The 60,222-nt window shown below is 33.3% G+C and overlaps 4 protein-coding genes and 3 long non-coding RNA genes across 8 annotated transcripts; 3 read left to right on the forward strand and 4 right to left on the reverse strand.

Annotated features, from left to right (window-relative positions):
* Positions 1–15,833: 15,833 nt before the first annotated feature.
* LOC11411371 (RING-H2 finger protein ATL66) lies at positions 15,834–16,611 on the reverse strand. The gene has a single exon (XM_003600896.4). The coding sequence runs from the start codon at positions 16,426–16,428 to the stop codon at positions 15,907–15,909; it is 522 nt and encodes a 173-aa protein (XP_003600944.1). The 5' UTR covers positions 16,429–16,611; the 3' UTR covers positions 15,834–15,906.
* A 5,954-nt stretch (positions 16,612–22,565) lies between these two features.
* On the forward strand, positions 22,566–24,303 carry LOC112420218 (zinc finger MYM-type protein 1-like). Its single transcript, XM_039832068.1, has 3 exons — positions 22,566–23,467; positions 23,611–24,191; positions 24,239–24,303. Exons 1-3 carry the CDS (start codon positions 22,566–22,568, stop codon positions 24,301–24,303), a joined length of 1,548 nt encoding a protein of 515 aa, XP_039688002.1.
* Positions 24,304–24,348: 45 nt separating this feature from the next.
* On the forward strand, positions 24,349–25,075 carry LOC112419901 (uncharacterized). Its single transcript, XM_024778029.2, has one exon. The coding sequence runs from the start codon at positions 24,434–24,436 to the stop codon at positions 25,073–25,075; it is 642 nt and encodes a 213-aa protein (XP_024633797.2). The 5' UTR covers positions 24,349–24,433.
* Positions 25,076–30,634: 5,559 nt separating this feature from the next.
* On the forward strand, positions 30,635–32,219 carry LOC11409753 (alcohol acyltransferase 9). The gene has a single exon (XM_003600898.4). It carries the CDS (start codon positions 30,750–30,752, stop codon positions 32,052–32,054), a length of 1,305 nt encoding a protein of 434 aa, XP_003600946.1. The 5' UTR covers positions 30,635–30,749; the 3' UTR covers positions 32,055–32,219.
* Positions 32,220–37,929: 5,710 nt separating this feature from the next.
* LOC112420492 (uncharacterized) lies at positions 37,930–38,479 on the reverse strand. The gene is made up of 2 exons (XR_003010642.2): positions 38,342–38,479; positions 37,930–38,238 (listed from the first exon to the last, which is right to left on the reverse strand). It is a non-coding gene; the product is annotated as an uncharacterized lncRNA (long non-coding RNA).
* A 5,211-nt stretch (positions 38,480–43,690) lies between these two features.
* Positions 43,691–44,592, reverse strand: LOC112420315 (uncharacterized). Its single transcript, XR_003010292.2, has 2 exons — positions 44,386–44,592; positions 43,691–44,282 (listed from the first exon to the last, which is right to left on the reverse strand). It is a non-coding gene; the product is annotated as an uncharacterized lncRNA (long non-coding RNA).
* Positions 44,593–49,737: 5,145 nt separating this feature from the next.
* LOC112419955 (uncharacterized) lies at positions 49,738–51,720 on the reverse strand. 2 transcript variants are annotated; one of them, XR_003010116.2, is made up of 4 exons: positions 51,019–51,720; positions 50,365–50,455; positions 50,105–50,268; positions 49,738–50,016 (listed from the first exon to the last, which is right to left on the reverse strand). It is a non-coding gene; the product is annotated as an uncharacterized lncRNA (long non-coding RNA). The 2 variants fall into 2 exon arrangements; XR_003010115.2 differs by having other exon boundaries at positions 49,797–50,016; positions 50,361–50,455; positions 51,019–51,719.
* Between the last annotated feature and the right edge of the window lie 8,502 nt (positions 51,721–60,222).

Raw genomic sequence — 60,222 nt, forward strand, 5'->3', positions numbered from 1 at the left:
CTCCATTTTCTATCATAGTAGCATTGTACTTGTATGGCACTGCCTTGTCCGAAACATAAGGAATTGGTCCTGGCAACCTTATCACCAAAGGCTCAGCATTCTTCTTCAAAGGTACACTCTTGACAGGCGGATCGTGAAAAACTGGCACGACCACGCAAACATCTCTGACAGTCAGAAGATTATCATCCATCAAGCTTTGGATGTCGTCTCGAACAGCATGGCAACCCAAAGGATCACGGAGGCATCCTAGACACTTGGCATGCTCATGGCTGAACAGGGAAGCTTTGCACAGCTTGATGTGCAGAGGCACCAGAGGAGTTGCGACGTTGCGGACATCAAGTCTAGGAGCTTCCTCACACACTTCGATCATATTCACAGCGGCATGATTTGGTAGCGGATTGTCGAGGACATGTGGAACATTATTCTCAAAAGTCAGCTTCCCTTGATCGATGAGCTTCTTCACGATATACTTCAAAGCATAACACCCCTCGACGTCATGACCTAAGGCACCTTGATGAAAATCACATTTGAGATCAGACCTGAACCTTGGAGGCAACGGATCAGGTGGTGGCTTGCCCTGTCTAGTTGTACAATGCCCTCTCTGGAGTAAAGTTGGAAGCAACTCAGCATATAACATCGGTATCGGAGGGAAAGTAGGCCTAGCTTGCTGATTTTGTTGTTGTTGTTGAACCGGCATCTGTTGTTTCATCTGTTGGGCAATTGCATTGACGGGCACTTGAGGCTGGCCCGGCGGCAAAGGGTACTGATGATAAAACGGTGGGAAGAACGGATGCTGAGAATACGGCATATATGGGTATGACGGAGGCATTTGAGCTGCATTGATAGGAGCGACGGTAGCCATGGATTGACCGGCTCCCGCTGACACCATCCCCACTTCCGTTTCTTTCTTCTTGTGGTGTCCATTACCATACCTCTTCGATGCGCTCGTAGAAGATTCAGCTTTCTCAAACACAATGATTCCATCCCTGACGGCTTCCTCAAGACGGGTTCCCATAGTGACCATCTCCGAAAAGTTGTTCGGGGCAGCGATGATCATCCTCTCAACATAATCCTTCTTCAAGGTCTTTAAGAATGTCTGGGTCATTTCTTCCTCATCTAAAGCAGGAGTGATACGGGCAGCCGCCCCTCTCCACCTTTGCGCATATTCACGGAAACTTTCCTCCTTCTTCTGAGATAGGGACCTGAGAAACTCCCTATTTGGCCTCAGTCGAGTGTTAAACCCATAATGGCTCTTGAAAGCGGTGGCTAACTCATCAAAGGTATGGATGTCATTCTTACTCAAACTAGTATACCACTCTGCGGCATCCTCCATCAGACTATCCTGAAAACAGTGGATCATAAGGGAATCATTGTCTTTGTAATTGCCCATCTTCCGGACGTATTTGATGATGTGATTTTGAGGACAAGTTAGCCCGTTGTACCGGTCGAAGTCCGGAATCTTGAACTTTTTAGGAACATCCACTTTTGACACTAAGCAAAGGTCTTGAGTTTTGACAGAGTCTGCATTCCCTCGATTGGCCTGGATCTCGTGACGGAGTTCTTTAGCAAGTTCCTCCATCATCTCTTCCATAGTCTTGGTTACGGGGATGCTTCTGTGCTGTGTGTTGATGTTAATACCTTGAGGCAGAGTGTGTACCAGAGGCTCAGTGACAGCTGCTGTTGTTTGTGGCAAAGTAGCAATGATGGAGGCGGCATTTGTTGCAGGGATCAGAACATTGTTAGCAGTGCCCGAGGTGCTTGCTGTAGCAACGGGAGTGAAGAACGGTGGAAGCCCATACGGAAACCCCACTGGCATAGTAAAGCGATTGTCTGCAGAAGTGGTAGGGAGCACGCTTGTAATTACTGGTGCAGCTGTGGTTGTAGGGATAGCTGTAGCCGATTGCTCTTGAGCAGCTAGTAGAGCAGTCATGACGTCATTAGCTTTAGCCAATTCCTCCTTTAGAGAGGCTAACTCGGTGCGAAGCTGAGCGTTCTCTTCTTCCATAGCCCTTTTCTTTCTTCTGTATTCTCTGGTTCGATCAATTCTATCTGGTTCGTAAACTCTCTGAGCACGAGCCACTTTTCACACTGCGGCAGAGGAACCAGGAGATAGTGAGCACTTGGAAGCCCTTGTGACCAATGCATGATGCATATGATGCATGATATGCAAATGCGAATGCAAAAGACTTATTTTTTTCATCGAAGGATTTTAAAACAAATTAGAAATCTTGCAAATAAACAAAATTACACAACATTTTCAACAAGGTAAACAAATAAAGCTCTCAAGCATAGGAAGTAGTCGGAAGATCATCGGACTCGGAATCTGAATCACAGTATCTGGCAAAGAAGTCTCGTCGTCCTCGGGCTCTCTTGGAATCCCTCATAAGCAGCTCGTCTTTCTCTTCTAGTTCCCTCCGGGCCTTAGCTAGCTCTTTCTTCAACATCAGATTCTCATGAGTCTTCTGCTCATCTCTACCATCCAAAGTCATGATTAGATTCTCGGCTTGATTGTACCGAGCTTTCCACACTTGCTTCTCACGACTTTCCATAGCTAGATGCTCCTGATACATATCCTGAGTCGCGGGAAGTAGAGGTAAAGGCATAGACGGAGTGGATGAAGACACGTATCTCATAGCTGGATAAGGCATACCAATCTCCTCAGCTCGATCTATCACCCACTGGGTATAGGCCTCATGAGCGACACCGGATCTCACACCTAGATGCTTCACACTCTTCCTTCGAACCTTGGACCAAGCATCCATGAAAGCTTTCCTTTGTCCGGTAGGAGCATTCGTGTAGAAGAAGAACTCTGGAGATGTAGCAAGATTGATGGGCTTCGACTTCATAGGGAAACCGAACTGTCTCATAGCAAGCTCGGGGTTGTAGTTGATTCCTCCACGGGTACCAAGAAGAGGTACATTGAGAAAGTCTCCGCAACCCATAATGATTTCCTTCACTTGAGCGGCAGGAGTGAGCCAGACGACCTCATTAGGAGTAAGAGCCATAATCCGCTGAGAGTAGGACCAATTTTCCGAGTTATCATGGAAGGAACTCGGAAGGTGCGAAATAAACCACCTATACAAGAGAGATATGCAGCAAAGAATATACCCACGGCCCTTGAGAGTCCTGTCATGGATGGCGTGGTAAGTATCCGCTAGCAAAGTAGGAACCGGGTTCTTGGAATGAAAGATCTCGATAGCATTCATGTCCACGAAGTTGTCGAGGTTCGGAAAGAGAATGAGCCCGTAGATAAGCAAAGCAAGAATAGCCTCGAGTGTATCCTGACGAGTAGTACTGAGATTAGCCTGATCAAGAAGATACTTTGAAGTGAACCCCCGGATGTGAGACTTGGTAATAAGATGGTTGGAGACGTCGGAAGTCTTGAGGTAGAGATCCTTTGCAATAACCGGAGGAGTAAGAGAAGTCCCGGGACCGGTGAAAGGCGTCTTCTCGGCTATAGGTAAACCCACTAGATTGGAGTAAGCCTCGAGAGTAGGAACCAACTGGAAGTCCGGGAAAGTGAAGCAACGGAAGCTCGGATCATAAAACTGCACTAGAGTGTGCACTAGCTTCTCTTCCACATCGGTTCGGAGCAAAGTAAGCAATCCCCCATACCGGAGTCGGAACCCTGTTTGACTCTTGACCTTGAGTGCCAACTCTCTCAAACTAACCAAATCCACCTCCTTGAACTTGTAGCACTTAGTCTTCTTCATACCTGTGATTATTTACAAAAAATTCTCATTTGTTTAAACCCTTCGATGAATGCATGAAAAATGTTTATGCATGAATGCATGTATGCATGATTGTGTTGTTAAAAGTGGATTGAGTTTCAAGGTAACGGGGCCACGGATGGACACGGCGTCCGGTGAACTAAGGCTTTGGATAGTAGTAACCAAGGTTCTAACACAGTTCCCAAACTGCAACCTCTCTCACATATATCATGGTAGTACAGGACGACACCCGTTCCATGATTATTTGTGAGAAGGTCTAGTTTGAGTGTAGTATCGCGTGACGACTAAAGTTTGAGACAACACTCAATTTAGCCACCGCACTACGTCCTAAAAAGGCTAGGATGGGTTTGGTAACTACGGTTCATAGCTTCGTCGAACAATTGAAAGTGAAGTGCCTAAGCATGACAACACACGCCGACAATATCACCTTCAAAATGCCTCAGCTATGTGAGATTGATCGCATAATCCAATACACGAGGCAACCCCCGGATCGAATTGTCGATTATATCTCTACCTAAACATAAGTTCACTCAGCCCGGGTATAGGACTTTTGATATTCTCACCCCACACGTCAGATGAAAATAAACAAGTATTCACATATGTAAGCAATAAAACAAAGCGTAAATATAAACTAAGGAAAACTAGGCGCGACCCGCTAAAAAGAATTCCCCAGTGAAGTCGCCATTTCTGTTATCATGGTTTTTGGGTGCCAAGCCATTAATTGGACTTGAACCTTTTGACCGTTGATATTCTCTATTTTTTCTTGGGAAGGGCAAAATTGAGAAAAACCCTTAGATTCTAAGTTCGGGGGTCGTTTTCGCTACGGGAAGGTGTTAGGCACCCGGAGCGATTATGGTATTCCATAAGAACCGCTCTCCTAAGTTTATTTCTACGCTTTAGTTTTATTGCTTATTTGTAAAAAAGGAAAGTGTGATTAGTTAAGAATGGGGGTGAGAAGAAGTAGAATTTGATTTTATTTCGGCTTGGATGAGTTTTGACTCATTGCCTACGTACCGTTTTACGGGATCAAAACCGGCGTAGTTCTTGCTAAAAAGACTTGTTTTTTGTTTTAATTGTTTGATTTTAAGTTTTGAAAAAAAAGGTTTTGAAGAAGGAGATTGGGAGGCTTCATGAGCATTAGATTTAGCAAAAAAAGTGAGGTTTGATTAGTGATTAGAAAGAAAGTCTAAATGGTTAAGATGAATTGAATTTTTCTTAAGAAAAAAAAGAAAGGGGAAAAAATGAAGTGTTGACTTCATACTTATCATGAAAATTTTTGAAGTGAAGTTCAATTGTTTTTTTTTTGAAAAAAAAGATGGATTTTCTCTAAGTGTTTAAAACCTAAACGCTTATTTAACCATACAATCCTATGCATACATCTAAGGTGAGTGTGTGCGTGTCGGTGCGTCATAGTGTCCATAGTCCATATTACAACATTACCTAAATACATTCTATGGCCCCTTTGCCAAGCTACAAACCAATGATAACAAGTTACATTACCAAATGAATTAAGACTTGCAAAAAAGAAAAAAAATGAAAAATGCTAAGCTAAAGAAAGTGGAGAGAGTGGTGGAATGCTATGAAATGTATGGCACATGAGATGAAATGGTTAGTAATCATAAAGCACACAATAGTAGGAAGTAATTAAAAGGAAGTGCATAGAGATGGCAAAGAAAAAGTAATAAAGTGGTAGTAAACCTAGAAGACATTTGATATGATACTTAAAGATGCTAGTGACCCATAATCATCACATCATGGCAATTTAGAAAGAAATTTTGTTTCAAGCCATGACATGCAATTAATGGAGGCATATGCATGCAAAATATCACACCAAGTTCATAGAGAAATTTGCCACTTTATTCTAAAAAATAAATAATTATTTCTTGTAAAACAAGAAATCCATAAAATCATATCCAAACACAACAAAAATAAGCACATTTCCAGAGGCATGTTCATCACCATATTAGGCATCATTCATTCATGTCATAATATCAAAATGCCAAGAACAAAACATAGCAAAATACATACCAAAAGTGTAAAAACTCATGGAAATTAGTTCATGCCATTTTAATATTTTTTCATGCAAGAAAACACCATAAAAATGCCAAAAATACATTGAGAAACAACTAGGATTTTTTAGGAATTTTCTATAAAAAGGTAGGCAAACAACAGGGGCAGATAGCAAAGACAGGCAGTGCAAATAGCAAGGAAATAGCAAAAAACGTAAAAAAAACTAAGCCCAGACCAAAGCCCAATCCTCAAAAGGTCCGGATGCACAGGGGACGTACGATTGATCCAGGGTTCTGAAACCCTAGATCAAACGGCCAGGAACAAAGGGACTGGACCGGTTCTGGACCGGTCCGGTTCACTGGCTATATAACGGGACAGGCACCGGTTTTTTTCATTTTACTCTCTTCTTCCTCTCTCTAAACCCTTCTCTCTCTAAACTCTTCTCTCTTCTCTCACCTCCCTCCTCTCACCGGATTCTGGAAAAGATGGAAGATCTTCATCTTCCCCGGTGAGGCTTGTTCCTCCGGCACGGTGGCCGGCCGCCCAAGGGTGGCGGCGCCGCCGCCGGAGTTGAACGAACTTCACCATTTTTTAAAAAAACTTACATTTCCGGACATCCTTTTTCATCCTAAACACGAATATGGCATTGGATTCTTCATGCAAGGCGTGAATCAACGTAGATCTACGTTTTTGTGTCACGGTTTTGAGAATTTTTTTTAGGTTTTCAAAGAGTTTTTAAAAGAAACTTGTAACACTTCAAGATCTACATTGATTCTGTGTTGGCTATCTCTCTGGCACTCGTCCTTGCTTACGACTTCTGGATTTCTATGGATCTATGTTTTGCTTACGGTTATGATTTTTTTTATGATTCTGGAAACTTCTTGGATTCTGTTTGCAGGTTTAACTATGATTAACACTTTTTGAGGGAGGAAACGAGTTTTACGTGTTTTTACCTGTGGTTTTCGATTCGGAGACTCTGTAGGAAGAGCTTCTGGAAACTTTGATCTGGTTCTTTTGTGACTTTGTTGCTTTGAAACTGGAAACAACACGGTGTTTCTTCACTGATTCATGCTTTTTCTTCTTCTCCACCGGTTCAATCTTCTTCGTTTTCTTTCCCTCTTCTTCTCACTGTTATCTCTGCGATCGCGCCTGGATTCGTTGCCAAACGGTGACGGAGCTGCGCTTGAATTGCAGAGGAATTGGTTCTATGATGATGATTCCTCAGGAATCTCTGAGAATCAATGGAAAATTCAATGAATTTTGATGATTTTTTGGTTTTCTGGAAATCTAGGGTTTGGATTTTTGTGCTGTGTTCTTGATGATTTCTGTTTTGATCTGTAACTGCTAAGAGAGAGAGAGAGTTCTCTGTTTGTTGAGGTGGCGTGTGATTAATGGCTTTGAGTGGCACTGTGCACCTTTTATAGCATGACATGTGTGCCTCTGAACAAATGAGAAAGTGACACCTGGACCTGGAAAAAAAAGAATGACACGGCCTTGGACAAAAATGAAATTTGGACCTTCTTGCAAAAAACAAAACTTAAGGACTAAACTGCAATTGACCAAAAAAGGACTAAAATGAAAATTGGAAAAGAAACTGGACTGAAATGTAATTTTGGGACCTCAATTGAGGGACCAAAATGTAATAAAAAATAAAATTGAATAAAAAACGTAATTTGACCAAACGTAAAGCGAAACAAAAATAAAATTGACAAAACGGACTAAAACGAACCAATGGCCTAAATGAGGTACTTCAAAGTAACCTCCCCATGCCAAAATTTCATGTGAAATGACCAAAATGCCCCTAGGGCTAAAAATGACCTAAACCAACTCAAATTGACTTGACACTGACTCAGATGCAAGTTTGAAATGAATTTAACAAGGTTTACTGATGAAATGTTAAAAATCAATCTGAAAAGATTCAGAGACAGTCACAAGGATGAAAATGGGTCCCACTGCAGGAAATGACCAAAATACCCTTCTGTATGACCTTTTGCAAATTTTGAAATAAACTGTAGAAAAAGCAATGTAATGATTCAGAGACACTTTTGAATGACTTACAAGACAAGTAAAGACATTTTGAAAGGTTTTATGCAAGAAAAACATAGGTAAAAATGTGATTGAAAACACTGCGTAGCAGAGACAAATTGAACTGTGCAGTTGAAATTTGACATTTGACAAAGTTTGAAATGAAATTGGGCCCAGTATTTTTAGGTCCAAAAACAGGGTATAACAGTATGGGTTTCAAGGATCTCTCCGCTTTTAATTTAGCTATGTTGGGGAAACAGGGATGGAAATTCATTACAGAACCGGATTCTCTTGTTGCTCGAATTTTTAAAGCTCGATACTTCTCGTCTGGATCTTATCTTACGGCTACTTTAGGACACAATCCGAGCTATGTTTGGCGTAGTATCATGCGCGCTAGATTTATAATGCGTGGGGGAGCACGGTGAAGCATAGGCTCATGTGCTACCATCCCCATTCTCAACGAACCTTGGTTGTCAAATCGGGAGTTCATCCGTAGTGATATTCTAGGTGCTCATTTTGTTCATAATTTTACTATTAATAGCTTGATTAATTTACATGACAAAAGCTGGAATGAGCAGGTGGTTCGACAGGTATTTAGCGTGGATATTGCAGATAAAAAACTTCATATGCCACTTATCTCTCAGGTTGAGGCAGACATAATTATTTGAAAAGCAGAAAGGCACGGACGCTACTCTATACGTAGTGCTTACAGGCTGTGTGTCACAGAATTAATTGATTCTTCCTATTTATGACGTCCGGGTATTGGTCTGGTATTTGGAACCTTAAAGTTCCACCGAAGGTTAAGAATTTAATTTGGCGCATGTGTCGAGGATGATTACCGACCCGTGTCTGTCTGTTAGATAAAGCTGTAGTTTGTCCCACTAATTGTGCTAGCTGTGACTCTTCTCATGAGGATCTTTTGCATGTTTTTTTCGACTGTCCTTTTGTTATACAGGTGTGGAACAGGACCGGCCTTTTGAGCTCGGTGCAACATGCACTCAATCATACTACTTCAGTTACAGATGCTATTTTCTCTCTTTTGGAGAATTTGTCTGCTGAGTTAGCCCAACGTCTGTCAACTGTCATGTGGAGCTTATGGAAACACCGCAATCTTCGAGTTTGGGACGATGCCACTGAAACAAGTGATGTGGTTGTAGAGCGTGCTAATAATATGGTTATAGATTGGCAATTGGCGAATATTCCGGCTGTTCTCGCATCCACTTCGCCTCCTCAGCAGGTATTGGCGACGAACATGGGGGCCTCTTCCTCGCACCAACACAACAGAGTTTTGTGGTAGCCCCCTACATCAGGTAGATACAAGTGTAATATCGATGCGGCCTTCTCTTCTCATCATAATCGCACGAGTATTGGCATTTGTGTTCGCGATTCAGAAGGTGGTTTTGTTCTGGCTAAGTCTATTACATATCATTGTATTGTTTGAGTGGATGTTGGAGAAGTTTTAGGGCTGCACTCTGCTTTGCAATGGATGAGTGATATGCAGTTTGATAATGTGGACTTCGAAACAGACTCTAAATTAACAGTTGATGCCTTCCTTGCTACACGGAACGACTTGTCTGAATTTGGCTCTATTATGACTTCTTGTCGTTCTTTGTTTCGTAATTTATTTTCTAACTCTATGGTGGAGTTTGTTAGGCGACAAGCCAACGCGGTTGCTCATGCTCTTGCACGAGAGGCCACGTCTTTAGCTAGTCCCGCCGTTTATTATGATATACCCAATTGTATTGAATCTTTAATGATTAATGAAATGCTCTAAGCACGTTTTCGTCAACAAAAAAAATTAAGGTTTCTTTTAGTTAAGTAATTTCTGTGATTTTTCTCAGCAGATTGAAAAAAAATAAATTATAATCTTTAGAATTGAAGAATGAATGGGTGGGTAGTCCCGCAATCAAACATAAATTGAAGACCCCTAATAGAAGTAGGTTTTTTATCCTGAGAAATAGCGTCCTTCTACGATAACCTTTGTTTTTCTACATAAACAAATTACAAATTAAATTGATTAAGGTTATGTATAGTATATGTATGTATGAGTGACACCATCTATTAAACCGTTTACTTACTTTGCGGGACTCTGCATAGGTATCCAACTAATCTGTGTAGGAGGTTTGGGAATGAAGTTATCTCCAAAGTATAAATAACCTCCTCCTCCTTTAGATTTAAGCTGGGACAATATGTTGCTCTCACCGTGCCTTATGGGATCATTTCTTTTTCATAATTAAGGAGCATTCAAATAACTTGAACACCTGCCATATTAATTTAAACACTTAAATTATCATTAAATCAAAATAGTTAATTAAAAAATATTTGGTGCGAGTGAATCACCCGAATGCGACCTCAGGGCGCTGTAAAGTGCGATCAGAGCTTTCAATGGGAATACTGTCTGTCTTTTACTAGGAAACCTTTAGTTTCAAGAGAGTCTCCATATCCTTCATGATACACAAGGCACTCCCATATTTCACTAGTTTGCTAGATTTATAATAAAGTTTATCCCTAGGCTGCAAAATTAACCAACAAAGATCAATATATAGTACTAATTAATTATTAGATTAATGTAATTATGTCAAACATGATTAATTATTGCCATGGTACATCCTTGGCATTTTTCATAAAAACACTGAACACAAGTGAGATCAGTACCCGTGTCAATAAAAAGGTTAAAGGGCTGTACGGAATTGCCAGTCAATTTTGAGGGACACTGTGTAATCCCTGCAAAGCATGCATCATCATAAAAAACGAGTTAGTCATAAATTGATATATATATATAAGATAGGATCCGTTGACACCAAGTGTCAACGGATTCGTTGACACCAAATCTCAACCATCTATTTTTCTAATTTAAAGGTTTTAATTAATCTACATTTATATTTTTTGAGGATCCTTTCTATGAGTCACACGCTATTATTGTTTCCAATCATTGAAAAACTCAAATTGAAAAACATGGCTGCATCATGATACTCCTCATTTTCTTCTCGAAAATTTGTAGATTAATTATCCCACACACACCCTTTGATATTATTCTTGTATGTATCTCCTATCTTTCTTGGTTAATTCCTCGTATACATTAAAACAAAAACAGTTTATGCCAAATTTGTGATAAAGATCCCAATTGTAGATGACGGTAGTTAACATAGGCGTATTTTGGATTGGATGAATTTGATTCTATCGGTGGAATTTTGGGTGTTTAATCATGAATCCATGATTGAATAATTAATTAACATATCCCCATAGCAGTATCGTGAAAAATGGATTGGACATAAAAATTAATTTTATGGATTTGATAGAATAGAAAAACCCCATTTAAATTGGATTGCTGCCAATTTTCATCATAGATGGAAAAACAAAAATCAAGAATTATGGTGTGATGGTTGGTATTGAGATCAGCAAGGAAGAAATACATATACTTTTATTCTTGCCGGAAAGCGGGTGGGAATTGGGTGAGAAAAGTTCAGGCAATTTAATTTAACAAACAATTATGGATTTTTGGATTAAAAATATGGATGGTTGAGATTTGGTGTCAACGGATCCTAACTCATATAAGATAGTATATATGATGTGGCAAAGACGATGCATCATAGTATATGCATGGCTAGAAAGAGAAATAGTGATCACGGACTATACCATAATTGATACATGTCCATCTCATTAATTAATACAAATTAATAACCTGTACTGAATACTAATCTCTTTTCCTAAAAAAAGAAAATACCAATCAGCTAGGTCACATCATGGCAATTGGCAAGTCAAAAGTTTTAAAAGAAAATATAATTATATTATTTTTGGTTACAAGAAGATAGAATTGTAGCTCTAAAAAAAAAAAAAAAAGATAGAATTGTATAAATATAATTTGTAGGAATGGCAATGCGGTCCCCCTCTCACTCTGTTAAGACCCAACATCTTAAATTTGTGATGAATGGATAATTATTCTCTCGCAAAAATGTGATTTTTTTTTTAATTCAGAATATTTTGTCAAATAAAACAATAAGAAGAAAAGGAGTTGCAGGTCAAATCAATTATATTTATATTATATAATATAAATAGTAGATGATGAATGATTTTGATTGATATCAATTCAACATAAATATTTTATCAATCTTTCGTTGATGAATAATGTAGTTGTCAAATATAACTAAAGAAATGAACCTTTTGACAATCAAAATACATGTCGAATAAATGACAAATTTCAATGTCAAATAAGGGCTCTATGTGCAATGCTTTTATTCACACAGCCAAAAGTAAAATCTGATAGAAAAGTTAACGTTGAATGCAAAAGAATGTAACAATGTAAAAAGAGAAAATATGTAAATACTTGCTATTCAAGTTTACACAATTGATTCTTTCAAAACAGAAGTTATACAAATGATTTTTTCAAACACCAATAGAGACCAAAATAAAAAGTTTTATTTTTATTTTTATTTTATAACGATGAGAGTCTAAGCCCAAAAAGAAAGAGATTACAACGATATCACACGTGAGGCAGAAAGTAACATAAGACTAATATTACTACGACATACATCAAAAAAACATATCCCTGACTCCATCGAACAATTATAATTAGCTAAAGCGTCGGCACATAGTTTGTTTAACGGTAAAAGTGATGAACAACAACTTCTCAATCAAGTGCAAGCAAAGTGATGAATCTTGTTAACCAGCAACCTCCTTCTCCAACTACCATGCTCATGTGAAGTGATTGCTTTCACAACAAGTAAGAAGTCAACATGTAACTCAATAAATCGAAATTACAACCTTCTGACATACATGAGCCCTTCCAACACTCCACATAATTCTGCCAGATAAACATCTCCTATTCCAAAATAAAAAGGTTTTTTCTAGGATAATGGGGTTAATTACCCTCATGACATACCAATCACATTAAAGCATATGGAGCCATCTTTGAAATTCACACAAGTTAGAAAACTGATTTACATTTTGGGTTTCAATTTCACTTTAAAAAAACTGATTTTCTTCATTTGTAGACCTTATAAAAAAAACGAAAAATGTTATTATAACTTTTTTTTTATGAAATGTTATTAGAACTTAGATGTGATAAAAATAAATTAGTTGATGTACTTTTGTCAAAAAAAACTATTGCACTTATCGTTGATACGAAATTAATTCATAATATTTTTACATTGACTTTTAACAACTATCCCTGGTCCCTTTTTAAACTACGGCCGCCTAAAGATTTTTTATACATATTAAAAATAATTATTATATGAGATAATAATTTTATAAAATGATTTTGTCAAAATAAATAATATAAAATGATCTTTATTTAAAAAAATATATAATGGGTCTTGTTAACCGGTGCTCCCGGAGCATTAGTTAAAGAACTAATAGTAGAAAGAAAAGTCAAATTTTGCATTAAAAAAAACATTTTTTTTTAACTATTAAAAAGTAGAATACACAATTTCTAGGACAAAATTTCCTTTTATAATTCATTAACCAGTGCCCCCGGGACACTGGTTAGGCCCCTGGGGCACCGGTTAACATTTCCCATATATAATTTATTGGAAGTCATCTATATAGTATCTTTTTAAATATTAATATTTATGTATGCAATTTGGTTTGCTTTAAGAAAAGAATCCAAAATCTAATCCAATCCGAGTGGTTGTTACAAAAGCACGTTCAAACGCATCCAATATATTTTGGTTTTGTGCGGTTTCTCTGTTATTTAATCGATTTGTGGTTTTATTCTAGGTTTGTTTGGAGAGAATTGTTGTTGACACATATGTATTGGCTGAGAAACACGAGTAATTTACCCAAATGCTCATCGGCAGTTAACTGTCGAATTATGGAAGCGGTTGTAGTTAACTATCGAGGAAAACTTCGGTAGTAAACTACCGAGGAAAACTGAAAACTTCGGCAGTTAACTGCAAAGGAAACCTCAAACCTGTTTTTTTTTTTTTTTTTTTTGACAAAAACCATAAATTGTCATTAATAATATTTATTGATTTTGAATGTTTCAATCATTATTTTGTATGTTTCAAACAATTGTAGTATTATACTTATGCGTATATTTATGTGAAACCTACACCTTTTGTTTAAGAGGTACACCCTCCATGACCATACAAGAATATTTATGCAAAACTTTTTTTAAGCTTAAATCCAATTTTGGTTCCTCTATTTTTAATTGTTCAATTTTGGTCCTCCATTTTACAAATTTTTACAACTCCATGATTTTGACCATCCGATTGACGACATAGCAATATATTAGATGACATGACATGAAGGTGAATGTTCTAATTCTTGAAAGTCTTCAAAACTAGCATATTAAATTAAGAAGATCAATTGAAATGATGCAAATGAATGATAGTGAACAATTTATTGTCACGTCATCAAATTGAATGATAATTGTATATTTATCCATTTTTTAAACTAAGTCTAAAATTACGAAATTAAAATTTGAGAATCCATATCGCATATAAGTTCTTTTTATCAATCAAAGTAGTTTAACACTATGATAAAAAAAGAGGAAATATTACCATGCAATATTATTGTTTAAAGAATAAAGATAAAATATATATTTCAATATTAAACACGTCAAAAATGTTTGCAACAAAGAAAAACCTCAAAAGTGTTTGTTTTGTTAATTCAATTAAAAAACATATTGTGATCTTCACACTCACCAAATATTATAAGAATAGATACGAGCAATTCCTTTTATATGAGTGTCTTATCTAAGAAAAAATAAACTTTTTTTTATTTTTTATTTTTCTATAAAGGTAAAGCAATGGATTTTTCTTGATTCAATTAGACATTGCCCTACTTTCGGTTTACAGTCAATGTACACATATGCCCAAGTCAAATGCTTTTTCTTATTTCTAATCTCAACTTTAAATCAGAATATTCTTTTCAAAGCAAATAGCCAAATAGACATATCTAGGCTCTAGCAGAACAAATGAACTATCAAGTTGGTTCACGGAACTATCACGTGGTACAGGGACCCATATTCTTGTCCATAATCAATCAATTATTCAATTTAGATCTCCATTGTCACCCATATTAGGCCAAATTTCCGTAATGAATGCAACTGGTTCCATTCCATATCTAAGTAACAAGAAACCAAGTTGACAGGTTCAATTTCCATCGCCATGCTCAATTGTTTTCCAACATAAATTGGTGCAAGATAAGAAGGAATAAGCTTTAATGAATTTTGGTAATTGACATGACTCAAAAAATTATTCCAATAGATGCATACAAGTTCAAATTCAAAATTATTACTAGTTGAATTGTGATATATGGAATAATGTAATGTAGTGTAACTCCACATCATTATTATACCAAAAGAATTAGAGAGGGAGCTGATTGGACAAAATATGCCACAAAACTTCACATTTCTCAGTCACAACAAAGTAAACAAGCTACCTAAAAGCATTACCTATGTCGATTCATCTTTTTAGGGACCCAATTTCAATTAAAAAATCTTCTCATTTCAACCTATGTAACACATAAGAAGGTGGACCACGGATCCAAATAGTAGACTAAATCACAGCTGACTCAGAAGTCCAACATTTTTCATGACTTTATTAAACAAGTGGTCCTTTTTGTTAATTTTTTATGTATTTTTCATTTAGCCCCATATTGCTACAGTCCAACGTGGGGAACATACCAGAATTAAACTAACAATGGGCAACTACACTGTTTTTTTTATCACCTAATTTCATGTGCAATTGTTTAATTAATGTTGGAAGCAATCACAAAAAAATGTAATCGGATTCGTCGGAATAAAATGACGTATAACAATTAACGTACTAACATTTTTTATTAAAAAAGAAAACAATGTGACTGCATTGTGGACATTTTGACTGAAATTAGACGGTCAAGATTTAATACTACAAAATACTAAAGAACTACCGCTTAAAATTGGATGACTGAGATTCACCTGCATTCGCTCAATATTTGACCGGAGGGAATCCATTCCATAATGAAAAAAAATTGGTATAGCATTAGCAATTTACTACAATACATTCTTTTTACAGGGATATACAAGAATTAGAAGAAAAAAAAGTGGTATAACATTAGCAATCATTGTATATATAAAGATTAGGGTAAAATTAAGAAAAGCCATAATTTTTATTAATATTTGTAAAATGAGATTAAGATCCATGAATGAGATTAAGAGCTAGAATTGAATATCAATTCTAATGGGTGGTTCTTGAATCAAAATCTTAGGAAAAGAAGGTTCAACTTTGAGAGAACCTCTACAAAGTGGACAACTAGATTGATGAGTTAACCACTTATCAACACAATCACAATGAAAATAATGTTCACACCCTGGTAAAACCTTCAGTTTCTCACCGTCTCTAAATTCTCCAAGACAAATACAACACTCAGTCTCTTCCCACGCGCCGTTCTCGGGGTCCGTCGGAGCTTGATGAAGAATAATGGGCAGTTTCTTGATTGCAGCAGGGTCTAATCCTTGAGGTGGTTGAGCTGGCGGCGCGTGGATGGAGGCGGAGTATGTCGTGGTGATGTGAGTATGGTAGCGGCAGACCCAACGTGTGTAGAAGAAGAGAACGATAACAAGAAGGAAAATTGAGAAGAGTACAATAACGAAGAAAAGTGTTCTGCCTTTGATTTCTAGGTCTCTATCATCAAGCTCAGTGTAGTGCCAGTTCAATGATCTGGAATTAGGGCTTGACATGATGATGTTGAAGGTATGAAAAAGAGGTGGTTACTTATGACGGTGGTTAACGGCGGAGCAAAGCTACAACGATGGTGTAGCATTAGAATTAGAATAAATAAATAGTGTTATGAACTTATATGAGACTACGTTTTTTCTTGATGATATTTTAACTGAAATTGTGAAGTGGGAACTAGAAACGAATGGATAACGTTATTTATAGTAAGTTTGGTTCATTGTGCACTCGCAATTTTGGCGCGTGGGTAATACTAATATAACTTTTTTTATGCATAGGACTATATGAGTTTTGAATATATCAAATTTAGAATAAAGTAGAGAAAATAATTTAGTTTAGAAGTGTTATAGGAGAGTGGTAAACATCAACGGTATTGCATATGCAGCGGGTTCTCCGACAAGTCCTTTTACCTTGGAGACATTATGGGCAAAGTGGATTGGATAGGACAATATGGGGTTCAATGTATGTATATTTAATGGGACTCAAATTGCTTGTTATGTGGAGTTACAACTCCAGACACTTCGTACTCTCTCACTCTGTTTAAAGAAAAATAAAGAGAGAAGATTTTCATGCTAAATCCGTGCTCATTTTATAGGTTGCTCTTTACAATGTATCAAAAACATATAAAAAGCATAATAACTACACAATGTTTTATGTAAAAATTATTAATTTTAAATGTTTAAACAATATATGTTCTAAATATATTTGTTAACATTTTTCATATGATAGTGGTAAAAAGTATATGCTCCTATCAATTTTGTTAAATGAAGGTCTCGAATAGGTTATGTCGATCGACAATTCTACGTTCTAATCAAAAGTAAAATTTAGGTGTGACGTTTTTTTTAATGTTAAGGGTTTGAGTTTATATTTTAAAATATAATTTGATATTTTCAAAAAAAAAAATACAAAACAATGTAATAAATTAGCATATAATATTTCAATTATTTTTAATTAATTTTAGAAAAACATTTTTAGTGTATGTAATTTAAAAGAGAAAAGTAAGTCATCCTTTCTTTTCGAAAACTCTCCATCCAAATTGGAGGTGCCTCACTGACAACGTTTGCAATAAGTACAAAAAATGTCATGTACGTAAGTCACTCTTAACTTGTTTCACCGGAGACACCAATTTTTTCGAAGATTTTCGGTTAATTAAAACTATACCAAATTTGATCATAAATTAATGTTTAACTGATACAACCACAGAGTCTGACAAGTTATATGGTAATCTCATTAGTATGTGTGTTCTTTGACATATGGAAGTTTTAATAGAATATGAAAATTAAAGACGATACGAAGGAAATGTAGAAACCATCCGCCGTTATTTGACGATTATCATGCTTTATGCCTAACTTGGAGCCAATCGCATATGCAATAAGAGTGTGGACAGTTGTGGAGGACCATACCACATAGACTTTACTATACTCTGACTATTCAACAAGTCCATCTCAGTTTGATCGTCCAGGTCACATGAGCTCAACTTACAACATATATGTCTAACTCAACTTGATCATTCATGTCACATGAGATCGGCCTTCAACATGATTAGCTCAACTCGATTGTTCAGGTTTACATAAGCTCGACCTTCAACATGCCTAGCTCAACTTGATCGTTAAGGACACATGAGCTCCACCTTCAGCGTCACTTACTCTTTCTCAAGCTATTGTCCAAGTAATATTGTGGTCCTTCTCTTGGAAGTATCTCATAATGTGTCGTGCGTCCTGCACAGACAATTGATGTGAGATGCATGCTCTAAACTCCACGCGTCTTGTACGGACAAGCAGTGCAAAGGAAAAGTGATCAGCTCCACAAGTTATTTGGATCTCAGTGGGTAAATTGGCCTGGACATAAAAAAAAGAGGCCCATTAGATCAAAGAAGTGATGCCTGTAAAAAGAGACACTTATAAAGCTGGAGGGGGAAAATTCATTATATTGAACAATATATTCTTATCTAAGTCTTTTTTTAAAATACTTTTAGAATTTCTCTCAAGACATTTCACTAAACAGCTCATTTGTTAATTGTTATAACCATCTTGTATTTACATATGTGCACAGAGTGTGTAAGCTAATTTTAATATATAAATGCAGGAACTTAAAGGAAAACAAGTAACATGAACACGTAAAGAACCGGAATTTAAATCAAAGCTTTTGAAGAACAAATGAACAACAAAAGGAAGGACAAATTATAAACATAAAGAAGATACTTTTTTTATCAAGTAGTTTAGTGGTTACATTCACCCACATTAAGTGTGGAGAATTTGGGGTTCGAACCCCGACCCCTGTACATAATGTTTTTGATAACTAACAATTGAGCTACATTTATGGGACAAGAATATACTTTGTATGGTGAAAAGTGAAAGGAAAAACATGTAACTAGAAAGAAAATAAAAGAAAGCGTTGACAGAGAAAGAATTTCGTGAAATGTAAATAGGACACTTAAAATAAAATTGTAAAGAAATTAAGGACAAGATACACATTTTGACACCGGGGAAAGAAATTAAACTTGGTGGACGTCATTCTCTCCATGATTCTTTTTTGAAGTTTGATTAACACTACACTAAATGCTTGCTATGTCGACCAAATATTAGAATCTCCTCTAATCTTTTTATTTTTTTTCACAGAACAATTTATGCAACTCTTTTCCACCATTTGTTTTTAGCCTCATAAAAAAAGATAACGTAGACAGAACCTGCTTGTGAATAATAGCTTAAACTACAAAACGACATAATAATTTATTGTCCTATGTTTCTGTCTTATACACCAAATCAAAATGTCTATGCTTAGATGCAAACATATGAAACAAAATATCAAAGCGTGATTAGGGCATGAGTCTGATATTTCGGGACTCTAAAATGACATGAAAGCTAGTGACTAGTGACTGGGTCTGACCCAGACAAGGAAACTATGTTTTCTTTTCATTTTTGTTCTACTAAACATCAAATTTCATCCTTTACCCCTAAAATAATATTTAAATTAATCTATTACATTTTTATAAATAACATCAAATTTTTAAATTAATCTATGAGATAAATTAATCTTTGTTGTAATGAAACAAAATTAACAGACGACTGATTTGTCCTTTTGTATGAAAATGTAGTGACAAAATTGTGAGAGATTAAATTGAATATTTATAAAAAAAAAAAAATCTTTTTTCTTGTTTTACGATAGGAATAACGTCGAAAACTCCTATTTTCTTTTTTTCTTTTTAATTTGTTCTTTTTCTCCTTTCATTCTATTTCTTTTTTGAAATTTTCCTTTTTTTTCTTTGGAGCCTTAAGGGAGACCATGACTGTGTAAGACTAACTTTCCAACACATATATGGGCCCATAGGAAGCCCAAGTTCAACGAAAGTTAGGTTTACTTAACTATCCCCCAAAAATTGAAAATGATACTCTAACTTCATGTTTCAAAAAGCATTCATACAACTTATTTGTGAGAGACGTTGCTATAAGTTGCACATATGGCAATGACTCAAAAAACAACTAACAAGTCTAACCTCTGACCCCAAAAACAAAAACTATACCAAATATGTTAAGGGCCACAATATCCACTATCGATTTTTTGCACGGTTCCTTCTTTCATGACTCATAATATCACTAAACAAGCTTTTTCTTTATTCAGAGAGTGATCTTACAAGGGAGCCAATCCGGATTAAACGTCTGAAACTTCTAGCTTTTTTAATGCTTAAATTATATTTTTTTCGTTAGAGAAATTAAACAGATTTTTAATATAATTTTGAAAAGCATAATTTCCTTGATATTAAAACAACTTTTACAAATTATGTTGTCATTAAATCCCATCAATTATCTCCACATGAAAAAGACTTCGAATGAAATTTTTTTTGAAAATTACTGTTTACACTTCAAACAAGGTTGAAATATACCAGAAAAAACATAAATGTCCATCAGCAGTTAACTGCCGCCGGTTAAAATTCATCGGCGGTTAACTGCCTATGATGTTATATTTGTAAATTATGGTGTTTCCTAGCATTGAGTGAAGTTTGAACAATATAGAAAAAAAATCAACTTGTCCTGTTTTATGAGTTGAGCCCAATGGGCCCTGCACATATAGTTGTTTGTTGTTTTGTCACAATGGTCTCCTTTTCTGCTACAGAGGGGTGTATTCGTAAAAAATTAAAAGAAATCAACTGCTGGGACACTTTTGGTGGGTTTGTGTACAATTAATAAGAGAGAGATCTATTTATTTTAAGAGAAATGCTATTTTTTTTAAGTAGGATTTATACAAGAAAGAACATGATGGATAAAAATAGGAAATATAATCAATCAAATTCTGGTAGATCATACATGAGAGCGATTGATTATTATTTGAAAGAATTACATGCTATACATAGCATTCTTGTGTTTCTTATCAACTTTCCTCTCAATAAGTCTGGTAAATGAGAGATGCGAATCATGATATCCAAAGAGAAAAGGTGTTAAATAAAATAATGGAGTTGACTTTGGTGAAAGAGGATAGACTCTCGCAATATGATGAACCAAAGTTTAATTTACAACAGTCAAAATACACATATCTAATGTCCGACATAAAATAGAATTACTTAACATCGAAGGAACTTATGAAATCTTTCTCTTAATTTTTGTGTTATTATCTCTAAACATACTTAAACGACCTCTATTTAAATTTCGTTAAACATACTTAAATGACCTTAGTTTAAATTTCGCTTTAGACCAAAAAATACATTCGATCAGCCTTGTACCAACCTCCAGCTTCAACACCAATAGAACATTGCTCCAATTTAACCTGCCTTCTCAGTCTAATCCAAATTAATCTTTAAATTAAATTATTTTACATTCAATTTACTTTTAATCAAATTAATTCTATCTATAGAATTAATTTGTTAAAATTAATTTTTATTTTTAAAAAGTTTATTAAAATTAAGGGTTAGATACTTCTTCAAAAAAAATTAAGGGTTAAATAAGTAGGATTTATACAAGAAAGAACATGATGGATAAAAATAGGAAATATAATCAATCAAATTCTGGTAGATCATACATGAGAGCGATTGATTATTATTTGAAAGAATTACATTCTATACATAGCATTCTTGTGTTTCTTATCAACTTTCCTCTCAATAAGTCTGGTAAATGAGAGATGCCAATCATGATATCCAAAGAGAAAAGGTGTTAAATAAAATAATGGAGTTGACTTTGGTGAAAGAGGATAGACTTTCGCAATATGATGAACCAAAGTTTAATACTTTAATTCAGTGGCGACTACACCCCCCAGCTAGCCTGGGCTGGTGCCCGGGCTCTGCTTCTACTTTGTTTGGTAAAAGCCCAACCCAATAGCCCAATTCCTATTAAAAAAAAAAAAAAAAGGGCAGACTTGTGTTATTGTTCAGGCGCGCGTAGTAAAATTAAACTCTTCTCCTTTCATAGTAACTCGACTCTCCCTCTCTTCTCAGTCTTTTTTTTCACTTTCTTCTCCTTCAGTTCAGAATAGTAGCACCTCTCCATGCTCTCAACTCTCAGTCTCAGACTCTCAGTGATTTTCATTCCTTATCCTCTTTCTCCTCTCTAGTCTCCACTCTCGTCCACCAGGTCAGGTTTGTTCTATGTTTTTTTTTATTTGTTCTATTTTATTGCTGCTTATTTGTTATTTGTTAATGGATGAATCAATGAGTTGATTATTCAAATTTCAAACCACAATTTAGAATTGTTGATTATCCCCAATTTTGATTTTCCAAACCCTAATTTAGAATTGTGCATTTTGTATGATTGAGTGGAGAGTTTATGAAAGCATACTTAGTTTAGTTACTTACGGTTGTGATTGTGAACTTGTGATCAATTGATTATTTGATTATAAGGTTCAAGGTTGTGATTATCACAACTTCAAAAAAAAATTATATGAAGAATTATATAATTTCAGAGATGCAGCTTACGGTTTAGTTACTTAGGTTGTTAACATTCATTTTCTTACACAATTATATAAAACAATTGATTATTTGATTACTTACGGTTTAGTTACTTACGGTTCTTAACATTCATTTTCTTCTTGTTTGTTCTACTTTGTTTTTTATCAGATCAGTAAAAAATTATATGAAATGATGAGAATTAAAATTGTGAATTGTGATGTTTTCAAACTCTTATATGTGATATATTATCTTCTGTATAAAATTTCAGAGATGAGGAGATTTTTGGTTGATAGAACAAGTAATGTGAATGTTGTGCAACCGGAAGCCGAAATAGAAGAACCACCACCTAATGTGGCCAATGAGTTTAATCCAAATGAGATTGTACGTGATCCAGGTCGTAGGAAACAAATTCATACATATGCTCCGGATATTCAAGACCAAGTGAGGAGGGCATATATCTTGAAGGGTCCGATGCAACCAAATTTGTCAAGTTTTCCACGTACTCTATTTGGGAGTCAAAGAAGAGCATTTTGTAGCTCATGGTATAAGAAGTATACATGGATTGAATACAGTGAGTTCAAGGATGCAGCTTATTGTTTCTATTGCTTTCTATTTAAGCAACCCGGGAGGGCCGAGTACTTTGGTTTCGATGTCTTCACCAAAGACGGATTTAAAGATTGGAAGCATGCATCTAAAGGCTTGAAAGATCATATTGGTAGTCATAATAGTATGCACAACTCATGTATCAAGCATTATGATGATTATAATAATCAAAGACAAAGCATAGAAAGTAAGTTAGCTAAAGCAACTAAGGAATCCGAAGAATTGTATAAGATCCGTTTGACTTGTTCTCTTGATTGTACTAGATATCTCATAGCACAAGGCATTGCTTTCCGTGGCCATGATGAAAAAACTACTTCTCTAAACAAGGGTAATTTTAGAGAGATGGTAGATTGGGTAAAATCTAATAATGAACAAGTGAGATATGCTTTTGACCGTGGTGGAAAAAATTGCATAATGACTTCCAGTGACATTCAAAAGGAACTTGCAGAGTGTTGTGCACATGAAGTTATGAATGTGATTATGGAAGAGCTTGGTGATAAACAATTCTCTGTGCTTATTGATGAGTCACGTGATATATCCGTCAAAGAGCAAATGGCGGTGATGTTGAGGTTAGTAGTTATATTTTCCAATTTATATTATCCGTCAAAGAGCATCTGTGATTTTCTTAGGCATATTTATTCTATGTTAATAATGCCTCATTTACTATTTCATTATGCTACAATTAAACTCCTTTGGCATATTATATTTCTAGGTTTGTGAACAACAAAGGGGAAGTTGTGGAACGATTTATTGCTCTACATCATGTCAAAGATACTACTTCTGAGGCACTAAAGAATGCTCTTTATTGTATTCTTGATCGTTACAAGTTATCTATTTTAAGGATACGAGGGCAAGGATATGATGGAGCTTCAAATATGAGAGGTGAATTTAATGGTTTGCAAAGAAAGATTCTAGATGAAAATCCTTATGCTTTCTATGTCCATTGTTATGCTCACCGCTTGCAATTGGTGATTGTGTCCGTTGCTAGTAGTTGCTCATCTATTAATGATTTCTTTGAGTACATCTCCTTGATTGTAACAACATCAAGTGCATCTTGCAAGAGAAGGGATGCTTTGATGGAGACACAACACAAAGATATTTTGAAAAAACTTGAGAGTGGTGAGATATCTACAGGAAGGGGCTTGAACCAATCATCTACTCTTGCTAGACCCGGGGATACTAGATGGGGTTCACATCATACTACGTTGCTTCGTTTGGATCAGATGTGGTCCTCCGTGTTAGTGGTGCTTAGTATGGTTCATGAAGATGGACGTGGACCATCTCAAGCGGCGGGTTTGATAGAAAAAATGGAAAGCTTTAAATTTGCTTTCATTTTGAAGTTAATGTTAAAGTTGTTTGGTATCACAAACGAGCTTTCAAAAATCTTGCAAATAAAAGATCTTAATATTGTTAGTGCCATGGAATTAATTAATGTCGTCAAAGCTCGGTTGGCCACATTGAGAGATAGTGGTTGGGATAATTTATTTGTTGATGTACAAGAATTTTGTGTTGCTAAAGGTATTCCGGTGCCAAATATGGATGAAGAAATACCGGTTCGGGGTCGTTCAAGACTAGAAGGGAGGACCATCACTAATCTTCACCATTACCGTGCCGAGATTTTTTATGTTGCTATTGACAAAATATGTGTGGAGATGGATCATCGCTTTAGTGAAGGAAGTAACATTGTACTTGATTGCTTCTCATGTCTTGATCCCAAAAACTCTTTCTCCAAGTTTGATGTTGATAAGCTTGCTCGTCTTGCTGATATTTATCATGTAGACTTTTCTGATGATGATCGTGGAACAATAAGGGAGCAACTTGACACTTATGTACTTCAAATGAAAAGGCATGCTTCCTTTTCTTCTTGTGAAGATGTTCAAAGTTTGGCTATGAAGATGGTTCAAACTGAGAAACATTTGGTATTTCCATTGGTCTACAAACTCATTGAGTTGGCTTTGATATTGCCGGTGTCGACAGCTTCCGTTGAAAGAGCTTTTTCAGCAATGAAGATTATTAAGACTAAATTGCGCAACAAGATCAACAATGTGTGGTTGAATGACTTGATGATATGTTACACCGAGCGGGAGATATTCAAGTCACTTGATGATGTTGATATTATTCGAACATTCACTCGAAAGAGGTCGCGGAAAGGGCATTTACCTCCTAATTTTATTTAGCACGCCATTAACAGGTTATATTTCATCTTTCTTATTTTAAGTTGTACTTTTGTTGAAAAAGTGACGAACCTCTTTTATTTCGATTTATGATTATTTATATATATTATGTCACATGAAGTTGCGATAAATTTTTTGCCCAGGCTCTATGAAATTTCTGGCTTCGCCACTGCTTTAATTTACAACAGTCAGAATACACATATCTAATGTCCGATATAAAATAGAATTACTTAGCATCGAAGGAACTTATGAAATCTTTCTCTTAATTTTTGTGTTATTATCTCTAAACATACTTAAACTACCTCTATTTAAAATTTCGTTAAACATACTTATCTATTTAAATTTCGTTCAACATACTTAAATGACCTTAGTTTAAATTTCGCTTTAGACCAAAAAATACATTCGATCAGCCTTGTACCAACCTCCAGCTTCAACACCAATAGAACATTGCTCCAATTTAACCTGCCTTCTCGGTCTAATCCAAATTAATCTTTAAATTAAATTATTTTACATTCAATTTACTTTTAATCAAATTAATTCTATCTATAGAATTAATTTGTTAAAATTAATTTTTATTTTTAAAAAGTTTATTAAAATTAAGGGTTAGATACTTTTTCAAAAAAAATTAAGGGTTAAATAAGTTTTTCGTCCATATAAATATATCAAATTTTCATTTTAGTCCCTAAAAAATTAAATTGAACGTTTTCATCCTCACAAAAAAACATTTTGTTTTTGGTCCTTAATAGTCACTTTATATTCATGTGAATATCGAAGATTATAGCTCTTTTATGTTCAAATTATATCAATGTTGTGTTCTTTTATTATGTTCAACATTTATACATTCAACATATTATGTTCCACTTATGTGTGTGAGTTTATAATGACTTTGTCATTTTCGTTTATCTACAAAAACAAAAAATCAAAAACATGTCAAAATTATATCCATTAGGGACCAAAAATAAAACAAAAAATTTTGTAAGGAGGAAAATATCTCATTTTGTTTCTTAGGGACTAAAATTAAAATTTGATATATTTATAGGGACGAAATTAATATTTATCAACGCATAATCAAAGTATCAAACATACAATCCTTGCTTAAAAACCAGCCTCATGTAAACATAAATAAATTCCAGTGAAAAAGGACTAATAAGATACGATTAAATAGCCATTGTTAGCAAATATAATATTAAAGTGCACTTGTATCGATTATAATTTTGATCACGGGAGATATAGTCTCATATCTGTAGATTTGGGGAATCAAGAGCAAAGACAAAATAATAAACGGTTCCTTTATATTGCCTGCACACTAGTAGTGTACTAGATATATAGATAGATATGCTTTATTAGGATTAGCATCAGCCATTAAAAGACACATCCTTTGCAACCTATCACAAAATTTTGGACACTAGATAGACTAGGATACCAGTTTCTTTATATTTATCTGCCACAAATCCGGGCGACAAAATATTCCTCATAAACCGGCAACAGTATCACTCACTCTACTAAAACCCTCAAGAAAATATCACTATTAAAAACTAGTAAAGTTAGTCTATAGTCCTTTAGTTTAATTTTAAAGGATTAATTATGTTTCAGGTCCCTACAAATAAGCAAGTTTTTAATATTGGTCTCTATTTAAATTTTAATAAATTTTTTATCACCAACGTTTTTTTTTGTTTGTAAGTTTGGTTCTTGCCGTCAAACTGTGGTGACTAGGCTAGCAGAATGCTGACTCAAACATGCCACATGAACATTTCAAGTGACATGGATGTGGTAAATGACATCATATGTTTTTGGTCCCTATAAAATTGAGACCTTTTAAGTTTAATCTTTACTTAATTTTAATAGTGATTTTGGTCCATATAAAAAAATTATGCACTCTGTTTCAGTCCCTAATAAATCTAAATTTGTTTAATTATGTTTAAACTTTTAAGATTTTGAACAATTTTTTGCACAAGTGTTAAAAACATTACGAAAAGTTTATTTGCAAAAACTTATCTCAAAATTTTATTTCTGCGTCCAAATTTTTGTTACTTTTATTTTGAACTTTTGTCTTTTAAAAAAATTCTTATTTAATTTATTTCATGTTAAAAAATTCTAAATTTTAGTAAACAAACCTTTTGTAATGTTCTAAACTTTTGTCAAAAAAATCATTGAAAAATTTAAGAGTTTTTAGAATAGCGTCGTCGCCGTGAACGAGGTGGTGAAAAATCCAAACTCTCTCCTCCTACTTTTTTCACCACCTGGTTCACGTCGGCGACACTTTTCTAACCTTCGCTTGCAAATTCATCTAAGACATCAATTTCAACAACTTAATCACACATCAACTTCAACACACATCAACTTCAACACACAAAAACTCAATAATCTTAACCATTGAAAAATCTAGCAACAACCTTTTCAAGAGAGAAGCGGAACCAGTCGATTTTCAAGGTTCGGATCGGGAAACAAAGAGTGGGAACGAAGAAGATTGAAGAGAGCGAAGTAGTAACAAAGAGAAACAATAACACATATTTGTTTTTTTTCTCGGCAAATTCAGGAAATGACCGGAAATATTTGTAGGGTGAAATATTTTATGGATCTGGAAGAATAATAAGGAATGAAGGAGAGTGATAGGCTTTGACAAAAATTATGGGAAAATTTGTAACTATCCTTAAACTCTTAAATTTTTCAACAATTTTTTTATACAAGTTTAGACCATTACAAAAGGATCGTTTACTAAAATTTAGAATTTTCTTAACACTTGTGCAAAATATTGTTCAAAATCTTAAAAGTTTAAGCATAATTAAACAAATTTAGATTTGGTAGGGACTTAAAAGCACGATTAAAATTAAGTAAGGACTAAACTTAAAAGATCCCAATTTTATAGGAATAAAAAACATATGATGTCATTTACCACATGGCAGCCATGTCACTTGAAATGTCCATGTGTCATGTCTGGGTCAGCACTCTGTTAGCCTAGTCAGCACAATTTGACAGCAAGGACCAAACTTACAAACGGATAAAAATGTTGGGATGAAAAATTTAATAAAATTTAAATAGGAATCAATGTTGAAAGCTCGCTTATTTGTAGGGACCATAAACATAATTAACCCAATTTTAAATAATAATTTGGTTGAAATTTTTCTATGTTATTTTGGTTTTTTTTTTACTCTATTTGTATATTCAAACTTCAAATTTTTTATTTTATTTTTGTGAGCTCTAAATCTTCAGATTTATGATCTTTTACTCATATTTATATGAAACTTATATTTGAAACTTGAAAGTTTATATAGAATTAGATTATCAAAAGGTTCAAAATAACATGAAAAAAGATAAATAATTAAATGATTATTTGAAATTAAGTTGAGAAATCATAAATGTAATTTTGCCTATTTTTTTTAAAACAATTCAGTTCCCGAAGAAACTGGCCAAATACCTAAAATTTATTAAAATAAGGAAGATCTTGATATGTCATGAATGGAATACGATGAAATGAAATGATTTCAATGTTAATATTATACTTGCATGTAATATAACATTATATGTGATAAATGATAATATAACGATATATGTCAATGTTGACAATATTCTTGCAATGAATCATGAAATTCTCTTTAGTCTTCTCAAGGTTTTGCTATATGTGTTAGAACAATGTAGCAATGAGGTTTTGTGAAAATATGAATGAGAACTGAACAAGAAATTTGGGAGAAAAGTACTTTCTATTGAATGTCGAAAATGATTTACAATTTAGGATTTGCATGCACACAATGACATAGGAATCAATTATACAAGTACATATTCTTCACTTGATTACTTGACAAGGGAGCAATCCAACTAACACCTTCTAACTAACTTTTAAAACTGCCTAGCTAACTCAAACTATGAATTAACTAACCCTAAAACTCTTCCTTAACTCATATTGCTCCTCAACCTTTCAAAGGTTTCAATCTTCTAAGACTTGGTCATAACATTTGCACCTATGTGCTACAATGTTGTAGAATCTACTTTTCTTTTGGCTAGATGGATAGTTAACTTGTTAATGATCATCATGTATCTTCTTCTTTGATCCTTAGTTCCAAAGTTAGTGAATCAAATCAAGCAGTTTGACATGCACTCATTGGTCTAATTCTTTTGGCCACATCATTTTGATTAGGTTAAATCTAAGCATTTATATTTTATACTATCATTTAAATGGAATTTAGTTAGTTACATTCCATTTATTTTGCAACCGAAAATAATTAAGGAGGCACCACCAAAAAAAAAATATTAAAAAAAGTTCAATATCTGCCTGAACCTTTGGTGTGACTAACATCACGAAAAAAAAAACCCCTTAAAAAAAAACGAGAAAAACTCCAATAGTCTAATTTCTTCCTCTTTCTTCTTTAATTTTGTTTTGCAATTTCATGGAAGAAATGGTACCTTTAATTTAATTTTATTTTCAATATTCATAATGAGATTAAATAAAAAAATTCGTCCATAAAAATATAGCGAATTTTGATTGTAGTCTCTTAAAAATAAAACAAGATGGTTTCATCTTTTCAAAAAAATTCGTTCAATTTTGGGTCCCTAATGGATACTTTTTGTTCATATCATTGTTGATGTTATGACCCTTTTAAGATGTGTTCAAATTATGATTAATATTTGTATGTTTATATTATGTTCAAAAAATATCAAGAACATATCAAAACTATGTTCATTAGGACCATAAACAATTTTTTTTTTTTTTTAGGATGAAAATATCTCGTTTTATTTTCTATGGAATAAAATTAAAATTCGCTATAATTTTATGGATCAAAAACTTATCTATCCATTTCCTGGAAAAATAGTGTCATAGTAATATAGAATTTGAGCGGAAATCAAGTAAAACCATATAAAAATATTATTCCCGTAAAAAATCAAGCTCAGTTTCTTTCAGACAATTTGTCATATCATTGATTAAATTTACGAAATAAAAATATTTAAAAAAAAATAATATTTGTACAATTATTTTATAAAAACTTTTTGACATGGATCTCTCGTGCTCGATTATGTTCTTATTGACCAAAAAAAATAAAAAAAAATAAATTATCATGTAAAAGTTGTCTCAAATAATTATTGTAAATATCAATCCTCATGTCTCATGTTTGAAAGATGTCGTTAACAGTAATTTATTTCAAACTTTGTATATACATCTACGTAGAGTCTCTACCTACTCACAAAATTTAGTTGCATGAGAATCGTACTAGGTATAGAAACATGAAAACGAAATAGACTGACAAAAATCAGAGAAATGAAAGAACCAACCACCCAAATCGATTAACTTGTCACAAACAGAACAGAAAAAGGAATTTGGGTACGTGTTAATCTAATTTCGACCTGCCATCAGGTAGTGATAGAGAAATGAGTAGCCAATTGCCAATGCCATCGGTTCACCCAACAGACAGAAAGCAAATCAATCTAGCACATGCACACATGAGCTGTGTTTTACTATTTTTGTTTTGTTATTCATTTTCTTGCGTAAAGTTATACCTAGAGAATCTTTCAACAAATCTTTCACAGTTATACACACAACGGGGTCCCCCTCCTACAAATACATACATATCTACTCTCTTTCTTCACCTTAAAAGCTCCAGAGGCCTAACAATTTTCTCCACCATCCTTTGTCTTTTTATTAAAACTTTCTTTCAAAATTTACATATCATAGTTTCAAACTAATCACATGGGAAGTTCAGTGCGTGTTAAAGAAGCTGTGGTAGTGACACCTTCAGAGCCCACACCAAATTGTGTCCTCTCACTTTCAGCCCTAGACTCTCAACTTTTTCTCCGCTTCACCGTTGAGTATCTTCTAGTTTATAGGCCCGGGCCAGGCCTGGACAAAGTTGCTACCACTTCTCGTTTAAAAGCTGCATTAGCAAGAGCTCTTGTTCCTTATTACCCGTTAGCAGGGAGAGTGAGGCCCAGCTCAGATAACCTGGGCCTCGAGGTGGTGTGTAAAGCTCAAGGAGCGGTTTTCATTGAAGCCGTTAGTGATCGTTACACAGTCAACGACTTCGAGAAAGCTCCAAAGACAGTTGCACAATGGAGGAGACTCTTGTCTTTTAGCGTGCCAGACGTTCTCAATGGATCACCGCCGTTGATTCTTCAGCTAACATGGCTATCAGACGGCGGCGCAGCTTTAGGAGTTGGAATCAGCCACTGTCTCACTGATGGCATCGGTGGTAGCGAGTTTCTCAATTATGTAGCTGAAATGGCTTCAGGAAAACATAGTGGTCCTAAACCAAAACTGGTCTGGGATCGCCATGTTTTCAATGTTAAGCCAATGACTCGGGATGACTATCTTAATCAGAGTCACCCCGAGTTCAACCGTGTACCGGATCTAAGCGGAGGGTTTATGAACCGGGTCACTAATCATCTAAGACCAACTTGCATTGTGTTTGATAAACGAAAATTAACCTATCTCAAAACCATGGCTTACCGCACTTGTCAAATTTCTGACTCATCCTCATTTACATCTTTTGAGGTTCTTGCAGCACACGTGTGGAGAAGCTGGGCGAGAGCAATAGGGTTTCCACCGAACCAGACACTGAAACTATTACTCAGCGTAAACATAAGAAACCGGGTCAAACCGGGTTTACCGGACGGATACTACGGGAACGCGTTCGTTCTAGCTTGTGCACAAACCAGTGCAAAGGAATTAACGGAGAAAGGAATCGGGTACGGGTCGGGTTTAGTGAAGAAAGCGAAAGAGAGAGTGGACAGTGAGTATGTGAGGAAAGTGACAGAGATAGTGTCCGAGTCAAGGGCATGTCCTGACTCGGTGGGTGTGTTGATACTGACACAGTGGTCGAGGATGGGTCTTGAACGGGTTGAGTTTGGAATGGAGAACCCGGTATTTATGGGGCCCATTTGCAGTGATAGGTACTGTGTGTTTTTGCCGGTGAAGGGTGAAAGAGAGAGTGTCAAGGTCATGGTGGCTGTTCCCGCCGCCGCGTTTGATAACTACCACCGGTTTCTCCGGGAATAGTTAACCTCTGTTTTGTTTTTTTCATTCTTAGCTAGATTTGACTTGTACAATTTAATAATAATATTTACTTTTTTTATTTGAGAAACAAGGAGATAATATATCCAAGATCTGCGGTTTGAATCCCGATACCACCAAAAAAAGATAAATAGATATCCACTTTTTTTTTAGTGGATAGACATCCATTTTTTATACATTCTTTTTTTTTTAGAACATTTTTTATACATTCTTATTGATATTTGATTAATCACCAACAATATATATTTTTTAATAGAATTTTTAATAATGTATATTAATCCATTATGGAGCTTTCGAAAAAAGTTAAGTTCCACTCTTATTGGTGGTTAAAGGCGAATAATGCCTCTTTTGTGTACGGTTGCGAGCAGTGGTGGTCGAACCCTTTCTGTTGTTTGGATATCAGCCATTGTTAGTTCTTGTATATATTTGTCAGACACATTGTTTTTTGAGCGTCCTCTTTAGTACACCTTGTGCTTAAGAGGCGCCTCAGTTGTTATTAATATATTCCATTTTAGTTTCTTAAAAAAAATAAAATTAAAGGACTAACAAATATGTTGTTATAATTTAGTTTAAATCATGGTTACTACAATTTAAAATCAAAATTGTGGTCGATTCAACTAGTCAAGATTTTCTCCATTTATTAGTGTCTCCATTTCTTCTATTTGGAGAGATAAAAGTACAAAGAAGTTTGAAAATAATTAATAGTAATCCACTTAGTGGTAGGACATACTACATACTCCTAAATGTATATACTTTTTTATATTTATCTTTCATCAAATGACATTATCTATTTACTTTTAGCAAATGAAGAGGATTTTAACCCTAATTCAACGTGGATTAACCACAATTTTTAATGTAAAATAAATTTATCGTTTCAGTTTTCCATCTTTACTTTTGGTCACTCCTTTTAAGTCAACTCACATGTAGAATTCATATTTTTGAATAAAATTTTGCAAAATTTTCTATAATATTATAAGAATCACTTTCAAAAGAAATTAGATTTTTTTTAACAAAACATGAGTTAAATATAATTTTTTATATTTTTTACGGTTAAAAAATCATATTTAATTCATATTTTGTTAAAAAAAAAAAAAAAACTTGAAGGGATTTTTATAATATGTTCTACACATATATGCGTAATTTTATTAAAGAATACAAAGATTATATATAAATTGATTTAAAAATAAAGACTCAAAGTGGAGATTGTAAATTTTATGGAAACTAAATGTCAAATTATTTTTTTGTGAGAAATTAAAACAAAAAATTAATATATTAATAAAGATCAAAAATATATTTAACTCTAATTTTGTAACTAATTAAATGAAAATGATTAAGGTTAATCGGGACTGAAAACATACTAATGGTTCGTTTTCAAATCCAATCAATCAATCAAACTTTTTCTACTGATTGTTACTGTTTTCCAATTCAGGGGGCAAAGTCACTGTGGAATTGTGGGATTAATGGGTGATCTATCCCCACGTTGAAATTAATCTTATGCCATTCCCACTCACTTAACTTTTTTTCCCAAACTGATCCCGAAATTTTCTTATCATGGTATGGTTTGATTCTCAAACGTAGTTACAAGATCCTTCCTTAAAGCACCTAAGAATCTTGCTAGCTTTATATGAATGAATTTCAACAGGAAAAATGATATTTGTACAACCACTTTGTGACAACTTTCTTTTTCATACTCACATTATTTTCTTATTCTCCCTCTTCCTTTTTCCGTCTTCTTTGTTTTTAACTAATAAAAAGAGAGAGAAAAGAAGTTGTCATCAAAAGTTGTCTCAAATGGTTGTTCAAATATCACTACTCTTTCAACAAACATGGACACTTGTGTAAAAAAAAAAAATACAAATATATGATTGAAATCTATCTGTATACTAGATGTATACATCAAGGTTTGCAAGGTGTTTACCTCAATTTTTTTTTTTTTTTTTGCAAGGGGTTGACTTTTATATTAACGTATGTAATATAGCATACAAATAAATTGAAATTTGTTATACAATTTAATATGAGAAAAGAGAGTATGAACTAGTTACTAGTTTTGCACTAATGTTAAAAAAGAATTGATAATTTAGTAGTTATTTTTAAAAAGTGGTTAAAATATGTTTTTACTATTTTTGCCATTGATACATCTCAATTAAACTCTCTTTTAAGAATAGAAAATAAAAATAGACTGATATGGATTGATAGAGTAGATTATGTCGTTCGAGCATATCAAAAGTGATTGTTGAAATGTAAATAGCTCAGTCCAATATTTATGCTATTGATTAATTCCTCCTTATTAAACACTATGATAGATTATTATGCATTAGAAATTGATCATCGATTTTTATGAAATGTTGATGATATCGTTCGAGCTTTAACGATTTCGTGAAATATTCAAAATCATGAAAACAAGAAAACGATATGAATTAATGTCCATGTACCATGTTTTTAATAGTTTTAGTTTGAAAACCTTATCTAAATGGCCAATTGGGATTCCAAGCAGACACTAGATTGAGTTTTAATGATTATTATCTACCCATGACAATTGTTAAGTATCAAATTACGAAAAAAGGTAATATCATTTTTGTGATTAGAGACTTTGATTTAGTACTACTTGACGTTAGAATCGTTAATTAAAATGATGGTTGATGTTAGTGAATTAACATAGAAGTGACTATCAATGTGAAAAATTATGTGTATTAATGATAAGGAAAGTATTGCTTTTGCAATGAAAATGTTAAATGTGAGGTAGAAAGCTACTCTCGTAAAATAGATACATTGTAGTAGTAATTAAATGGGGAACCACGTCACTTACTACTTTTAAGCATGCCACACCGATAGACGATTTCTAACAGGTACATTCTCACTTGGAGGGATTTATTGACACGGTATAACAATGAAATTTCAGTCAATGTATTGAAACAAAATAATGTTGGATTTTGAATTTTCTAATAACATTTCCATTTTTATAGTTCTATTGTATTCATTTTGAACTCAGGTCTTTACTAGTGGCTTTTCTTGAGTATTTTATGGTTATGTAAAAAAAATACTCATCAAGATGCAATCTCATAGTTCAGTTTTGTATTTTCAGATAAACAGATGAATAAAGGTAAAGATAAAGTTGTGAAATTGAACTGATTGTGAATATTGTTGCTAATATGATTTGATAAAGTTTATATCAAATCTTCTTTTGTAAAATTCAAATGAGAAGTTATCATTATATAATCTTTTAAAATCTTGTATACAAGTACCTAAACTTGTATGATTATGGTAAGATCTTTTGTACTTACTGTATCCGTGTTTGATATCTTGTATTAGTCAATAAACCAGGGTGTTAAAATAGATCACATGTAATATATACAATAATGGTACGTATAGATAGAAACTATCACAATTGTGTTAATTTACAAACGAAGTTCAAGTCCTCTTTCAAACAATATCAACGAAAGCTTAGAGAATTAGAGAGATAGAGAAAATGGTTCTTATGCATTTATTTTGAGTGTGATATTATAATATAAATGGATCTTAAAATGAACAAACTCAACATATAAGCATGCATATAAACAATCACACCATATTTTCATTTATAACTTTTAAGTATATATAATAATAACATTATTTAAAATTTGTATCCGATCATGATGATTTATTGGTTTTTTCTACATTACCGTCTCTTGTTTAGATGATATTTACCCCTTCAAGATATCAACCAATCAAAATGTAATTAATATACAAAATGTAACATTAAATATCAAATAAATGAGACAATTTATTTTAGGCAAAATTACACTAAATGTCATTTATCTTATTAATTTGTAACACATTAATTCTTTATCTTTTTTTTGTCCCATTTAGATCCTTTATCTATTAAAATGTGCACAAGTTAATTTTTCTATTAAAAAAACATGAAAATTTTAATTTTATTAATAACTTTGTTTTATAAAATACTTTTTAATAAATAAATTCATAAATCCTATAAACATTTCATCCTCATATTCATCATCTTCATCTTCTTCCTTAAATCAAAAAAATTGTCCATCCAAATAAACCTTCAAATTCCTTAAATATTTTCACTTCCATCTTCTTCTAAACACAAAATTCAAAATCCCCAAATTTCATAAACCCTAATTTTACCAAACCCATAAATTTCGATTTTGGATTTAAAGAAAAAATCTCACAATTTGGATAGTGAACCTCTCATGTTTGAGGGCTCAAGCATAGTTTTAGTTAAGATCATCATCATAGCCTAGATCTTGTAATTTTCTCATCGAATACAATCATCACTTTTCCCATAGCTTTCCTATCTCTGATGGTAGTGAAGGAGAGGTTCCTGCAACAATAAGAAATTGTTTATACCATCGTATAGCACTAGTCCAAAATTTAAAAAGGTTAAAAATCTAAAAAGCTAAACAACTAGCTCATATGCACAATCCTCGTCAAGTTCACATCAAACACCATTATAATCAAATTTCATAGAAAACAAGAAACCCGATACTTTGAATTCTCGATTTCTTTCTTTATATCCAAAATTCAGATTTATGGGTTTGGAAAATTTAGGGTTTATAAAATTTGAGTATTTTGAATTTTGTGTTTAAAAGAAGATGGAAGTGGAAATATTTAAGGAATTTGAAGGTTTATTTGGATGGACAATTTTTTTGATTTAAGGAAGAAGATGAAGATGGTGATTATGAGGATGAAATGTTCATAGGGTTTATGAATCTTTTTATTTTTATTAAAAAATATTTTATAAAACAAAGTTATTAATAAAATTAATATTTTCATGTTTTTTTAATAGAAAAATGAAGAAAAGGATTAACTTGTGCACATTTTAATAGATAAAGGACCTAAATGGAACAAAAAAAAGATAAAGGACTAATGTGTTATATGATGGGTTGAATTTGATGTGAAATTTTAATTGTTGCAAGACATATAGTGTAAATTAATTAAGATTGAATACCTAAATATATAATTAAATTAAATGTTACCTTAGGATTAAAATTGATTTTTTTATAGAAAAAGTTGAATCATTTATTTGACATTTAATGTTAAATTTGTATATTACATTTTGATTGGTTGATATTTTGAAAGGGTAAATACCCCCTAAATAAGAGAGGGTAATCTAGGCCTCTCTTAAGTTTCGTAATAATATCATTCTTTACAAAAATATAAATATATTTCATTTTAAATCACATGTCATTAGTATGATAAAATATTAATTTACATAATCATATTGACTTTAGCTAAACAAGTTTTTTTTTTTGTCTTATATGAAGTGGTAAATCACTGAAAATAAACTCACACACAACTGTGAGATCTCGAGTTCGAACCTGGTTCAAGATGTTCGGCCTTACAATTTCGGCATTTACCAGTTGAGGTAGGACTTCTAGACTATACAAGTTTTATTTTAAAATGGCAAAATATATTAATCACAAATTAATGTGTCATAAAAAAACAAAAAAAAACTGAGCATGGTTTGTAAAATCATAAGTAAATTTAATAAATTGAAGGCAACACATCAAAATCAACAATTAATTTAAGACCTACTAATTATTGTAGTAGATTGTTATAACTTTGTAATTTGTAACAGCGTTCTAGTTTTTGATATTTTTAAAAGTTAAAAAAAGCATTGAAGGTTGTTAAAATATTCAAATATATGTGAAATATAAATTGAAGTGTGAGAAAAATCACAAGTGTAACAACATTATTACTTAAATATAAAACTATAGCCTTTAAAGTAAAATAAAAACTATTTTCCATCTCAACAATCAAAGCTATTCTGATAGGCGGTAGAGTTAATAAAAATGTGTGATATGTTTTAATTGAAGGCGACGACACAAATATCTTTAAAACTAAGAGTGAATAAGCGATCTATATAATATTTTTTGATGTCTTGTTTCATTTTATTACAATCAAAGTATAGCACAAACCCATAACTACAATGTTCTTGAAATTATCGGGTGTTAACACAATAATTAAATGACAACTCGTGAAATATTCTGGCACAACTTTTATGTAATCTCTTTGGTCTAACATTAAATTCATATTCATGTGGACACAAAATCTATTGGGTTCAAGATTGTAATGCATTTACATTGGCGCGTTATACATCTCACCACAAGTCCAGATGGACACAACCATGATTTGTTGATACAATGATAATCATTATAACAACTGTCATCTGTTGTAATGAAAAGAGAGAATAAAATAATGTAACTATAATGGGATGAAATATTATTTACAAAGTTAAGAAGGAAATTTAAAAAGGATAAAAAGTGGTTTACCGTCATTGTTTGTTGCAACAAGAAATAACTTAAAAAAGATAATCATAGCATAAACAAACTTGACAATTTCAGTCATATTCCTCCACCCTCCCTTTGCATATAACAAATTGTTTTACCACTTTACAATTTATAGAGTTAATCCTCTTGTTACATCAATTAAATAACTTTTAGCGCTTTCGAAGTTGTAGAAAAACATTTATAAAATCATAATTGTCATTAAATATCTCTAGAGTACGTCAGTGTGTTGTGTTTGTCTGTTTCGCACACTTGGTAAAGAAGTCACTTAAAAAAAATCTATTCATTAGAATTCATTCCTTTATAAACTAAATTTCCATTATTATATAACCTATCACGATAAAAAAGGGACAATCATAATTATTTTTTTTGTAAAAATTAAAATTCAAAGCCATTACATTGCATATATGGGATCCCAACTAAGATAAAACGCCAAGACTACTACTATATTTGAAACGATGTTTTCATGTGAAAGTTTAAATTGCAACATTTAATTGTACATGTGGGTTGCTCGTAGCGATCTAATGTAGAGTGTCTTGGTAAATGAATAACAATTAGAGTAATTAGAATTAGGAAGTTTAACTTATTATATAATTACAGGAGGGTGGCACCCTTTGGTATCGTGTCCTTTATGCCCGTTACGGAGAGGAGAGAGGGCGGCTTTGCTGCTCTCGTAGAGGTGGTGGATCAGTGTGGTGGCAGACTATTTTAGATGTTAGGGATGGTGTGGGTCAGATTGATTCAGGTTGGATGTTGGACAATATTACTCGTCGTGTAGGGAATGGTTTGTCCACTTTGTTTTGGGTCGACCCTTGGCTGGAGGAGAAACCTTTGTGTATTACTTTTTCGCGTCTGTATGAGTTAGCGGAGAACAAGTAAGTCACGGTGGCTGAGTTGTTTGCGAGAGGGTGGGGGGTTAACGGGGAAGCGTGGAAGTGGCGTAGGAGACTTTTCGCGTGGGAGGAGGAGTTGTTGGGGGATTGTATTAGTCGTCTATCTAATTTCTCTTTTCAGGATGACCGCGCAGATAGTTGGATTTGGACATTACATGATTCTAATTGTTACATTGTTAGTTCTGCTTATTATTATTTAACAGACAGGGAGGTTGATGAGCATCATCAGCATATTAATAATTACAGGTTTTTATGGCTGAAAGCGGTGCCTCTTAAAGTAGTAATTTTTGCTTGGCGCCTGTTCCTCAACCGGATTCCTACTAGAGACAAACTTTTTCAACGAAAGGTTTTGCTTGCATCTAATCAGGGGTGTATTGCTAATTGTGGTTTTAATGAAGACAGAGATCATTTACTTCTCACGTGCGGTTTTTTCGGCGGGGTGTGGCATATCATTGCGGCTTGGCTTGGTTACTCAACAGCTTTCCATTGTCACTTTTTTGAACATTTTCATCATTTTAGTGGTCTGCGTGGCTTCTCTAAGAAATCGATTGAGTCCATGCAGATTATTTGGCTTTCGGTAACTTGGACAATTTGGAAAGAACGGAATAACAGAATTTTTAAAGGAAAGGAGGATAACTTGCTAACGCTAGGTGAAAGGGCAAAGCTTCAATCTTTTTGGTGGTTGAAATCGAAATACACTAATTTTGATTTTGACTATCAAGAATGGCGGCGGAGTCCTCTAACTTGCTTAAACTTTATTTTCTAGCTAATTGTTTCTTTGTTTCACTGTTTCTGCGCCTTATTGGCTTTGTACAGGATTGTTTTGTGTACCATTTGTGCCTAGGCGTTTTGGCACGCCTTGTGCTTTAGCGTCTAGGTTTGTTTAATATATATTTCATTTTGGCTTTTTCAAAAAAAAAATGATTGGATCAAGAAGAAGATATTTAGTCTTATAAACATGAAAATCATTTTTTTTACAGCATAAACATAAAAATCTTTAAAAATTGTATAAACCTTAAATAAAGAGTTGATTAAGTAATACTTTAAAAATTGTATAAACATTAAATAAAGAGTTGATTAAGTGATACTTTTTTTTAAAAAGCCAAAATAAAATTATATAACAATGCAGTCCCTAGAGCACAACGTGTGCCATAGAGACTACAACAGGAACCAAGAGTTACAACAAAACAACCAACCCAACAGAGCTACATCAGCCTATACCCAAACATACAAGAGGGCATGACCACCACTGCTGAGTACCAAACACAAAAGTAGTTCTTTTAGCTTTCAACCAAGCTAAGGACAACATCTTGACCTTGTCTAACAAACGGGGAATGAGAGTTATTGCATTATTAAACAGACGATTATTTCGCTCTATCCACACAATCCAAACAAAGAGAAGGCAAATAAGTTGCATAAAAAGTAATACCGCAAAGGAATTGAAGATTTTGAGGCTATTAAGAAAATTGTATAAACCTTAAATAAAGAGTTGATTAGGTAATACTACTATGGAATTAAGGATATTGAGGCTATTAAGCAAATCAAAGAAAAGTTTATCTTGTTCTAGCAGCCAATTATTTATGGCATTTATCACATTCTAAGGTCGAATTTTAGATTTTCTACAATAATCATATGAAAATTTAAAAATGGTTGGATTCATGATTAAATAGTGATAACATATACCAAAAAATAGGATTTGGATCATCTCATTTCTCTCAATCTCTCCGCGTCTCTCCTTCACTAAGTTCTATCTATCTCTCTGTCTCTTTAAATATTAGAGAGAAGATCAAGAGAAAGAGAAAATAAAAAATAAGATCAAGAGAGAAGAATATCAATAGAAAGATAGACACAAATTCGAGAAGTATAAAAAATGAGAGAATGAGGGGAAGGAGAAGATCCAAATACCAAAAAATTATTTCCTTACATCATACAATAAACTTTCCTAATTCAGTCAAATCAATTTCTAATTAAGGAGATTTCCCATTCCATAACTTCACCACTAACAAGATAAATCACAAAAAAAAAAAACTATCACAATGGAGCTACTTTCCAATATAAAGCTCAAGATCTCTCTCTCTCTCTCAAAGAATACCAATGAAAAGGTATAGAACTTTGATAACATTCCCATTATTATAGTTGTACGGTATTCATTTTGAATTTAGGTCTTTACTAGTGCCTTTTCTTTAGTACTTTATGGTTATAGAAAGAAAAAAATGCTCATTGAGATGTAATCTCATATTTCAGTTTTGTGTTTTTATACGAGCAGGTGAATAAAGGTGAGGCTTAAATGCATTTTTTTATCCCTTATATTTTAAAATGTTGCGATTTTGGCCCCCTTAAAAAAAATAGATATTTGGACCCCCAACTTTAGCCCCTTTTACAAATAGATGATTTTGACCAAGTCAAAGTCTATATAGCATGTTACTTAAGTGATTTGGCAGACAACTGTGTAATTATGATTTAAAAAATAAAAAGAAAAGCAACGTATGTATTTCAATAATTTAAAAAATAAAAAAAATAAAAGAATACAAGAAAAATGCACGTGAGCTTCTAATTTTTTTCTCCTTCTTCATCTTCATAATCCTTCAACATACAACCCAAAAAAACAAAAAAAAACCCAACAAAGGGTTGTAAAAACAAAAAACACTCTCCTCTCCTCTCTTATGATTCCGAAAATACTCTTTCTCCTCTCCATGCTTCAAAAACTAGCACAAAAAACAACCCCAACAACACCAATTATTCAATTGATTTCTGCAATATTTTCAATTAATTCAATTGAATAATATGAAAATTTTAAATTCAGAATAAAAATTTTAAAAATTCAACTTGAACAAGCGATATCGAACAAGATCGGAATAAGAGAGAGGAGAGCAAAATCGGAAAAAATCTCCATTCAATATCATTGACGGCGGGATGGCGAGAACACCGCCGAAGAACTCAATCATTTTATGATACTGCAACTGTTTCGCACGACAAATACAACAAGGGCGATGGCCAAGACCGAAAGCCTGATTGAAAGTGAATCTGGACAAGAAATGGGATGCCATGGAGCTTATCACTGAACGAGAAAGTGAATCTCGACGAAATTAAAACTGAAGCTTCTCCGATTAAAATGCAGCTTCTTTCCTTTGAAGAAGAAGCAGCAAAAGAAAAAAAAATGAAGGTTGTTATGCTAGAGGGAGAGCAGAGAGGGAGTTTTTTTTCTTTCCTTTGAAAAGAAGCTCATGTGTTTCTCTTTTTTTTTTTTTTATATTTTTAATTCAACAAATACACGTGTGTCATATTAAATTAATTTAAAATAAAAATTGTATAGTTGACATGCCAAATCACTTAAGTGACATGCCACATAGGCTTTGACTTGGTCAAAATCATCCATTCACAAAAGAATAATGCTTAAGTGTGCGAAATTTAATTTCGCACAATCCACGCGAATGTGCTGGAGCATTAATGACCATCCGATATCTCTTTCTCAATCACTGTTTTAGCCATAATGACAAACTTAATCCTTGAAATAAGGAACTATGAAATCATCTTTTCCACCGCCCCACTATTCACTACCAAATTTTTAATCTCCCCTAATTGGAAACAATGTTGCAGAGTCAGACAAAAACAAACATAGTAGAGGTGTTGATAGTCTCTGCACTGCGGTGGTTGTAGTGGTAGTAAAGTAACCATGGTGACTGATTGCCGCAATTTACAAATGGAAAGTTGTTGCAATGGCCATAAGACACTTTGGTTTAAGCAATGACTGCTATTAACGGCGGCGACGGTGATCGACGCCATCGCCGACGACGGTGATCGACGCCATCGCCGACGGTGACCGACATTGTCGCCGAGCAAACAACCAGCTTGCAGAAAACAGCCAAGGCGGTTACCGAAAAAATGAGTTTTACCATAAGGCAATCCCATAATGGGAAATATTATATTTTGATCAGTTTTATTTACTTTTTTTTAAACAAAATGTAGCCTTAATTAATGAGTTTGTACGCAAGCTTCTTGTTCGTGTGTTATGTGCGAAAAAATACTTCGCACCATTTAGCACTACTGTTCGCAAAAGGGGCTAAAGCTAGGAGGTTCAAATATCCATTTTTTTATGGGAGTCAAAATCGTAATATTTTAAAATATAAGAGGTAAAAAGTCAATTTAAGCTTAAAGGTAAAGATAAAATTACGTGAAGTTTAATTGACCATGGATATTGTTGCTAATATAATTTGATAAAGTTTATATCATATCTTCTTTTGTATACTGTAAATGAGAAGTTATCATTATGTAATCTTTTTGAAACTTGTATTTTGATACAAGTACTTAAACTTGTATGTTTATGGTAAGATCTTTTGTACTTAATGTATTCGTGTTTGATATATTGTATTATGTACTAGTCAATAAACCGGGGTGTCACAATAGATCACATGTAAATACATACATAAAATAATAGTATATATATAGAAACTATCTCAGTTGTGCTAATTTACAAAACAAAGCTCAAGTCCTCTTTCAAACAATAGCAATGCAAGCTTAGAGAATTAGAGAGATGAAGAAAATGGTTCTTACACATTTATTTTGAGTGTGATATTATAATATAAATGGATTTAAAATGAACAATGTTCTTGAAATTATTGGGTGTCAACACAATAACTAAATGACAACTCTTGAAATATTCTAACATGACTTTTATGTAAGAGAAATGATATTTGCACAACCAATTTCTAACAACTTTTTGACAACTTTCTCTCTCATACTCGCATTATATTCTTATTCTCTCTCTACCTTTTTTTCTTTCTATTGATTTTGACCAATTAAAATAGAGAAAAACAAAGTTGTCATGGAAGTTGTTTAGAAAAATATGTACAAATATCACTACTCTTTATGTAATCTCTTTGGTCTAACAATCAATCATATTCACGTGGAGAAAAAATTTATTGGGTTCAAGATTTTAATGCATTTACAATGGTGCGTTATACATCTCACCACAAGACCAAATGGGCACAACCATGATTTGTAGATACAATGATAATCATAATTACAACTGTCATCTGTTGTAATGAAAAAAGATAATAAGATAATGTAACTATAGTGGGATGAAATATTATTTACAAAGTAAAGAAGTGAAATTGAAAAGGATAAAAAGTGGCTTACCGTCATTATTTGTTGCAACAAGAAATAGCTTAAGAAAGATAACCATAGCAAAAATAAACTTGGCAATTTCAGTCATATTTCTCCGCCCTCCTTTTACTTATAACAAATTATTTTACCACTTTACAATTTATAGAGTTAATCCTCTTGTTACATCGATTAAATAGCTTCTAGCGCTTTTAAAGTTGTAGAAAAACATTTATAAAATTATAATTGTCATTAAATGTCCCTTAGGACGTCAGTGTGTTGTATTTAAAAATCCATTCATTAGAATTCATTCCTTTATAAACTAAATTTTCATTATTATATAACCTATCATGATAAGAAAGGGACAATCATAAAATATATATTTTTTGTTGTAAAAATTAAAAATCAAAGACATTACATTGTAGATATGGCAGCCCAACTAAGATAGAACACCAAGACTACTATATTTAACACAATGTTTTCATGTGAAAGTTTACATTGCAACATTTAAGAGTACATGTGAGTTGCCAGTAGCCATCCAATGTAGAGTATCTTAGTAACTGAATAACAATTAGAGTAATTAGAATTAGGAAGTTTAACTTATTATAAAATTGTTCTATGTATTTATTTTGATTCTTACTGTATTGAAATACTCTGAATGTCTTGAGGTTCTTGAAGTTTAATAAAATTCATAAATTCAAATTTTAAAATGATTGGATCAAGAAGAAGATATTTAGTCTTATAAACATAAAAATCATTTTTTTTACGGCATAAACATAAAAATCTTTAAACCTTAAATAAAGAGTTGATTAAGTAATACTACTAAAGTTAGTAAAAAAAAGAGTAATACTGCTAAGGAATTGAAGATTTTGAGGCTATTAAGAAAATTGTATAAACCTTAAATAAAGAGTTGATTAGGTAATACTACTAAGGAATTAAGGATTTTGAGACTATTAAGAAAATCAAAGAAAAATTTATCTTGTTCTAGCAGCCAATTACTTATGGCATCCATCACATTTTAATCATGATTTTCTACTATAATCATATGAAAATTTAAAAATGGATGTTTCATGATTAAATAGTGATAACGTATACCAAAAAATAGGATTTGGTTCCTCTCATTCTTTTCAATCTCTCCGTCTCTCTCCTTCACTAAGTTCTATCCATCTCTCTATCTCTCTAAATATTAGAGAGAAGATTAAGAGAGAGAGAAAATAAAAAATAAGGTCAAGAGAGAAGAAGAAGATCAAGAGAAAGATAGATACAAATTGGAGAAGGATGGAGAATGAGAGAATGAAGGGAAAGAGAGGATTCAAATACCAAAAAATTATTTCCTTGCATAATACGGAAAACTTTCCTTATTCAATCAAAATGATGTCTAAGGAGATTTCCTACTCCATAACTTCACCACTAACAAGATAGATCACATCTATATACAAATATATATAATAAAAAAAAAACAGTACATTTCAACTATCACAATGGGGCTAATTTACAGCATAAAGCTCAAGATATCTCTCTCAAAGAATACCAATGAAAGCATATAGAATTCAAGAAGTCGTTTTTTCAGAGGTCGTTTTCGTGAAGGAGTCTGTTTTAGGTGGTGATGTTTATTTTGGGTGGGTATTGAAGGTAGGGTTTGATCGGGTGTTGTTTGTAGGGTTGTCTTTTAAGGTGTTTATTTTCAGGTATTCCGCCTATATACGACGCTTTTAGGTTGTATTCTCTGAATCACCGATCTCTGTTCGTCTTGAGTAGGGATCTGGTTGTTAAATAAAATTTGTTGTTTCAAAAAAAAAATGAAAGCATATAGAATTCAAGAAATGTAGAAACGATTCTTATGTAGTTATTTGGAGTTTGATCTTGTAACTCAAATGAATCTTAAAATTACAAACTCAACATATAAATATGCAGGGGGAGGCAGAAATTTAGTTCAAGGGGACCGAATTGAAAATATAATTTTGTGAATTGTAGGAGGATGCAATCGCGACAAGAGAATCTTTACTAGTGGCTGAGAATGCAAAAACAAAATCGCATGCTGTGATTTGATATTTCGAAGCGAAATTTTAACGATGAATCTTATATTAGAATGTTAGTTAAGGATTAATATTCTTCTATAAATTGTATAAAAACACTACTTTCTTTTTCGGTGTTAAAAATTTCGGTTAAGGTTTAGTGCAATTAACTCTAGAAACTTAGGTATTTAAGGCCCAATATATTAAGTCAAAAGAAGGTTAATATACAATATTGCATAAAGTTCACAAAAAAATAAATATTTGAGACTGAAAAATATAATAACATTGTATAATTTTCTTTTATAAATAAAATAAAATTGGGGGGACCATAACCTCAGTTGCTCCTCCTTCTAACCTTGTCCCTATAAATATGCATAAAACAATTACTCCCTTTTTTCGTTTATAACTTTTAAGTATAATTTAACAGCAACATTACTTAAAATTGGTACGCAATCAAGGAGTATTAGCTCTTTATCGAAATTGATCTCTCTTTCAGATTTTTGAACTTAAAAATGATTATATATTATATTTAAATTAAAAAATTTAATTAGTTAGTTTTTTGATAATTTCATCGTTGTTTATAATCTCACATCATCATGTCACATGCCACTTCAATTAAAATATCATTTTTTTAGTCTAATAATATGAGACAAAGACCAAAACTAAGTGATTTTAAGGCTCTATTTAGTTTGACGAAAGGGAAAGGACGGGAGGGTAAGAGAAATATTTTAGTTAAATATATGTTTGGTTCAAAAGAAAGAAGGAAAAAGAAATATTTTAATCAAAAACATGTTTGGTTCACAAGGGAATGAATTTTAAAATTTACCTTTTCACTCTTAAAATTTAAGTAAGAATAATTTTGAGTTTTAATTAATAATATAAAATTAAGGATAGTGGACCAATATGATTTCATATAGACCCAAAATAAAATAAAATAAATGATTGCCGCCTAATCATTGAGAACCACCCCTCTCATCCCTATCTTCAAGCATAATGTTTTCAGAAAGGTAAGCCCCACGTGCCCCCAATGATAGGGAACCAACCATATAACCATTGAAAGGTTGTCACGAAAAGAAGGACAAGTAGAGCTATAAATACCACCTGAAAGATCATTTCAGTGTATGACCAAATATATAAACCTAAAACTTCATCGCATAGCCCTTCCTTGAGCAGCGTAATCATATTGTGCTTATTTCGTAAAATATTAATTGCACACCTTCCATCCGTAAAAAAAAAAACTAGAATTTGGAAGGGAATCAATAAATGAGAATCTATAAGGCTCTGTTTGATTCAATGGAGGGGAGGAGAGAGATTTTAACGGATGGCAGGGGAAAGAAGAGGAGGGGAAGGGAGATATTTTGAGTTAATGGTGCTTTACTCCTCTGTAATATATGTCATTTTCGATTTTACATCCTGTAAAATATAAAATATTTTTTTTTTATTTACCCTATGTAAAATATTTTTGTTTTGATTTACTCCCTAATAGGTCATTCAAAAACCAGATTTTCTGAAGAAAAAAAAATAAAAAATTGATTTTTGAATGACCTATTATGGGGGTAAATCAAAACAAAAATATTTTATAGGAGGTAAATAAAATAAAAAATTAGAGGGTGTAAAACCAAAAATGACCTTTATTACAGGGGGATAAAACACTATTAACCCATATATTTTAGTTAAATATATGTTTGGTTCAGAAGAAGGAAGGGAAGGGGAATATGGATATTTTAATTAAAAACATGTTTGGTTCACAAAGAAAGTGGAGGAATTTTAAAATTAGTATACATTTTTACCCTTAAAATTTAATTAAGAATAATTTTGAGTTTTAATATAAAATTGAACCAAACATATTAAATTAAAAATACTCCCTTCCCTCCCATCCCCTCCAAAAACCTCAACCAAAAAGACCCTAAAATGGAATGACCAATTCTATGAGTAAGTAAAAATATGGAGAACGAAACTGTAATTGAGCTAAAATACCGATAGATGTTCATTTCAAATCATGTCATTATTGTGATAAATGATTACTTCACACAATTATATTGAGCTTTTTTTGTTACAACAATCATATTGAGTTTAATTATAGAATTTTTATTTTAAAATGGCAAAATATAATAATCACACATTAGTGTATAGCATTAAAATAAATTGAGTTTGGTTCATAGAATCATCATAAAACAATGCTAATTTGAAGAGAACACACCAAAATAAAAAACTAATGTAAGACTTGCACAATTATTTTAGTAAATTATTATAATTTGTTGTGGCATTCTAGTTTTCCGCAATTTTTAAAAGAAAACAAAGCACTCAAGCTGTTAAAAAAAATTAAAATATAAGATAAATATAAATTGAAGTGTGAGAAAAAATATAAAATATTATGACATAAAGATAAGGCTATAGTTTTAGAAGTAAAATAAAAACTTCATGGCTTCCCATATTTACAGAGAGGCAATGCTTGTGCAGATGCTTTATGTATTATTATACTATCTTTTTGCAAACTAGGAGTGATTATGTTAAAAATAGGGTTGGTTGGCGTAATTTTAGGTTTAATCACTCTTGGAAAAAAAAAAGTAAAATAAAAACCATTTTTCAACTAAATTGAATAATTTGGGAGTTTGAGTTTCAAACCCCAATCTCTACATGTATTATGAAATATTCATATCAACTGAGTTAAATTTTAACGACAATTTTTTTTTTTTGTCTACTATTCATATCATAAACGTGAAAAGTTGTTTAATAAATATGTCACAAAAATGTAGGATGTGTCTGTTTTGTTTTTCAACAAGATATGCATGACGTATAGTTGGAATTTTAAATATTTTACTTGCATTCTTTAAAAAAATATATTTTACTTGCATATTCGTATCCTTTTTACAGAACTTCATGCAGCCCCATTAGTGCTCCCATTCAGAAGCATGGTATACCCACTAGAGTGCTTGTGTTTTGAGTGACTACACAGTGAGTGGTAGTTGCTTGATTAATTAATAAGGGTCATATTAATCGGTGTCTTGTTAAGGAAGTTAAAATAGTAAATTTTAAATTGAAATATTATTTTTTAAATTTTTGATGCATTTACCAATGTCCAAGACTCGTTAACATTTTCCAATTAATCTTCTTTGTAAGTGGCGACATTAGACTTCACTAAGCTACATTTAAGGCAATGGATATTGTATGTTACTATCATGTCTAGTTAAATTGACTGTGTACTTAAACAAGGACAATAATTTATGATTTGTTACAATTAATTAGTCTAATACTAGTACTATTACCCGTGCTACCGCCCGGGACATTAAAAATGGGGAAGCTAAAAAATATCCAATATTATTTATTACATAAATAATAAAATAAATAAACATAAATAGTATACAGCTGCCCATGTGAGAAGACCACAGAGGAAACTACCGTAGATTAAAGAGATATAAACTACCGTAGATGTTATTTGAGAAAACATCACAAATAAGTTATTTTGAGTTCGACAAAAGTACACTCACTCGGCCACGGTATTGGATACACAATTCTTAATTAAGGTACCTTCATAAAATACATTAACTAAAAAACGGCACATAATAATGCTAAACATCGGCCTTTCATAATGAATATATAGCCTCTGAATGAAGACATCGGCATATATATGGTAACTTAGCTTTTCAATTACCTGTTTCCAAATAAATAAAAAGAATAAACAGTTTGTGAGGCAAGAACATTTATATTATCAGCCATAATTAAATAGGAAAAGGCTTCACCTTAAAATATGTCAATCAGACTTGAACTTATCAATTAACATTATGCCTTTCAAGTCATCGAACATATTAGCAGCAAAAGAACATCATCAGTGCGTCTAGTGTCACTTGGTTACATCTGCACAAAGCGTACATGGCTTATAACATCACCTGTAGATTGAATTTACCTGAAAAAAGACGGGAACAACCAATAGGAATCAGTCAGGACACAATAAGATCATGTCATACACAATTTGAGTAAGCATATTTTGTCACTCACTTACTCGACCTGCTAAAAAGCTTCAAGTAGAGCTTGGTTGACATTCTTATTATGCGTTTGGTTCAAAAACTGCCTCCTCCATCATCCATGACTTTCTGCATTAATTGTAGACAAACAAAGTGGATCAGTTGGTACTCACTTACTCGACCTGCTAAAAAGCTTAATTTTTTCCATAACATAAATTAATATGAACTCATAGCGTAGTATGAAGCAATGATCCAATTTACAACAAAGTAGTATGAAGCAACATGTCATAAGCATTCTTCCTTACAACTCATAATATTAAAACAAAATTGAAGCTTGTTAGCAAGTAGAGAGGAAGGCAAAACAAAATGAAACTATGAAGCTTATATGAATAGCAGAAAAGATGAGATGCGCTTAGAAAAAATTGAAATGAAGTGTTAGTTCGAAAAATATAGCAAAACTAATCCTTACTCACAAAATTAATCCTTACAACTCTATAATTGTTTCATAAAAAATTCAATAAAATCAAATAAAAAACTAAAATTGAGAAGTGGTGTTGGTTTCTGATATACTATTAAGGTTATAACCATTTTTTTCTCAGCTTCTCCCTACACCGCCAAAATTAAAATTCAATGGCCCAATACAAAAAAATACCCTAAAAATTAGAAATGGTTAAAGGAAGAACAAAACAAACCTATCACAATTACCAATAGGCATTCGATTTTGCAACGGATAAGAGATAGTGGGAAGGGTGCGGTTGATGTTTGATTCACAACCGGAGATGCAAACTCGACTGAGAAAGAAATGAAGAGATGTCGAACCCTAAAAGTCAATAAGGGAGAGACAGCAACGAGGTTGACAGCGGCGGAAGAAAGGTTGATAGTGGCGGGAGGTTGAAACGTTTTGGGAGAAGAAGGTGAAGGGAATACGTGAACAATTTTGGGAAAAGAGAAATTGAAACATCTCAAGAGTTAGAGAGGGAGAGAAACTGAGAATCAATGAAGAATAAATCGATTCCAAAAGAAGAATATTGAATTAGTGAAAAGGGTTATAGAGTTTGAGAGTGAAATTGAGAACTGAGGCAGTTGGATGGGTGCTTGGTAAAATACACGCTAGAAAGGAAGATAAGTCTATATTGAGCAGTGTGCATAGTAATTGTCATTGTTTTGCAATCATGGAATGGGGGAAGCCACAACCAAAAGTGTTAAACGTAATTAGCATGGGGAATCTGGAAGTGCCAAGTCAAATGAGATCAAAGGATGAGATGAATGTTTAGCTAGCTCATTTGATCAAACGGCTCTCCTTAATTGGCGCCCAAAATGCCTAGATTTAGGGTTTTGCAAGATAATTAGTATTGTTAACAAAGATTAGATATAAGTATGATAAGTATGATAATAGCCAAATGGATACGAAAAGGAATGCATTATATGTTTCGATAATTATTCTGTCCCTCTTATTTTAATTTCTTATGTTCATTTTTTTCTCTACAATTTTGTTTGATGATCACTAGATGATCCTTTAGGTGCTTTAAGATAAGGTTTGAAGGATTCTCAATATTAAGATAATAGTAAACTAACATAAATGTCAACCAACATAACAAATGGATTTTTTGTCCTTATATGCATTCTTGGCATTTTTCTAAGTCTTAATTTTAAAATGACAATGATTAGTATACCTAATGTTTGGTATTATTTTGTTAGGAATATCAATTGAAAATCTCTCCATTATACCACTTCACACGTAAATATCTCAGTTTACTACAAACTACCACTAGTTTTTTTTAATGTAAATTCATTTGTGAGTATTTTTAAATTTTAAGGTATTCTCTACCTTAAACTTTGCATCATCTTCTCATCTTAGATTTTTCTATATAAAATAACATTATAAGCCATGTTGTTTATGCATTTTCATAACACAACTATTATGTGATATACCTCCATATGACAATGTCAAATTAATCGAGTCAGTGTATAAGCTGAACGCAAATAACAAAAATGGAAGTATTCAATTAAAAACTGATGTTTATGCCAAAAATATATTGGAAATGTAACCTCCACTAACAAGTTTGAATCTTCATATGTTAACTTAAGGAAACTGAGAATGCTATCTAGAGATAAGACATAAAATATAGACGATATTGTGCTCTAAAGGTACAAGTTTAGAGAACTGAAAATTTACAATGAGAGAGAAGAGAGCGGCGATCAGTTTACTATTCACCATCATCTTCATCTAGCCTTTCCTTCATCGCAGGTAACCTCTTAACCTCAAACCAACCCCAGTTTTTCTTCTTAGTTTCACAATGCAAACTTATATTCATTCTTGGAAATGCCTTGCAAACATAGATCCACCGATTGATTCATCCAAAACCCTTGATAAATCTGACCCATTTGTTCAAATCCCTAGACCTGAAACTCAAATTAACAACCATGAGTCAGTGACTCTCAACCGTAGCCTACATGTGAACCAAAACAAAACTACCCCATCAAACAAGCCGACCCAAACATTTGTCCAACCCAAAACTTTTGCCCAGGCTCTGTCAAACAATCATCTTTGTGATATTCCCTCATCACAACTACCTCAGCCTGTCATCAAAGGAGACAATCTATCCATTTCAATCCCAGAAGAAGAATATGAAGCAGGTATGGCATCTTGCAAACTCAACCTTCATGCCAGGGTCATATGGCCCAAAGGGGCAACCCCTCTTACTGTTTTTGCTTTGAGAAATTGTCTGTTGTCTGTTTGGAAGAATTTAGGTAAGTGGGGGGTTTCCTCAATAGGAAGAGGATACTATGAATTTGTTTTTTCCAGCTTGGAGGATGTAAAGAGAGTTAGATCAGTTCCTTCTTGAAATCTTAATCCAGGTGTCTTAAAGCTTTTTGCTTGGTCTCAAGATTTTAAACCTAATTTACAAAACAATTCCACTGCACAAGTATGGGTTAGGTTACACGGCCTTCCACAGGAATATTGGAGACCAAGGATTTTCTTTGCTATTGCAAATAGTGTTGGAACACCTATTTGCACAGACTCAGCCTCAACCAAGCCAATGATAGACAGAACATTTGGCCAATATGCTAGAGTTTTGGTTGATATGGATATTACAAAGGATCTAAGATACAATGTTTTGGTAGAAAGAAAGGGTTATGCTTTCTTTGTGGAATTAGAATACGAAAATTTACCTGATTATTGTGTTCACTGCAAGAAAATAGGACATGATGTGGAAATTTGCAGATTTGCTATTAAAACTGTACAGGCCAGGACAGCTTCAAAGCTAATTAACAATGAACAAAAAAAGGTTCATGTTATAGCTAGAGATGGGAGAAAAAATCAGGGCAAGAATGTTGAGAATCCCATAATTGTTGAAGAAGCAGCTTTGAAAGAGGTAGAGGTAATCAACAAAAACAAGGACAAACAAAAGGATCCTGCTGCCGAAGAGGGAACTAGTGGAGTAAAAAACATGGGTATACTGCTGCAAAAGAATCAATTTCAAATTCTACAAGTTAACGAAGATCCAATCAGTCCAAGAGCCGTAATGAGAAGTCAAGATCAGAATTTAGAAAAAGAGATCAATGATGAATTGGAGGAAAGAGTAGTTAATGAATCAGTGCAAGACTCAAGCTCTCAAGGCTCTGAGTTTGTTGATGCTACATAATTTCAAATTCTCAACAATGATGTCAATGATCAAGAAGATGTTGAAACTAAACTTCCAACTCCTGAAAGAGTTCAAAATGACATGGAATTTCTCAAACAGTCATGGGCCAATATAGTGGATGATACAGCCGCTGAAGACAGACTCTCAGAGGAACTAGAGCAGCGACAAGCTGCAGTTGAAGAGGAGCAACAACATATTTTTGCTGAGGACTTTCAGCTAGTTACAACAAGAAGTCAGAAAAAAAACAGCCAAAAAGAAGCAGAATCTGAAGACTGTTCAGCATCAAGCCAGAGCCAATAAGGTTTTTTATCAAAAACCTTTCAAATGAAGTGTTTGTTCTGGAATGTTAGGGGTATAGCTAATCACCCCTCAAGATTAGCCTTAAAAAGACTAATTATTTTGCATAAGCCTGACATTGTAATTATTTCTGAACCCTGGATGTGCTTCAATACTTTCCCTAATAGATGGCATTCTAACCTTAACCTAAAACTTTTTGCCATGAATTCTAGACCTAATCATCTCCCTAATCTCTGGTGCTTTTGTAAATCCAACCTTGACCCTATCCTTCTTGCTACTGATGATCAACAGGTTACCTTCTCTTTAACTATAGATTCCAAAGTAGTGGCCTTTACAGCTATCTATGCATCAACCAGTTACATCAAAAGAAGACAATTATGGTCCTCTTTGAATTCCCTTCAATCACAACATTCTATTCCCTGGTGTTTTATTGGGGACTTTAATGTTGTTATTGGATCCCATGAATATAGAGGTTCTTATCCTCCTGCCAGACTTCCAATGGAGGAGTTTCTTGGATGGTCAGAAGCTAATAATCTCTATCACATTCCCACTAGAGGTTCAGAGTTTACTTGGTCAAATGGGAGGAGAGGAAATAGAAGCACTGAAAAAAAATTGGACAGATCTATCTGCAATCAACAATGGTTAGATTTGTGTTGTTCCCTTTCTTGTTCAACTTTAACAAAACAAAAATCAGATCACCATCCCCTTTTACTTGAGTTCCAAGTGACCCCAGTCAGTTTTGCTTCCCAATTCAAATTCCAACAAATGTGGGCCCTTCACCCCGATTGTAAAGACATTATCACCTGTAGTTGGAATTCAAACATTATAGGCTCCCCTATGTACATTCTTAATTCCAAGCTGAAGAACCTCAAAACCATTTTGAAAGTGTGGAATAAGGAAGTCTTTGGAGATGTGCACGCTGCTGTGCAAACTGCAGAAGATAATTTGAATCAAATTCAGAATGATATCAACTTGCAAGGTTCCTTTGACACCCTTCTAGATGCTGAGAAATTAGCCCAAACCAACCTCGAACTTTGCTTGAAACAACAAGAAACCTTTTGGAAAGAGAAAGCTAAAATCAATTGGCACTTAGAGGGTGACAGAAACACAAAATATTTCCACAAAATAGCCAAAATCAAATCAACCAGTAAACTGATCACCACTCTGCAAGATGGAGAGAATACACTTACAGATACTCAACAAATTGCAAATCATATTGTTAATTATTATAAGTCTTTATTTTGTACTAACTTTGTTTTGCAGGACCAGTTACTTGTAGACGAAGTAATCCCTAAACTAATCGCAGATGACATAAATGCAGTTCTCACCACTCTCCCTTCATCATTGGAGATCAAGGCAGCAGTTTTTGGTCTAAACAAGGATAGCGCTCCTGGTCCTGATGGGTTCGGTGCTTTCTTCTTTCAAAATTATTGGCAGATTGTCAACAAGGAGGTTGAAAATGCAGTATTGGAGTTCTTCACAAAAGGATGGATTCTTCCAGGTTTCAATTCTAATATCATTGCTCTGCTTCCAAAAAATCCAAATGCCACTTCAGTAGATCATTATAGACCAATAGCTATGGCAAATTTTAAATTCAAAATCATTTCTAAGATTTTAGCAGATAGATTAGCTCAGCTTATGCCAAAGATCATCTCTAAAGAGCAAAAAGGTTTTATTCAAAATAGAGACATTAGAGACTGCCTGTGCATTGCCTCAGAAGCTGCTAATTTATTACATAACAAATCTTATGGGGGTAACATTATGCTAAAGATAGACATATCCAAAGCTTTTGACACTTTAGAATGGCCCTTCTTAATTCATGTTCTGAGAGCTTTTGGTTTTAATGAAACCTTCTGCAACTGGATTGAAGTTATTTTAAAGTCTGCATATCTTTCAATTTCTGTCAATGGAAAAGCACAAGGTTATTTCAACTGTACTAGAGGGGTGAGACAGGGAGACCCTTTATCCCCTCTTTTATTCTGCCTGGCTGAAGATGTTTTGAGTAGAGCGATTTCTAAATTAGTTGTTGATGGAAAGCTTGAACTCATTAAAGGAACTAGACATGTTAATGTTCCTTCCCACACTTTTTATGCTGATGATTTGATGATATTTTGTAAAGCCAAAAATGCAGGTATCTCAAATCTTAGAGATTTATTTATCAAATATGCATTGGAATCTGGTCAAGTGGTGAATTGTGCAAAATCAACAATGTATCCTGGCTCCATTGCAGTTTCTAGGATTCAACAACTCTCCACAATGTTAAACTTCAATATAGGATCTTTACCTTTCAATTATTTGGGGGTGCCTATTTTCAGAGGGAAACCAAAAGTTTCTCATCTTCAACCAGTAGCTGACAAAATCAAAGCAAAACTATCTGCTTGGAAGGCCTCCCTTCTCTCTATGGCTGGTAGAATTCAACTCGTTAGATCAGTAATTCAAAGTATGTTGATGTATAGTATTTCAATATACTCTTGGCCCATGTCTCTGATCAAGGATGTTGAAAAATGGTCAAGGAATTTCATTTGGAGTGGAGATGTGGATAAGAGAAAGCTTGTTACAGTTGCCTGGAAGAAAGTCTGCTTGCCTTTCTCTCAGGGTGGTTTAAGTCTGAGGTCCATTAAAACTCTCAACACATCAACAAACCTTAATCTTCTCTGGAAGATGTTGCATTCAACAGATGATTGGGCAATCTTGTTGAGATCTAGAGTTTTGAGGTGCAGAAAACCAATTCAATACCACATTTACTCCTCATTATGGAATAGCATCAAAGAGGAATTCAGTGATATCAACAATAACTCTATTTGGCTCCTTGGTAATGGTCAAAATATCAGTTTCTGGAATGATAGCTGGTGTGGAGCACCCCTTTCTCAAGCCTTAAGCATTCCTGATGCAATATCAGTTCATTTATCTTCAACTGTTAGTGATTACATTGTTAATGGTGAATGGAGTATTCCTGAAACTCTTTGTCAAATGTTTCCTCTTCTCAGTCAACTTGTGCAACAAGCTACTATCCCACTGGAAGATAAAGATGATCAATTAATTTGGAAGCATTCAGCTAATGGTTTCTTGGACCTCAAGCAAGCTTATGTTTTCAAGAGAAATAATAATGAAGATCTGAAGTGGCCAAAGTTAATTTGGAATAAGGATATTCCTCCCTCAAAGTCTCTTATGGTCTGGAGGCTGATGCAAGGGAAGATTCCTACTGATGATAGATTGATGGATAGAGGCTGCCAGCTGGTTTCCATGTGTAACCTCTGTTGTAAGAATTCTGACTCTTTTATGCATCTCTTCTTTTTCTGCCCTTTTGCTTTAAAATTGTGGTCCTGGTTATCTGCATCTTTAAGTATGAATATGCAATTTAGAGACATGGATGACATTTGGAACTTTTGTGAAGGAGCTTGGTCCCCACAATGTAAAATTGTTATCATAGCTGCTCTGATCAATTTACTTAACACAATTTGGTTTGTGAGGAATGAAGCTAGATTCAACAACAAGTTAATTCACTGGAAGTCAGCCATTTCAATCATTATTGCTAACACATCTCTCTCTGGTAACTTCACTAGCAAGGCATCTAACAATTCTATCAGAGACTTCATAATTTTAAAAACTTTCAATGTCACAATTCGTCATCCAAACGCTCCTACAATCACAGAAGTAATCTGGAAGCCTCCTTTGTTTCATTGGGTTAAGTGCAATACAGATGGAGCATCATTGGGAAATCCTGGTTTAGCCTCTTGTGGTGGTGTTTTCAGAGATTTTGAAGGTACCTGTATGGGTTGTTTTGCTGAAAGTTTAGGTATTCTCACTTCTTATCAGGCTGAATTATGTGGGGCCATGAGAGCTATAGAAGTGGCGTATCAGAAACATTGGAACTTTCTTTGGTTAGAGACAGATTCTATGTTGGTGGTTCAAGCTTTTAAGAATTCCACTCTAGTGCCTTGGCAAGTCAGAAACAGATGGAACAATGTTCAACTTAAATTAACTAATATGAATTGTATAGTTACTCACATTTTCAGGGAAGGAAACCAAGTAGCTGATTCCCTCGCAAACTTTGGGCTGTCTCTGGATCACTTTGATTTTTTGGATCATATACCTTTGTTTGCTAGGGAATCCTACGTTAGGAACAAAATTGGTTTACCTGAATTTAGGTTTTCTTCCTGAGGGAGTTTTTTGGTTTGGTCCCCTCCCTCTTCTTTGTTTCCTTTTCTCTTTTAATCTATCCTTTGTGGGTTGCTAAAAAAAAAAAAAAGGTACAAGTTTAGAAGATAAATGTGAAACTTAATTTTGAAAATTATCCATTTAGAGACCGTTTGATTTAGTTTTTAAAAACTGTTTTTTAATTTTTAAAAATTAAAAACTAGAAAACTTGTCTGGATGTATGATTTTGTAAAATTGTTTTTAAAAACTTTTTTCCATTTTGCAGTTTTTAAAAATCAAAAATCAAAACAGCAAATATGGGTTTTGCTTTTCTCTTTCAACAAAGATTGAAAACAGAAAACACGGAGAAAATGTACAATTTTTATTAATGGCAGTTTGGTAATTAAGTGGAAGTTCTATTACTATTTTTTTTACCTATTCTTATGTTCACACTGAGGGAACCTATTCTTATATTAATTGAATTGAATTTTTGTCTATTCTTATACTTCTTCCGTCCCAGATTTAATCGAGCCAAAAGTTTATTTTACACATATTAAGGAAAATGTATAAATGAAGGAGATAGAAAAATAAGTTTTAAGTACTTTTGTTAAGTATTGGTGCATTCTCCACTATTATAAATGCAAAGTTGAATATATTGAATTGAGAGTGATGAAAGTAATATTAATTAGAGTTATAAAGGGAAAAAAATAATTAATATTGTATTGGAAAGTGAAATGACTCAGTTATTTTAGGACTTTTTTTTTTGCAATTGACTCAGTTATTATGGGACGAAGGGAGTATTAATTTAATTTAATTGAATTTTGTTCATTATTTTTTTCCATTATTTATTGAATGACAGTTTATTATTTAATTATATTCAATAAATAAATAATCATTAAGTCTCCGTAAGCTTAGATCAATTGATAGGAACATTGCATAATATATGCAGGGCTAGAGTTTGAACCCCATACACCTCATTTCTTCACATTTAAAATGTGTGAGTTTCAGCCACTAGACTACTTGACCAAAAAAATAAATAATAACCATTAATTTAATCGATCATGTGTAATCCTTTTTTTCTTCTTGTTTGATAAAGTGACAAGTACTATCGATACTCACATACAACTATGAGGTCTCGGATTTAAACTCGGGTGGAACTGTCTAACCTAATATTATCGGCATTATCAACATAAGTACATTATATGAACAATTCAGTTAATTTTGGATGACTAATCAAAAATTAGGTTGTTTCTATCCAATTGAATAAGATCTAATTTTGATCGATTTTTAGACATCTAAATTATAAATCATAATTTCTTTTACTAATATTGTAATATATGGCGGTTTCCTTTTATAATTGGCCTACAAAATACTTACATCTACATCAACAAGATATCCTATTTAATGTAAAAATACATATATTATCTTTATATGAAAAAAATTGATGGAGTTTTAATCAAATAATTAATTGAATTGATTAACATTTTTTTCTTAAGCATTATTTCAAGATAGTGTTCTTAAGCATTCGCTTGAAATTCAATTCCCATTAAAATATGTATCAATCAAACACATTTTCAATTTTTTAATTTTTAAAATATATTCATCAAACAAGTTTTTTTTATTTTTCATCTCTAAAACTGTTTTCAAAAACAGGATTACCAAACAAGATTTTTGTTCTTTTTCTTCTTAAAAAGACTTCTTAAAAATAGATTTACAAAAGAGTATTTAAAAACTAAAAACTAAAACACAATCAAACAGGCCCATATCTTGAAAGTTTTAAAACTTACTTTTTTTAAAACAAAACTTATGTTTTAA

The sequence above is a fragment of the Medicago truncatula genome, chromosome 3 (genome assembly GCF_003473485.1).
Source record: "Medicago truncatula cultivar Jemalong A17 chromosome 3, MtrunA17r5.0-ANR, whole genome shotgun sequence".
In the NCBI taxonomy this organism is placed as follows: domain Eukaryota; kingdom Viridiplantae; phylum Streptophyta; class Magnoliopsida; order Fabales; family Fabaceae; genus Medicago; species Medicago truncatula.

Bases quoted from the DNA above. Each gene is read 5' to 3' on its own strand.
- LOC11411371 (XM_003600896.4), bottom strand. From the start codon at position 16,428: ATGTCAAGCCCTAATTCCAGATCATTGAACTGGCACTACACTGAGCTT.
- LOC112420218 (XM_039832068.1), top strand. From the start codon at position 22,566: ATGAGGAGATTTTTGGTTGATAGAACAAGTAATGTGAATGTTGTGCAA. The intron at 23,468-23,610 runs GTTAGTAGTTAT...TTATATTTCTAG, and splicing joins CAAATGGCGGTGATGTTGAG to GTTTGTGAACAACAAAGGGG. The intron at 24,192-24,238 runs GTTTGATAGAAA...TTCATTTTGAAG, and splicing joins TGGACCATCTCAAGCGGCGG to TTAATGTTAAAGTTGTTTGG.
- LOC112419901 (XM_024778029.2), top strand. From the start codon at position 24,434: ATGGATGAAGAAATACCGGTTCGGGGTCGTTCAAGACTAGAAGGGAGG.
- LOC11409753 (XM_003600898.4), top strand. From the start codon at position 30,750: ATGGGAAGTTCAGTGCGTGTTAAAGAAGCTGTGGTAGTGACACCTTCA.